Here is a 72,089-nt window from a genome sequence, read left to right as displayed (position 1 = left end):
AGATTTTAATAACTCTTATAACATACATTTCTCTTAATATTATTTTCTTTCACCATATAGAGTACTTTTCATGCATTTTAGAATTTTTCTACGTAACAAGCTGAAAATCTATGGAAATACATTTTCTACATTTTCAATCTGTAGAACACCACCTCTCCTCTTCTAAACCTCATCTTCTTTTCCTTACTGAAACTCAGGTGTCTGAGGCAACTGACAGTAGCCCCTTTTCTGTTCCCTCCTACTTTCTCTATCCTCATTTTCGATCCAAAGCTGGATGCTGCGTTTATGTGCGCAATGACTTAACCTGCTCTCGTGCCCACGCTCTTGAATCTTCCGAGTTTTCCACCATCTGGCTACGACTACAGAGTCATTCTCATACTAAATTTATCTGTGCTGTATACCTCTCTCCTAACTCCTCTGACTATAAGAAATTCTTTGACTACTTAACTTCCAAAGTGGAGCACATTCTGACCCTCTTCCCTTTTGCAGAGATCTCCATTCTTGGAGACTTCAATGTTCACCACCAGCTTTGGCTTTCCTCTCCCTTCACTGACCATCCTGGTGAACTAGCCTACAACTTTGCTATCCTCCATGACCTAGAGCAATTGGTGCAACACCCTACTCGTATTCCTGACCGTCTTGGAGATACGCCCAACATTCTTGACCTTTTCCTGACCTCTAATCCTTCTGCTTATGCTGTCACCCTTTCTTCTCCGTTGGGCTCCTCCGATCACAATCTCATATCTTTATCTTGTCCTATCACTCCAATCCCTCCTCAGGATCCCCCTAAGCGAAGGTGCCTCTGGCGTTTTGCCTCTGCTAGTTGGGGGGACCTGAGGCGGTATTTTGCTGATTTTCCTTGGAATGACTACTGCTTCCGTGTCAGAGACCCGTCTTTGTGTGCTGAGCGCATAACAGAGGTGATAGTGTCTGGCATGGAGGCGTACATTCCTCACTCTTTTTCTCGTCCTAAACCTTCTAAACCTTGGTTTAACACAGCTTGTTCTCGTGCTATACATGATAGAGAGGTGGCCCACAAAAGGTACTTAAGCCTTCCTTCACCAGAATCTCATGCACTTTATATTTCTGCCCGGAACCATGCCAAGTCTGTTCTCCAACTAGCCAAAAACTCCTTCATTAACAGAAAATGTCAAAACCTTTCAAGATCTAACTCCCCTCGTGATTTCTGGCATCTAGCCAAAAATATCTCCAATAACTTTGCTTCTTCTTCTTTCCCTCCTCTACTTCAACCAGATGGCACCACTGCTATCACATCTATTTCTAAAGCTGAACTCTTTGCTCAAACCTTTGCTAAAAACTCTACCTTGGACGATTCTGGGCTTGTTCCTCCCTCTCCTCCACCCTCTGACTACTTCATGCCTCGTATTAAAATTCTTCGTAATGATGTTTTCCATGCCCTCGCTGGCCTAAACCCTCAGAAGGCTTATGGACCTGATGGGGTCCCTCCTATTGTTCTCCGAAACTGTGCCTCCGTGCTTGCACCTTGCCTAGTCAAACTCTTTCAGCTCTGTCTGTCAACATCTACCTTTCCTTCTTGCTGGAAGTTTGCCTACATTCAACCTGTTCCTAAAAAGGGTGACCCCTCTAATCCCTCAAACTACCGTCCTATTGCTTTAATTTCCTGCTTATCTAAAGTTTTTGAATCTATCCTCAACAGGAAGATTCTTAAACATCTATCACTTCACAACCTTCTATCTGATCGCCAGTATGGGTTCCGTCAAGGCCGCTCTACTGGTGATCTTCTGGCTTTCCTTACTGAGTCTTGGTCATCCTCTTTTAGAGACTTTGGTGAAACTTTTGCTGTTGCCTTGGACATATCAAAAGCTTTTGATAGAGTCTGGCACAAAGCTTTGGTTTCCAAACTACCCTCCTACGGTTTCTATCCTTCTCTCTGTAACTTCATCTCAAGTTTCCTTTCTGACCGTTCTATTGCTGCTGTGGTAGACGGTCACTGTTCTTCTCCTAAATCTATTAACAGTGGTGTTCCTCAGGGTTCTGTCCTGTCACCCACTCTCTTCTTATTATTCATTAATGATCTTCTAAACCAAACTTCTTGTCCTATCCACTCCTATGCTGATGATACCACCCTGCACTTTTCCACGTCTTTTCATAGACGTCCAACCCTTCAGGAGGTAAACATATCACGCAGGGAAGCCACAGAACGCCTGACTTCTGATCTTTCTAAAATTTCTGATTGGGGCAGAGCAAACTTGGTATTGTTCAATGCCTCAAAAACTCAATTCCTCCATCTATCAACTCGACACAATCTTCCAGACAACTATCCCCTCTTCTTCAATGACACTCAACTATCCCCCTCTTCTACACTGAACATCCTCGGTCTGTCCTTTACTTATAATCTGAACTGGAAACTTCACATCTCATCTCTAGCTAAAACAGCTTCCATGAAGTTAGGTGTTCTGAGACGTCTCCGCCAGTTTTTCTCACCCCCCCAGCTGCTAACTCTGTACAAGGGCCTTATCCGTCCATGTATGGAGTATGCTTCACATGTCTGGGGGGGTTCCACTCATACTGCTGTTCTAGACAGGGTGGAATCAAAAGCTTTTCGTCTCATCAACTCCTCTCCTCTAACTGACTGTCTTCAGCCTCTCTCTCACCGCCGCAATGTTGCATCTCTAGCTGTCTTCTACCGCTATTTTCATGCTAACTGCTCTTCTGATCTTGCTAACTGCATGCCTCCCCTCCTTCCGCGGCCTCGCTGCACAAGACTTTCTTCTTTCTCTCACTCCTATTCTGTCCACCTCTCTAACGCAAGAGTTAACCAGTATTCTCAATCATTCATCCCTTTCTCTGGTAAACTCTGGAACTCCTTGCCTGCTTCTGTATTTCCACCTTCCTATGACTTGAATTCCTTCAAGAGGGAGGTTTCAAGACACTTATCCAACAATTTTTGACCACTGCTTTGACCCTTTTAGGGACTGGCATTTCAGTGGGCATTTTTTTTTATTAGATTTTTGTTGCCCTTGGCCAGTATCCTTCCTACATAAAAAAAAAATAAAAAAACTTAAAGGGTGTTTTCTCTGCTTTTTAGCATTTTGGTACGCAAGTAGCTTAAAAAACACTGAACAGAGATGTATTTTTGGTAATATATTCTTTTCCCATATAGGGTACTCTCGATGGCTTCTAGCGTTTTGGTCCCTAACACGTCCATAATTACTGAACAAAAACGTTTCTTAAAATGTCGTTCCTTTCACCATATAAGGTGCTTTACATGCATTTTAGCTTTTTGGTACCTAACAATGTTAATTAAACTGAAAATACACGTTTTTAGGTAGTGTTGTTCTGTTTCTCCATAAGTTTTAGCGTTTTGGTAATTGAGAAGTTCAAAAACATTCATAATACATGTTTCTCGTAATGTCTTTTTTGTCTCCCCATACAGGTTGCTTTGCATGTATTTTGGCGTTCATGTACGTCACAAGCTCAAAACACTGAAAATACTTGTTTATGGTAATGCTACTCTGTGTCTCCATAAAGGGTGTTTTGAGTGTGTTTTAGCATTTTGGTACGTATGTACTAGAATGTAGGAAAAAGAAGAGAAAAATAAAAAGAGGAAGAAAGGATGGGAGATGGTGATAGCGGATAGTAGGAGGTGGCGGATGGTGGATTGCGGATGTTGGAAAGTGGTGGATGATGGAAGGTGGCAGATGGTGCATGGCGGTTGATGAAAGGTGGCGGATGGCGGATGTTGGAGGTGGCAGGCGGTGGATGACACGAGCCGCCTGCCGCTTTAAAACATACGAAAACTGCCACCTCCCAATAACATCCATCATCCAGCACCTCAACATCACCCATCACCCACCTCACATCACTCATTCACTACCTCACACCACGCATCATCCGCCACCTCCCAGATGGATGGTGGGTGGTGGCGATGGTGGCTGTTGGATGGTGAGTGGTGGCGATGGTGGCTGTTGGATGGTGGGTGATGGCGATGGTGGCTGTTGGATGATTAAGTTACAGGACGTAGAAATTGTGTTACGTGAGACCAGGAGGCTTCATGACCTGTGAGTGAAGGAAATGAAAACTAGAGGAAGATAAAGAAAAGAAGAAAAAAAAAAGAAATAAAAGAAGAACAAGAACAAGAACAAAAACTAGAACAATAAAAACAAAAACAAGAAAAGACTGATTCTTTGCCACTATTGCCACAAAAAAACTTGTTAGTCGGCTTCCTTTGTGTACAGTGACGCATGATGACACAGACACAATCAACTACTGCAAAAACATGAATCGTACACTCAGCGTGTGTATAGAAAATGTAGTAGCTCCGGAAACTCGTGTGGCGGGCAAGGAACAGCAAGATGTGACTCTAAATCATTAGGAGGAAAAAGGTTTAAGTCTGACAATTACGAGATTGAAATGGAAAAGACAATTGCCTTAGAGGATGGCGGGACAATGGAAATAAGAGGAACAGGGAACTTTTCGGGGGGGAAACTAATGTAGAATTTTTTTGAGAATGTAAAGCCGTTTTGAAAGGAGGTGAGGAGAGAATAGCGGGATATTCGGAAATGGCTGTGGTAGGAATGGCGAAATACCACCAAAGAGAAGGTACGGGAGAGGCTCAGAGGCAGCAGCAGGTGATAAAAGCGGAGACTGAGGCGAGAGAGAGAGAGAGAGAGAGAGAGAGAGAGAGAGAGAGAGAGAGAGAGAGAGAGAGAGAGAGAGAGAGAGAGAGAGAGAGAGAGCGCAGTGTATTGAGTGGGTGTTTGAAAGAGTACATTCAGAAGGGCAGGACAAGTACCGAGGGGTTACTGAAATGCTTGATTATATAGTTTTTTTTTTTTTTTCTGTGCAGGAGTATCTGTCACCCTCTCGCTGTCGCTCTCTCTCCCACTCTCTCGCTCTTGTTCTGCCTCTGTCTGTGTGAGTAAAGGGACACACCATCGTTAGGCACCAGTGAGCGTGATGCTGTGTGGACATACGGCGGCTGTCTATCACCACCCGGGCGTTAATCAGCGGACAGGAGACCCAGAGGAGCCCGCCAAGGGCTCCTCTGGGTCTCCTCTGGGTCCTCTGGCCCTCCTCCGCCGTCTCAAGGGCCAGACAGTTGTGGTGCATGGAAGCCTAGACCTAGAGAATACAAAGAGAACAATAGTTTATGCATTGTCAGTAGATGAGTCACCTAATGCACTTATTTCCACTGTGTTTTTGAAAGGCTTTCTGAATCTGAAATTCTGTGATGATTCATGCAAAAGCTGACAATTGATAGATATTTTAGCATATCAGAGGACTCGAGACAAACACAGTAGGGATGATGATGATAATGTTCAGTGTTCATAAAGAAGAAGAAGAAGAAAACAACAACAACAACAGCAACAACAAAAGGATGAAAAGAACAAGAATAAGAAAAGATTTGGAACAAGAAGGAGAACAAGAACAGGAACAAGAACAAAAAACAGGACATGGATAACAAGAACAACAACAGAAAGATAATTATTACCTACATGCATCTTTCCTCTCTCTCACACACACACACACACACACACACACACACACACACACACACACACCTCTATTATACAAAACACTGAGCAAAACACACCCTCAGTAACATGCACGCCTCCTACACTATCTTTTTTTTTTTTTCATCTGCCGGCCCCCAGGTGTCATATTTCCTTTCCACCGCCGCTCACCCAAAGCTGGTACGTCGCGCAAGACTTACCGCGTGGGAAACTGTGGCGCTCTTGTTCCTGTAGATGACGACAAGATTCCCGGTGTCCAGACAAGGGTTAGGGAAGGAGAGAGAGAGAGAGAGAGAGAGAGAGAGAGAGAGAGAGAGAGAGAGAGAGAGAGAGAGAGAGAGAGTCGTATGTATGTATGAGAGAAGAACAGACGGCGACTACTAGTACCACTACTGCTACTACTACTATTTTTACACTACTTAGTACCAATGAATATATATATATATATATATATATATATATATATATATATATATATATATATATATATATATATATATATATATATATATATATATATATATATATATATAAATGAATGTGCAGTGTATTTTCCTTTTTTTTTTACTGTGGTTAGTAAATATTCATGAGTTTATTCAAGAATTACAGGAATGGACAAGAGTGTAAGGCTGAAAATCCTGAGCTATGTATTATGTATCACGGATTTAAGGATTTGAAATACGTTTTTTTTTTTTTTTTATTCTCATATCGTAAAAGAAAAAGAAATAAGAAAAATGAGAGTACAGAGGCTAGACACACTTTCTCTCTCTCTCTCTCTCTCTCTCTCTCTCTCTCTCTCTCTCTCTCTCTCTCTCTCTCTCTCTCTCTCTCTCTCTCTCCAAGGAAGGTTCATCTTTTATTTTTTTTTTCCATTTTTTCCCCCACGAAACTGCGAGGAAAGAGAAGCTGTCCTTTCTTTTTTTCGTTCCTTTTTTTAGTTTTCTCTCCCCGGGTTCTTTTATTTTTTCTATTCTCTTTTTCTGTGTGTATTTTGTGTTTTCTTGTTTGTCTTTCTTTCCTTCTTTTTTCGTTCTTTTCTTACGATGCCACTGCGGGTTGGGGTGAAAAGGTAAACTGTGACAGTGATTGTTTTTGTTGTCGCTGTTGTTGTTATTATTGGAAGTAGTGGTGGTGGTGGTGGTGGTGGTGGTGGTGGTGGTGGTGATGGTGGTGGTTGCGATATTTTTTTGAAGGTTTGTTCGTTACTGTTGCTGCTACTAGTAATGCTGCTGCTGGTACTACTACTACTACTACTATTACTACTACTACTACTATTACTACTACCACCACCAATACCTTCATAGATTTTGCATACGAATTAACTTAAAAATTAAAGTAAACAACAAAACGACTCTCTCTCTCTCTCTCTCTCTCTCTCTCTCTCTCTCTCTCTCTCTCTCTCTCTCTCTCTCTGCCTTTGTCCTTCCCCTCAAACACTTCCCAGAACAATTGCCTTCTCCCCCTTCCCTCCGTCTGCCCCTCCAGCAGATAACATGGAAGAAGAAAGAAGAAAAGAAGAACTTGCCTTGTATTGTACCCTGCTACTCTCCACGTCTTTAGGTTTACACTAAATGCTTCCTGACAACGAAAGTTTTATCGTTCTCTCTCTCTCTCTCTCTCTCTCTCTCTCTCTCTCTCTCTCTCTCTCTCTCTCTCTCTCTCTCTCTCTCTCTCTCAAGCGAACGATTCAGGTATGTGACAGAGAGAGAGAGAGAGAGAGAGAGAGAGAGAGAGAGAGAGAGAGAGAGAGAGAGAGAGAGAGAGAGAGAGAGAGAGAGAGAGAGAGAGAGAGAGAGAGAGAGAGAGAGAGAGAGAGAGAGAGGGGGGGAAACGTTAGCGGAAGTGCAGAACAGAGAGAATCGTATTTATGTATGTATGTATGTATGTATGTATGTTTCTGTATATGTTGATCTGTTTCTGTTATGAATTTGTAGATAGACACATAGACAGATAGACACATAGACAGATAGACAGATAGATAGATAGACGAATACAGTATTAAATTCAAGTTTAAAGCACGAATTAATCAATGGATGGAGATTTAATCCACACAGAGAGAGAGAGAGAGAGAGAGAGAGAGAGAGTGAGAGAGAGAGAGAGAGAGAGAGAGAGAGAGAGAGAGAGAGAGAGAGGGAGAGAGAGAGAAGCATCCCGCCACCATAACACAACACGCGGGCATCAAACCAAGGCATTAAGTCACCGCTAAACACGCGTACGTTGAAGCCCCGTGTGTTCCTGTGGGCTGGGGATCAGTGTATTGTTTGTGTGTATGACGGCTTTCCCTATTTGTGTGTGTGTGTGTGTGTGTGTGTGTGTGTGTGTGTGTGTGTGTGGTGTAGGTATGGCATTGTGTGTATGTGTGTGCGTGTGTGTGTGTGTAAGGGTATATTGTTGATTTCAGTTTCAAGTTAAATTTGACATAACTCTTGGTGCGTGATGTTGAAAATAAGAATCTTAGTTTTTGTAGAGATCTTAATTAAAAACACTTAATTAGTCCATATATTAATCTGTTTCATTTACATTCACGAAATTTCCTGGACTTGGTGACTAATCCATATGTTAATTTCTATTCCTTTATACATATGAAATTCACTGAACCTCGTGACATCTACTAACATATATTAATTTTTATCCAGTTTATATACCGGAAATTCACTGGGCTTCGTGATACCGGTGCTTGTGCGCGGAGGTGTGCCGTCATCTGGTACAAACACCCGGTTGGTCCTCGCGTCATTAATTTGGTGAGGGCAATAAACAATGGTTAACGGGCACACTCCATGACGGACGTGACAGCAACACTACACTGATCACTCACCAGCTGCTTGGATTCAAGATTTTTTTTTCGAAACACAAATCTAAATATGATAATTTCGTCGTAGGTAATTGTGAACGGTGTCGCTGTCCTGCCGCTACTTACTGTTTTGTTATGGATCTTTTCTTTCCATCAGTCACGATTCTAAATGTAAATAATCCCATAGTAAGATTTTATTGGAGGTAGAATCATTGAACTACAACCACCTGCTGCTCTGCTTTAGATCTCTTATCCCTCAAAGACAACTGCAAAATAAGTAAATAATGTTTTATGCTTCTTGCAACTTTCCTTATGTTCTTATATTCCTGTGTTCTTGTTATTATAGCAATCGGAGAAGCATTCAGTAAAGTAATGAGTTATTAGTGGTGCTACTCTGTCAGTGCTATTATTCAGTAGGTCGATAAGTTAGTAAAGTGAGTTAGGTTAGTTAGTAAATGTATTAACTGCAGAATCTGTTATATGAATAATGACATCACCCTTTCAGCTTCACAGTCCGGAAACGCCTACAGAACTCACACAAGCCGCGGAGTGTTGCTGCGGTAAACATACAAACTCTCCGACCACTTGAAGGTGTCCAAACTTCGTTTAACTTTATGTATGTAGCAGCGGCCCTTCCCTTCCTGTCCCCATTCCTGGTGTTACAGTATGTTGCTGTTGTAGACAGAGCATCCTTAGTCTCTCTCGGCATCCCTCGTTTTAAGAAGTAATATAATCTTGTGCTAGTGTGCTAAAGGATCTATTATGCCGGGAATAACAAGACGTGGGTAACATATCAGAGAGAAAAGGCATTTACCCCTGTGTCTCCCTATCTAGCCTTCCCTTGAAATACATAGACCTTTAAAAATCTACTAGAAAATGCACTAATGGACCAAAGAAGAATGGGACAGCAATGGCAACAGTTCCCTCTTCGCCAATTCCCGGTTTCCCATTAGATCGAAGCAGTAGATGGAGCTTTCTTAGTCTGCCTGTCATCCTTTAAAAAAAATAACATAAGACTGCCCTGGTGTGCTAAAGAATATATTGTCCCGAGAACAAGAAAACGTGGGTAGCATGTTTCTTTTCGCTAGAACTGAAACATTCACCTCCTGTGTCTTGCATTCTGGCCCTTCCTTGTGCGAAAAGACATAGGAATCTGTTAGAAAATGCACTAATGGAGCGGAGAAGAATTGGACAGCAGTGACAACAACTCCCCCTTCGCCAAAAACCCAGGAAACCTTTGCCTTCAACACCTCACGTGGCTCGGCGTTTTGTGCGAGGAGAGCCACACTTGCACTGCCAAACAGGACACATAGCCGTCACATATCGTTCCGGAATGACTGGAAGGGAAACACAGGGGAGGAGAGGAAGAGAGGAAGCTTCACCACGCGCGCCTCCGTTCTGCAGCCAAAGGGAAAAGGGGACGAGGAGGGAGAGTTAGTGTGCAGGAGGACGTGAGAAGATCAACGTACGGCAGGAGGAAGAGACCTGCAGCTAGAGGCAGTTGAGCTAAAATACTTGCGTCGTCTGGAGGCGAGGAATGAAGAAATGAATATGAATGTGTGAGAAAAGGCGTGGTGGAGCTTCAGACTTGCCGAGAGTGGCGAATCTAGAGAGAGAGAGAGAGAGAGAGAGAGAGAGAGAGAGAGAGAGAGAGAGAGAGAGAGAGAGAGAGAGAGAGAGAGAGAGAGAGAGAGAGAGAGTAAAAAGTGATCAAAGATGGAAGTTACAACAGGAAACTAATATCGCCTACCGTTTTTTTCTTTTTTTCTTTTGCGGTCAACATTTTCATTCACAAATCCACGTTTTCTTAACTCGTGTTCTTCTTTTCTTCTTTATTTTTCTTGACGCCGAAACTCGCCGCCGTAAATCTTTCCCTCAAACAGGACTGATTATTAAATACGAATAGTTGTGGCGGGTGTCTGTCTGTCTGTCTGTCTGTCTGTCTGTCCTTCGTCAGGATTTCTCTCACTGGAGATATGACCAGTTTTCAAGTGAAGTTTCCCTTGATTTTCTCCAGCATCAAGACAAACCGGGAAAGAAAATGGAGAGAAAAAAAAAAAATCAAGAGAAAACTGCACGGAAAGAAATTTAGCAATAGATGTAAAACGTAGAAGACGATCAAACAGACTGAAAAAAAAAAGTGAAAAAAAGGACAGAAAGAAAAAAAAACGGACGAAAAAGACCGCCTTGTGTGAACTGTATTACATCAACACACACAGCAGTGCACCTTGTTCTCTCTCTCTCTCTCTCTCTCTCTCTCTCTCTCTCTCTCTCTCTCTCTCTCTCTCCCTCCTCTTCCTGCTTAGCTGTACTGGAGGATGGCCAAACACGGCTGCCTGGCCCAAGGGTTCACATGTAAGGGATGAGAAGGAAGGCAGAGTGGGACACGGGATTCGCAACCTCACTTTCATTTCCCGCGCCGCAGTGAGGACAAAGGCAGCAGCGAGCACCTCTGAGTAATGAGTTCTTCAGTTTCCGATGCCGCCCAGAAGAGCATCAGGCATTGGTATCGCTTGTGGATGGGAGAGGTTAGTGGTGTTCTAAATATACCGTGCGTGTTATGAGAGTACATGATATCTGTTGCGTAATCTAAAACTAAAGAGTTCTTCAGTTTCCGATGCGGTCTAGAAGAACATCAGGCATTGGTGTCGCTCGTGGGGGAGAAGTTACGTTGTGTTCTAAATACACCGTGAGTGATATGGCAGTACATGCATCTGTTGCGTAATCTAAGAGTTGTGAGTTTTCCACTTTCCAATACGGCTCAGAACATCAGGAATCAATATCACTCGCGTTTGGGGGAAATTAAGAAGTTGCCCAGTGTACCAAATATACCGTGCGTCGCATAAGAGTACCTGACGTGTTTTCGCTTAATTTCTGTAACCCTCGACGATTTTACAAAGGATGGAAATAGTAAACTCAAGAAAAAAAAAATTAGCTTCTCCAATCGATCTTCGGTTCATGTTCTCAAGCGTTTTAGTGTCTGATCTCCAGTACTTTCAGCAGGGTTTAATGGAAGTTATTTGAGCTTTCAAGGATGTTCTTAGGATTCTGGTGATAAATGGACAAAGATGCAGTACTACCAAAGGGAAAAAAAATACCGTGAGGACTCGACTAATCATCTCTATGGCCTTTGAAGATAGTCTTGATTGGAGTCTAAAGCTTTTAAGAATACACGCCATTTGCTATTAGTGGTGTCTTTAAAACTGCACTCCAAACCAGACCCTTTTATTAGGCTTAAGGAGAAGTCATATCAGTCAGAACTCAGAGGGTTAAATCAGCCAAGTAACATGCAGTCTTCTACGGGCGTGGATGGCGGTGACTGCATCTAGCGTGGAATTTGGCTTATGTTACCCACCTTTTCATTACTCCACCAGATGACTCATTAAGACAGAAAACAAAACAAACCTGATGTATCCCATTGTTTCGTCAAGTGCGGGGAGAGGAACGGAGAGGGAGAGAGATAAAAACAAGATGCATTTACCTCTGTCTCTTTCTTTCATCTGCCTCGTTAAAATGACAAAGTAGAAGCTGTTAGTTAGTATTAAAAAAAAAAAAAAAAATCTCTAATTTGCAGACGTAAGCGCTCATTGAAATCCACGGCATTCCACAAGAACACAAAGACTTGAAGAGAGAGAGAGAGAGAGAGAGAGAGAGAGAGAGAGAGAGAGAGAGAGAGAGAGAGAGAGAGAGAGAGAGAGAGTGGAGAGAGAGTGGAGTGTTCCGAGACGCGCCAGTGAGACAGAGCCCATTAAGAGTGTCCGAGGCCACTCAGTGCAGACAATGGAGGCAAACGAAGTGAATCCGGCGCAGAATATTGGCATTTCATACGTTAAATTTTATTGTCTTGCAGATGGGGACTTGTGGGTGAGGAGAGGGAGACTGTGCTGTGGGTGGCGGTGGTGATGGTGGTGGTGATGGCGGTGGTGGTGGTGGTGGTGGCGGCGGTGGCGGACGGAGAGCAGCAATTAAAATGGTCTTTCTTATTTGCATGACTGTTCTTTGTTCCCTCTGGCGCGCAAAATACTTTTTTAAATTAAATTAAATTAAATTAATTTTTAAATTAAATTAAGAGAGAGAGAGAGAGAGAGAGAGAGAGAGAGAGAGAGAGAGAGAGAGAGAGAGAGAGAGAGAGAGAGAGAGAGAGAGATTGTATATATGCAAGTGAAGACTACAAAGCAACAATACCCAGAAGGGGGGATGGGGAAGGACAGTTTTGTGAAGCGTTGCATGTGTTTGACGAACGAATAGACAGACAGACAGAGAGCGACTGGAGGGCAGACAGGTGTATTTCTCTTTTCCCACAGGTTATGACGCGGAGTTCTTGTGACTGGAGGGTTCTGACACCTGAGGAAGGGGAAGTGCGTGACCTTAACTTGCAATAGATACTGTGTGATCTTGTATAGGTTTCTTTGATGTGATTTATATGTGTTCTCTTCGTCAGGTTTTTATATAAGCATTTCCTGTGAGAGTTCTCGTGACTGGTGCTTTTTGATGCTTAGGAAAGGGAGGCGTACTACTTAACTTGCAATTGGATGCTGTGTGATCCTGTCGTTGTCTTTTTGCTGTGAATTATTGTGTGTTTTCATAGTCAGGCCTTCACAGCAGCGTCTCCTGGAGTAGTTCTTGTGACTAAAGCGTTCTGTCACCTGGGGAAAGGAAGATGTTCTTAAGTTTTACCTGAATAATTGGATGCTGTGTGATCTTGTCTTCGGCTTTTTGCTGTGAATTATGGTTTGTTTTCTGCGTCAGGTCTTTATACTAGCGTGGCCCGTATTAGTTCTAGGGATTAAATCATTCTTCTATTTGAATTTGAAATAGGTGTGATCTTGTATTTATCTCCGGTTTGAGTTATGGTTGGTGTGTTTTCTTCGTTAGGCCTTCATATTAGCGTCGCAACTAACAGTGATGAACATGGCAAATTTATGAAAGGTGCTGTTTATTTTGTGTGCAGGTAACTTACGTGTGACTTTGATGACGTGAGAGTGTTGTTGAAGTTTTTATTAAAGTTGTGGGTAAAGTTTTAGGTGATGTTGTTGTTAGGGATGTAAAGTTAGTTGTATAAATTGTAAGTGAGGTGAAGTTACAAGGTTGTTAGTAAGGTGAAGTGAAGTTTTTAGTCAAGTTATCGTAGGGTAAAGCTTTTGTTTGTGAAATTGTTGTAGGTATAGTTGATGATAATGAAGTGAAGTAGTGAAGTGAAAAAAAAAAAAAAGTGAAATCCGTGAAGAGAAGAAAACTAACAAGCCATTTACGCAAAAGCAGCATCATTAAGTTAAGTGTGCGAGTGCGAGAGCTTGTAGTAAATAAAAGAAATAATGATGATAATAACGTTATTTATCCATCTTTCAAGGGAACGCCTCACTACATTTGACCTTCACCTGATACTGCAAGGTAAGGTGATTTTCCTTTGCGCTCACCTGGCGGAGTGTGCAGTTCGGACCGTCCCCTCTTCATCTATTGGCGTCTTTCTTAATGCATCAGTATATTAAATTCTCTTCACGTGACCGTTCTCTGTGTGTTTCGATGTGTTATGTTATTAAATTCTCTGTTATCTAATTCGCTTTCGTTATCAAGTTATCAGACTCTCTACATTCACTCCTTGTTCTTGTCTGCCACTCAATATATTGTGATCTGTTTTTCTCCATCTACCAATTTTCTCCGTCTCAAGAAAATCACATCAGATTTCCTTCAGCCGTGATTTTCCGCTGAATGTCTCAGGGCATCATGACATCAGATTCTCCCCCAGCAAGGAAAACTAATAGATGGCGAGGATTCTTCTGTATGGTATTCCGACATGTTCTATGAAAAACCTATTACTTCCTTCTCAGTCTCCCAGAGTATAATGCAACTAGATCATCTTCCTCTAATATTTTATTTTCAGAGAATGTCTTAAGTTATGAGTATTTCAGGAAATCTTGCTCATATCTTTTCCCTGAATGTCTCTAATATCATGTGCCCCAAAATGTCATGTGATCCGATCCTCTTAAGTTATTAGTCTTGGAATGAGATCCTTTTCATCTATATTTCTTAATCGTACCGAACACACCTTACTTTACGAACAGTCAAATTAATATGTGAATTAACCCTCGCTACCAGAACTTTGTAGAATACAATACAGAACAGAATTAGGAAAAAAAAAAAAAGATGATCATTACCTATTAGTCATGTAATGAGATCGTTCTCGTATATATTAAACACAACCAAGCTTTACTTTATGAATAATCGAATTAGTATGCAACGTATCCCTCAACAAATGGACTTCGTAGAATATAGCGCGGAAGACTCCAGAGACAGACTTCCTCATAAGCGTATCAATGCTTTCCGAAGAACCTGCATTTCAAACTATAACAAACCAGAGTTACCTTACATGCACTGACACGCAAGGACGAGGTGTAAACTGATAATAGAAAATGATGCCTTGAGAGAGAGAGAGAGAGAGAGAGAGAGAGAGAGAGAGAGAGAGAGAGAGAGAGAGAGAGAGAGAGAGAGAGACGATAAATATAAGCTTCCGTGTCTTTGTTGATCTCCTTGGCAAGTCAGTATTCGTGGAGAAGTTCCCAGCCTTCCTTCCGTCTTGGTCCGTTTTTTGTGGCCTCATGAGATACCTGGGGAATACGAGGGGACATGTCTACAGAGAGAGAGAGAGAGAGAGAGAGAGAGAGAGAGAGAGAGAGAGAGAGAGAGAGAGAGAGAGAGAGAGAGAGAGAGAGAGAGAGAGGAGAGAGGAACCTGTGTGTGTGTGTGTGTGTGTGTGTGTGTATGAATGCGTGTGTACCATTTTTCCCCTCCTTTTTCCGAGAGAGCGTAAAGAACCTTCTGAAACGCTCCCTATGGTGACGACTCCTCAAGCTTTCTCTGAGGCAGACAGGCAAGAAAAAAAAACAGGAAAGGAGAGGAGAGGAAGGAGAGAGAGCGAGGCGAAGTAGTACATGCCTTGTGAACTGTTGTGCTGAGAGAGAGGGGGACGAGAGAGGGAGAGGAGGGGAGTGAGGGAGTGAGGATGAGAATAATGGAGGCTACAAGGAGATTTGCCGTAATAACCTCGTGGTCGCACCCTGGACTGACGTGACCATTCTCTCGCCTCCTGGACTCCAGTTTTAGTTGACCTCTCTGCTCTTGTTACCGTATTCCAGCTCTGCCGCTATGATTCATTTGAAGCGTGCATGCGTGGATGGATAGGTGGATAGATAGATGGATGGATTGATGTTTGTTGGTCATAAAGACTACATGGTTTATTCATTCTCGTATATAGTGATGGTGAATTAAACGAAATACACAGATATTCAGACACACACGCGCCTCTGTGATGCACACATACATACACACACACACACACACGTTAAAAAAGGGCGCAGCAAGAAAATTAAAAACAGAAAATCAGGATGTACAGAAATACACTTGTCCTAATAAAACAATACATCAGTTCAATGTATTGCCAGAGAATGTGATCAAATGAAAGCAAAACAGGATACATGAATTTTAAAGATGAAGTAATATAGTTTGACTTTGAAGGAGGGGAATATAACAAGCTTCAGTCAATTCCGGAAAGATATGCATGCTTACACGTACACACACACACACACACACACACACACACACACACACACCAAGGCCTCCATCCTGCCACCCTTCCACCCATCCATCCTTCCACCCCTTTACCCTTCCACCTCTCCACCGTTCCACCCTCCCACCCTCTCAGCCTTCCACCTTTCCATCCCTCCACCCTCTGCTTCTCCTCATGACTTAAACATAAGCTGCCAGTGTGTCTGTCCCCCTCGCTGCTCACACTCACCAAGGCTGGCGGCACTGTCTTGTATACCCGCCCCCACCTCGCTGGAACTCGCCCCATCAGTAATTCTATCGGCAAGACATCACTATTGGAACCAAAACTATATGCGGTAATTAATTTCTCTTAGATTTCTCATCGGAACACAAGAAATTCCTGTCTGATTCCTATTCTTATAACGTCCAGAACTGTGTTTCGTAATTCTGCTGGCAACTCTATGTGGTCATTCATTTCCCTTTAATCTCTCATAGGAACGTAATGAATTTCCTCCTCTGATTCCTTCTTCTGATATTTATAATTGTTTCGTAATTCTGCTGGTATGACATCACCATTGGAACCAAAACTATTTGTAATAACTAATATCTCTTGGATCTCTCATAAGATTGTAAGGAATTTCTCTCTGATTCCTCTTTACATGATATTCAGAATTGTGTTTGTTGGTTTAAGTGTACGAGAGCTCCTGGTTTCTTTATTCATTCATTAATGTGTTTTGTTACGTGTTTCTCCGTTGTGGACAGCGCATTATAACTTTCATATTGTATCATGTGGCTCATCATCACTGTTGTGTACACGTGAATGCTTCTAACCATTTTTTTTTTTTTTCACTATTATGCATGTATTTTATCACGCTTTCTCTGCTCCGGGCATCTTGTATCATAATCTTCACATTATGTCGCGTGGATCATAAGCAGCGTTGAACCTACACTCGGGAAAGTAATTCTGTTTTTCTTTTTATTTTATTATTCATATATATTGTTGTTTTATTCAGTCTGGTACCATATCATACATAACCTTGCTTTTTTTATGTCCCGTGGGTCGTAAGCAGCGTCTGACCCACACGAGGGAAAGTACTTCTTGTCTTTTTCACCTATTCATGTACTACTGTATGTCTGGTTTTCCCTCCGTTGGTCATCTCACAGCATGTCATATCATCATAGCACTATTTCTCTGTCGGCTGCGTCATTAGAAGCGTTTGATAGACACTATGGAAGGTACTTATTGCCTTTTTCCACCTATTCATATATTTTCTTCATTCATGTAGTTTTCTCCCAGTTGGGCATCTCGTATCATGTCTTTCCGTATCATAACCTTATTTCCTCATGCCCCGTGTGTCGAAATTAGCGTTAGATCGGCAGTGGAGAAAGTACTTTGTCACTTTTAACTATTCATGTATTACATCAAATTTTCACTCCTTTTTGGGCATCTCGTATCATCTCATCTCGTCTCTTAACCTTATTCTTACAATGTTCCATGGATCATAAATAGCGATGGATTTGATTTGATTTGATGTATTTACGTAGCCCTTAGATAATTTACATTTATATAACAAAAAAAAACCTATAATAAGTACAAAGGCAAGGTCTGACACTATGAAAAGCACATCTTGTCTTTTCTTTTACCTATTAATGTATTTTCTCATGTTTTCTCTGCCTTGGGGATCTCGTATCTCATCTCATCTCATAACCTTGCAAGCAGCGCCTGACCCACACGAGGGGAAGTGGCGAATTGCTCCTGGCTTTTTGTTCCAAGTAAAGTGGATGTCGCTGGGGTGGCTACACATCCTTCCCTCTGCCCCGGGACATTACCTTGGTAATTGCCTCTTGTATGTAGAGGTATATTACATCCACTTTTTTCACCCTAATCCCGAAATTAAGGAAGTCTCGTGTCACTCGGCTTGTCAGAGAGAGAGAGAGAGAGAGAGAGAGAGAGAGAGAGAGAGAGAGAGAGAGAGAGAGAGAGAGACGCAGTAGCCTGTCTCATTTACCGTGTCCCGCTTCTCCATAAGTTACCGGATGTAAATTTATCAGCACACGATTTTATTTGTCTTGCTTCCTCTCGTCGTGAAACAAGGCGAGCCATTTGAAGCCATCGCATATAACCTTAATTTTTAGAAACACTGACTTTTTTTTCGTATAAACACGCAAATAAGTAAACCGACGAAGTACAAACAAAAAACACGCGGTTATGATATGCAAATCTGTACTGCGGCAGAACAAAACGCACTGTGATGGAGGCGTAGTCTAGTAATCGTGTCATGTTGCTGGGAATGGAAGTGCTTGCATAAAACGCTGCCAGTTTAATGCAGTGTTACAGGGAGTGGTAATGTTTAATAGCTTCCCCCCTCGCTGTGGTATGCGTGGTGTGCAGGCAGCGGTTTACCCTTTACACTGCCTCGCGCTTGTCGATGGCGGTGGGCGGGGTGTGGGCGGCAGTGTGTGTCGGTAACTTTTATATCACAACACCCCCTTGACCGAACACTGCGCTCCCTCGGCTGTAAATAAGTGCAATAATGATACTTTATTGCACCAGGCAGGTCGGTGTTAGTGGAGGTGCAGCCACGGAGACGTGGTGGTGGTGGTGGTGGTGGTGGTGGTGGTGGTGAAGGTATCTACTTTGTCTTATTCTTCAACACTTCTGCGCTGCACCTCCACTACATTCAAAAGGCTCTAGTTACACATGGTTTTAGGGCGTTTTCATGGTTCTACTGACAGATTAACAAGATTTCTACATTATTAACAGAAAAAAACACTCTTGAAAACCTGGCTAATTGTTTCTACATTATTAACAGAAAAAAAAAAAAAACACTCTTGAAAACCTGGCTAATTTTTCTACATTATTGGCAAAAAAAAAAAACATTCTTGAAAACCTGGCTAATTGTTTCTACATTATTAGCAGAAAAACACTTTTGAAAACCTGGTTAATCATCTCTGTGGCCTTTGAAAGTAATCGAGGTGTGAGAGCAAAGCGTTTCAGAATATGGACAGGGCCTTCAGTGGTGGCTTCTTCAGCGCCTCCTGCCCGCCTGCCAAGAGTTCGGAATCAGTACTAATGAAGGTGTTACTTCTCTAAGGACAGCGATTCTTCATGCATGAATAACGAGGGTCATCAGCCGCCCTGCAGGGAGTGACGCCTCCTCCCCCTCGTGAGCCTCCTTCAGGTAATACAGCGGACCTAAGTGCTGTGGGATATAATGGCTCACGTTTTCTTTTTCTTCCCCCTGCCAGGTGTAATGTATCGCTGCAGGAGCACTTCACTTCATTTCCCAGCCTGCACTTTAATAATAGCGCACTCCCGGCCTGCTGCAATCCCCTCCTCCACCTCCGGTCACCTGCTTTATGAGCGCACTTAGTTACAGGTCGCTATTCTGTCCATGAATGGAGAACTTTCAGTATAACTTCAATACTAAAAGCCTTGATAGCTTGCAGGTGTTCTAGTATCAACTCGTGTGCTCACCGATTAATGAGACGAACCATAATGGCACAATTTTGGCAAAATTAGTTTATATCCACAGACGAAGCTGTGTTTGTTCAATTATGTCAGTAGTGTAAGAAAGGCCATAATTATAGAGAGTATAAATAAAGGAATCAAATTTTACGGTTTATACACTTATTGATAATCGTTATATCCACCCATTTTGAGGTTATTCTTCAAATTAAACATGTCTTCTCGGACATAAAATACCCCTGAATGTGAGGGTGCTTTCAGATTTCGCATAGAGTGATATCAAAGAAAAAAGGAAAAGTTTTAATGACTATCTTGCATGTCTCTCAGCAAGCAGGGTAGAGAGAAGATGGGTGTTTTCTTCCCCTCCCACGTCCCTCCCTTCCTCCCACCAACCCCATCACCCACCCATCCCTGGTAATCCGATCCCCTGATAATTAATTAATAGTAATATTTAAGTAAACCGTTTACTGTTTTTCGCATTTTGCTAAGTATACAGTTTCCAACATCTCAAATTCACGTCTCGGACCACGTGCACAAAAACACAAACAAATTCACAAATAAATAAATAATTGAGAAATGAAAACTCAAATGAGCAAATTATTTTTCTTCACAGTAATCATGCTGGTCAGGGTATCCGTGGCCGAGGAACAGCACGCCGCGGAGGGGGCCTTGGAGGCGCTGGTGCTTCAGACACAGCGGGGCCAACTCCTCCTGCTGGAGCTGGAACACCAGCAGCTGTTGTCTGCGAAGAGCAAGGCGCACCGGCTGCTTCTGGAGGACCCGGAGCCCGACATAATCCTGCTGCAGCAGAAGGTGCAGCAGGTGGAAGCTGAGCTCGCCTTCCAGCAGCAGCAGACGGACATGGCCCGGACAAAGACTGCCTCCATCATACGCTCTCTGCGCGCCGACGAGCAGCAGGCGGCAGCTCTCTTGAAGCAGCAGGCCGCGGAAGCTGATGAGGCGAGCCGCCGCCTGTGTGAGGCGTTAACTGAGGGCCACGGGGACATGTCCCTTCTGTGCCGCGGGGCAAAGGTGGACATGTCACCAGAGCTGGCCAAGGTACTCAATTGGCTGGCTCGGCAACAGGGCAAGACGGAGTCCAACAGGAAGCCCTGGATACTCACCAAGCTGGCAATGGTATGGATAGGATGGCTAGTGGTAGTCAGGATGCTCTGGCGCCTAGGTGAACCTGAAGAAAAGACCCATAAGATGGACTGAGCGCCACTTATCAGACTTTTCAGGCTCTCCTTGGGACCACAGCACCCTAACCACCGCCACCTTCCACCACACGCCACTTCCACCTTTCAACACCCACCACCTTCTAGAATACACCATCCGCCACCTCCCAACATTCAACAGCCACCATCGCCACCTCCCAACATCCAACAGCCACCATCACCACCTCCCAACATACAACAGCCACCATCGCCACCTCCCAACATACAACAGCCACCGTCGCCACCTCCCAACATCCAACAGCCACCATCACCACCTCCCAACATCCAACAGCCACCATCGCCACCTCCCAACATACAACAGCCACCATCGCCACCTCCCAACATACAACAGCCACCATTGCCACCACCCAACATCCAACAGCCACCATCGCCACCACCCAACATCCAACAGCCACCATCGCCACCACCCAACATCCAACAGCCACCATCGCGACCTCCCAACATCCAACGGCCACCACCCACCATACAACAGCCACCATCGCCACCACCCACCATACAACAGCCACCATCGCCACCACCCACCATACAACAGCCACCATCGCCACCACCCAACATCCAACAGCCACCATCGCCACCTCCCACCATCCAACAGCCACCTCCCAACATCCAACAGCCACCATCGAAACCACCCAACATCCAACAGCCACCTCCCAACATCCAACAGCCACCATCGCCACCACCCAACATCCAACAGCCACCATCGCCACCACCCAACATCCAACAGCCACCATCGCCACCTCCCAACATCCAATAGCCACCATCGCCACCACCCAACATCCAACAGCCACCATCGCCACCTCCCACCATCCAAGAGCCACCTCCCAACATCCAACAGCCACCATCGCCACCACCCAACATCCAAAAGCCACCATCGCCACCTCCCAACATCCAACAGCCACCATCGCCACCTCCCAACATCCAACAGCCACCATCGCCACCTCCCAACATCCAACAGCCACCTCCCAACATCCAACAGCCACCATCGCCACCTCCCAACATCCAACAGCCACCATCGCCACCTCCCAACATCCAACAGCCACCATCGCCACCTCCCAACATCCAACAGCCACCATCGCCACCACCCAACATCCAAAAGCCACCATCGCCACATCGCAACATTCAACAGCCACCATCGCCACCTCCCAACATACAACAGCCACCATCGCCACCTCCCAACATCCAACAGCCACCATCGCCACCTCCCAACATCCAACAGCCACCATCGCCACCTCCCAACATCCAACAGCCACCATCGCCACCTCCCAACATCCAACAGCCACCATCGCCACCACCCAACATCCAGCAGCCACCATCGCCACCACCCAACATCCAACAGCCACATCCCAACATCCAACAGCCACCATCGCCACCACCCAGCATCCAACAGCCACCATCACCACCACCCAACATCCAACAGCCACCATTGCCACCTCCCAACATCACACAGCCACCATCGCCACCTCCCAACATCCAACAGCCACCATCGCTACCACCCAACATCCAACAGCCACCATCGCCACCTCCCAACATCCAACAGCCACCATCGCCACCTCCCAACATCCAACAGCCACCATCGCCACCACCCAACAACCAAGAGCCACCACCCAACATCCAACAGCCACCATCGCTACCTCCCAACATCCAACAGCCACCATCGCCACCACCCAACCTCCAACAGCCACCATCGCCACCTCCCACCATCCAACAGCCACCTCCCAACATCCAACAGCCACCATCGCCACCACCCACATCCAACAGCCACCATCGCCACCTCCCAACATCCAACAGCCACCATCGCCACCTCCCAACATCCAACAGCCACCATCGCCACCTCCCAACATCCAACAGCCACCATCGCCACCTCCCAACATCCAACAGCCACCATCGCCACATCGCAACATTCAACAGCCACCATCGCCACCTCCCAACATACAACAGCCACCATCGCCACCTCCCAACATCCAACAGCCACCATCGCCACCTCCCAACATCCAACAGCCACATCCCAACATCCAACAGCCACCATCGCCACCACCCAGCATCCAACAGCCACCATCGCCACCACCCAACATCCAACAGCCACCATCGCCACCTCCCAACATCACACAGCCACCATCGCCACCTCCCAACATCCAACAGCCACCATCGCTACCACCCAACATCCAACAGCCACCATCGCCACCTCCCAACATCCAACAGCCACCATCGCCACCTCCCAACATCCAACAGCCACCATCGCCACCACCCAACAACCGAGAGCCACCACCCAACATCCAACAGCCACCATCGCTACCTACCAACATCCAACAGCCACCATCGCCACCACCCAACATCCAACAGCCACCATCGCCACCTCCCACCATCCAAGAGCCACCTACCAACATCCAACAGCCACCATCGCCACCACCCAACATCCAACAGCCACCATCGCCACCTCCCAACATCCAACAGCCACCATCGCCACCTCCCAACATCCAACAGCCACCATCACCACCTCCCAACATCCAACAGCCACCTCCCAACATCCAACAGCCACCATCGCCACCACCCAACATCCAACAGCCACCATCGCCACCTCCCAACATCCAACAGCCACCATCGCCACCTCCCAACATCCAACAGCCACCATCGCCACCTCCCAACATCCAACAGCCACCTCCCAACATCCAACAGCCACCATCGCCACCTCTCAACATCCAACAGCCACCATCGCCACCTCCCAACATCCAACAGCCACCATCGCCACCTCCCAACATCCAACAGCCACCATCGCCACCACCCAACATCTAACAGCCACCATCGCCACATCGCAACATTCAACAGCCACCATCGCCACCTCCCAACATACAACAGCCACCATCGCCATCTCCCAACATCCAACAGCCACCATCGCCACCTCCCAACATCCAACAGCCACCATCGCCACCTCCCAACATCCAACAGCCACCATCGCCACCACCCAACATCCAACAGCCACCATCGCCACCACCCAACATCCAACAGCCACCATCGCCACCACCCAACATCCAACAGCCACCATCGCCACCACCCAACATACAACAGCCACCATCGCCACCACCCACCATACAACAGCCACCATCGCCACCATCCAACATCCAACAGCCACCTCCCAACATCCAACAGCCACCATCGCCACCTCCCAACATCCAACAGCCACCTCCCAACATCCAACAGCCACTATCGCCACCACCCAACATCCAACAGCCACCATCGCCACCTCCCAACATCCAACGGACACCACCCACCATACAACAGCCACCATCGCCACCACCCAACATCCAACAGCCACCATCGCCACCACCCAACATCCAACAGCCACCATCGCCACCACCCAACATCCAACAGCCACCATCGCCACCTCCCAACATCCAACAGCCACCATCGCCACCTCCCAACATCCAACAGCCACCGCCCAACATCCAACAGCCACCATCGCCACCTCCCAACATCCAACAGCCACCACCCAACATCCAACAGCCACCATCGCCACCTCCCAACATCCAACAGCCACCATCGCCACCTCCCAACATCCAACAGCCACCATCGCCACCTCCCAAAATCCAACAGCCGCCATCGCCACCTCCCAACATCCAACAGCCACCATCGCCACCTCCCAACATCCAACAGCCACCTCCCAACATCCAACAGCCACCATCGCCACCTCCCAACATCCAACAGCCACCATCGCCACCTTCCAACATCCAACAGCCACATCTCAACATCCAACAGCCACCATCGCCACCTCCCAACATCCAACAGCCACCATTGCCACCACCCAACATCCAACAGCCACCTCCCAACATCCAACAGCCACCATCACCACCTCCCAACATTCAACAGCCACATCCCAACATCCAACAGCCACCATCGCCACCTCCCAACATCCAACAGCCACCTCCCAACATCCAACAGCCCTCTCCCAACATCCAACAGCCACCATCGCCACCCCCCAACATCCAGCAGCCACCATCGCCACCTCCCAACATCCAACAGCCACCATCGCCACCTCCCAACATCCACCAGCCACCATCGCCACCTCCCAACATCCAACAGCCACCTCCCAACATCCAACAGCCACCATCGCCACCTCCTAACATCCAACAGCCACCATCGCCACCTCCCAACATCCAACAGCCACCATCGCCACCTCCCAACATCCAACAGCCACCTCCCAACATCCAACAGCCACCATCGCCACCTCCCAACATCCAACAGCCACCTCCCAACATCCAACAGCCACCATCGCCACCTCCCAACATCCAAAAGCCACCATCGCCACCTCCCAACATCCAACAGCCACCATCGCCACCTCCCAACATCCAACAGCCACCATCGCCACCTCTCAACATCCAACAGTCACCATCGCCACCTCCCAACATCCAACAGCCACCATCGCCACCTCCCAACATCCAACAGCCACCATCGCCACCTCCCAACATCCAACAGCCACCATCGCCACCTCCCAACATCCAACAGCCACCATCGCCACCTCCCAACATCCAACAGCCACCATCGCCACCATCCAACATCCAACAGCCACCATCGCCACATCGCAACATTCAACAGCCACCATCGCCACCTCCCAACATCCAACAGCCACCATCGCCACCTCCCAACATCCAACAGCCACCATCGCCACCTCCCAACATCCAACAGCCACCATCGCCACCTCCCAACATCCAACAGCCACCATTGCCACCTCCCAACATCCAACAGCCACCATCGCCACCTCCCAACATCCAACAGCCACCATCGCCACCATCCAACATCCAACAGCCACCATCGCCACATCGCAACATTCAACAGCCACCATCGCCACCTCCCAACATCCAACAGCCACCATCGCCACCTCCCAACATCCAACAGCCACCATCGCAACCACCCAACATCCAACAGCCACCATCGCCACCACCCAACATCCAACAGCCACCATCGCCACCATCCAACATCCAACAGCCACCATCGCCACCACCCAACATACAACAGCCACCATCGCCACCACCCAACATCCAACAGCCACCTCCCAACATCCAACAGCCACCATCGCCACCTTTCAACATCCAACAGCCACCTCCCAACATCCAACAGCCACCATCGCCACCACCCAACATCCAACAGCCACCATCGCCACCTCCCAACATCCAACGGCCACCACCCACCATACAACAGCCACCATCGCCACCACCCAACATCCAACAGCCACCATCGCCACCACCCAACATCCAACAGCCACCATCGCCACCACCCAACATCCAACAGCCACCATCGCCACCTCCCAACATCCAACAGCCACCATCGCCACCTCCCAACATCCAACAGCCACCGCCCAACATCCAACAGCCACCATCGCCACCTCCCAAATTCCAACAGCCACCACCCAACATCCAACAGCCACCATCGCCACCTCCCAACATCCAACAGCCACCATCGCCACCATCCAACATCCAACAGCCACCATCGCCACATCGGAATATTCAACAGCCACCATCGCCACCTCCCAACATCCAACAGCCACCATCGCCACCTCCCAACATCCAACAGCCACCATCGCCACCACCCAACATACAACAGCCACCATCGCCACCACCCACCATAAAACAGCCACCATCGCCACCACCCAACATCCAACACCCACCATCACCACCTCCCAACATCCAACAGCCACCATCGCCACCTCCCAACATCCAACAGCCACCTCCCAACATCCAACAGCCACCATCGCCACCACCCAACATCCAACAGCCACCACCGCCACCTCCCAACATCCAACGGCCACCACCCACCATACAACACCCACCATCGCCACCACCCAACATCCAACAGCCACCATCGCCACCACCCAACATCCAACAGCCACCATCGCCACCACTCAACATCCAACAGCCACCATCGCCACCTCCCAACATCCAACAGCCACCATCGCCACCACCCAACATCCAACAGCCACCTCCCAACATCCAACAGCCACCATCGCCACCTCCCAACATCCAACAGCCACCATCGCCACCTCCCTACATCCAACAGCCAACATCGCCACCTCCCAACATCCAACAGCCACCATCGCCACCTCCCAACATCCAACAGCCACCATCGCCACCTCCCAACATCCAACAGCCACCATTGCCACCACCCAACATCCAACAGCCAGCTCCCAACATCCAACAGCCACCATCGCCACCTCCCAACATCCAACAGCCACCATCGCCACCTCCCAACATCCAATAGCCACCATCGCCACCTCCCAACATCCAACAGCCACCTCCCAACATCCAACAGCCACCATCGCCACCACCCAACATCCAACAGCCACCATCGCTACCTCCCAACATCCAACAGCCACCATCGCCACCTCCCAACATCCAACAGCCACCATCGCCACCACCCAACATCCAACAGCCACCATCGCCACCTCCCAACATCCAACAGCCACCATCGCCACCACCCAACATCCAACAGCCACCATCGCTACCTCCCAACATCCAACAGCCACCATCGCCACCACCCAACATCCAACAGCCACCATCGCCACCTCCCAACATCCAACAGCCACCATCGCCACCTCCCAACATCCAACAGCAACCTCCCAACATCCAACAGCCACCATCACCACCTCCCAACATCCAACAGCCACATCCCAACATCCAACAGCCACCATCGCCACCTCCCAACATCCAACAGCCACCTCCCAACATCCAACAGCCCTCTCCCAACATCCAACAGCCACCATCGCCACCTCCCAACATCCAGCAGCCACCATCGCCACCTCCCAACATCCAACAGCCACCATCGCCACCTCCCAACATCCAACAGCCACCATCGCCACCTCCCAACATCCAACAGCCACCTCCCAACATCCAACAGCCACCATCGCCATCTCCTAACATCCAACAGCCACCATCGCCACCTCCCAACATCCAACAGCCACCTCCCAACATCCAACAGCCACCATCGCCACCTCCCAACATCCAACAGCCACCATCGCCACCTCCCAACATCCAACAGCCACCTCCCAACATCCAACAGCCACCATCACCACCTCCCAACATCCAACAGCCACCATCGCCACTTCCCAACATCCAACAGCCACCATCGCCACCTCCCAACATCCAACAGCCACTATCGCCACCTCCCAACATCCAACAGCCACCTCCCAACATCCAACAGCCACCATCGCCACCTCCCAACATCCAACAGCCACCATCGCCACCTCCCAACATCCAACAGCCACCATCGCCACCTCCCAACATCCAACAGCCACCATCGCCACCACCCAACATCCAACAGCCACCATCACCACCTCCCAACATCCAATAGCCACATCCCAACATCCAACAGCCACCATCGCCACCTCGCAACATTCAACAGCCACCTCCCAACATCCAACAGCCCTCTCCCAACATCCAACAGCCACCATCGCCACCTCCCAACATCCAGCAGCCACCATCGCCACCTCCCAACATCCAACAGCCACCATCGCCACCTCCCAACATCCAACAGCCACCATCGCCACCTCCCAACATCCAACAGCCACCTCCCAACATCCAACAGCCACCATCGCCACCTCCTAACATCCAACAGCCACCATCGCCACCTCCTAACATCCAACAGCCACCTCCCAACATCCAACAGCCACCATCGCCACCTCCCAACATCCAACAGCCACCATCGCCACCTCCCAACATCCAACAGCCACCTCCCAACATCCAACAGCCACCATCACCACCTCCCAACATCCAACAGCCACCATCGCCACTTCCCAACATCCAACAGCCACCATCGAAACCTCCCAACATCCAACAGCCACCATCGCCACCTCCCAACATCCAACAGCCACCTCCCAACATCCAACAGCCACCATCGCCACCTCCCAACATCCAACAGCCACCATCGCTACCTCCCAACATCCAACAGCCACCATCGCCACCTCCCAACATCCAACAGCCACCATCGCCACCTCCCAACATCCAACAGCCACCATCGCCACCTCCCAACATCCAACAGCCACCATCGCCACCTCCCAACATCCAACAGCCACCATCGCCACCTCCCAACATCCAACAGCCACCATCGCCACCTCCCAACATCCAACAGCCACCATCGCCACCATCCAACATCCAACAGCCACCATCGCCACATCGCAACATTCAACAGCCACCATCGCCACCTCCCAACATCCAACAGCCACCATCGCCACCTCCTAACATCCAACAGCCACCATCGCCACCTCCCAACATCCAACAGCCACCATCGCCACCTCCCAACATCCAACAGCCACCATCGCCACCTCCCAACATCCAACAGCCACCATCGCCACCTCCCAACATCCAACAGCCACCTCCCAACATCCAACAGCCACCATCGCCACCACCCAACATCCAACAGCCACCATCGCTACCTCCCAACATCCAACAGCCACCATCGCCACCTCCCAACATCCAACAGCCACCATCGCCACCACCCAACATCCAACAGCCACCATCGCCACCTCCCAACATCCAACAGCCACCATCGCCACCTCCCAACATCCAACAGCCACCTCCCAACATCCAACAGCCACCATCACCACCTCCCAACATCCAACAGCCACATCCCAACATCCAACAGCCACCATCGCCACCTCCCAACATCCAACAGCCACCTCCCAACATCCAACAGCCCTCTCCCAACATCCAACAGCCACCATCGCCACCTCCCAACATCCAGCAGCCACCATCGCCACCTCCCAACATCCAACAGCCACCATCGCCACCTCCCAACATCCAACAGCCACCATCGCCACCTCCCAACATCCAACAGCCACCTCCCAACATCCAACAGCCACCATCGCCACCTCCTAACATCCAACAGCCACCATCGCCACCTTCCAACATCCAACAGCCACCTCCCAACATCCAACAGCCACCATCGCCACCTCCCAACATCCAACAGCCACCATCGCCACCTCCCAACATCCAACAGCCACCTCCCAACATCCAACAGCCACCATCACCACCTCCCAACATCCAACAGCCACCATCGCCACTTCCCAACATCCAACAGCCACCATCGCCACCTCCCAACATCCAACAACCACCATCGCCACCTCCCAACATCCAACAGCCACCTCCCAACATCCAACAGCCACCATCGCCACCTCCCAACATCCAACAGCCACCATCGCCACCTCCCAACATCCAACAGCCACCATCGCCACCTCCCAACATCCAACAGCCACCATCGCCACCTCCCAACATCCAACAGCCACCATCGCCACCTCCCAACATCCAACAGCCACCATCGCCACCTCCCAACATCCAACAGCCACCATCGCCACCTCCCAACATCCAACAGCCACCATCGCCACCTCCCAACATCCAACAGCCACCATCGCCACCTCCCAACATCCAACAGCCACCATCGCCACCTCCCAACATCCAACAGCCACCATCGCCACATCGCAACATTCAACAGCCACCATCGCCACCTCCCAACATACAACAGCCACCATCGCTATCTCCCAACATCCAACAGCCACCATCGCCACCTCCCAACATCCAACAGCCACCATCGCCACCTCCCAACATCCAACAGCCACCATTGCCACCTCCCAACATCCAACAGCCACCATCGCCACCTCCCAACATCCAACAGCCACCATCGCCACCATCCAACATCCAACAGCCACCATCGCCACATCGCAACATTCAACAGCCACCATCGCCACCTCCCAACATCCAACAGCCACCATCGCCACCTCCCAACATCCAACAGCCACCATCGCCACCACCCAACATACAACAGCCACCATCGCCACCACCCACCATAAAACAGCCACCATCGCTACCACCCAACATCCAACAGCCACCATCACCACCTCCCAACATCCAACAGCCACCATCGCCACCTCCCAACATCCAACAGCCACCTCCCAACATCCAACAGCCACCATCGCCACCACCCAACATCCAACAGCCACCACCGCCACCTCCCAACATCCAACGGCCACCACCCACCATACAACACCCACCATCGCCACCACCCAACATCCAACAGCCACCATCGCCACCACCCAACATCCAACAGCCACCATCGCCACCACTCAACATCCAACAGCCACCATCGCCACCTCCCAACATCCAACAGCCACCATCGCCACCACCCAACATCCAACAGCCACCTCCCAACATCCAACAGCCACCATCGCCACCTCCCAACATCCAACAGCCACCATCGCCACCTCCCTACATCCAACAGCCAACATCGCCACCTCCCAACATCCAACAGCCACCATCGCCACCTCCCAACATCCAACAGCCACCATCGCCACCTCCCAACATCCAACAGCCACCATTGCCACCACCCAACATCCAACAGCCAGCTCCCAACATCCAACAGCCACCATCGCCACCTCCCAACATCCAACAGCCACCATCGCCACCTCCCAACATCCAACAGCCACCATCGCCACCTCCCAACATCCAACAGCCACCTCCCAACATCCAACAGCCACCATCGCCACCACCCAACATCCAACAGCCACCATCGCTACCTCCCAACATCCAACAGCCACCATCGCCACCTCCCAACATCCAACAGCCACCATCGCCACCACCCAACATCCAACAGCCACCATCGCCACCTCCCAACATCCAACAGCCACCATCGCCACCTCCCAACATCCAACAGCCATATCCCAACATCCAACAGCCACCATCGCCACCTCCCAACATCCAACAGCCACCATCGCCACCTCCCAACATCCAACAGCCACCATCGCCACCTCCCAACATCCAACAGCCACCATCGCCACCTCCCAACATCCAACAGCCACCTCCCAACATCCAACAGCCACCATCGCCACCACCCAACATCCAACAGCCACCATCGCCACCTCCCAACATCCAACAGCCACCATCGCCACCTCCCAACATCCAACTGCCACCATCGCCACCACCCAACATCCAACAGCCACCATCGCCACCACCCAACATCCAACAGCCACCATCGCCACCACCCAACATCCAACAGCCACCATCGCCACCTCCCAACATCCAACAGCCACCATCGCCACCACCCACCATCCATCTGGGAGGTGGCGGATGATGCGTGGTGTGAGGTAGTGAATGGGTGATGTGAGGTGGTGGATGGGTGATGTTGAGGTGCTGGATGATGGATGTTATTGGGAGGTGGCAGTTTTCGTACGATATGAAGTGGCAGGCGGCTCGTGTCATCCACCGCCTGCCACCTCCAACATCCGCCATCCGCCACCTTTCATCAACCGCCGTGCACCATCTGCCACCTTCCATCATCCGCCACTTTCCAACATCCGCAATCCACCATCCGCCACCTCCTACTATCCGCTATCACCATCTCCCATTTTTTCTTCCTCTTTTTATTTTTCTCTTCTTTTTCCTACATTCTAGTACATACGTACCAAAATGCTAAAACGCACTCAAAACACCCTTTATGGAGACACAGAGTAGCATTACCATAAACAAGTATTTTCAGTGTTTTGAGCTTGTGACGTACATGAACGCCAAAATAAATGCAAAGCAACCTGTATGGGGAGACAAAAAATACATTACGAGAAACATGTATTGTGAATGTTTTTGAACTTCTCAATTACCAAAACGCTAAAACTTATGGAGAAACAGAACAACACTACCTAAAAACGTGTATTTTCAGTTTAATTAACATTGTTAGGTACCAGAAAGCTAAAATGCATGTAAAGCACCTTATATGGTGAAAGGAACGACATTTTAAGAAACGTTTTTGTTCAGTAATTATGGACGTGTTAGGGACCAAAACGCTAGAAGCCATCGAGAGTACCCTATATGGGAAAAGAATATATTACCAAAAATAAGCTACTTGCGTACCAAAATGCTAAAAAGCAGAGAAAACACCCTTTATGTAGAAAATGTACAACTTTACCAAAAACGTGTATTTCCATAGATTTTCAGCTTGTTACGTAGAAAAATTCTAAAATGCATGAAAAGTACTCTATATGGTGAAAGAAAATAGTATTAAGAGAAATGTATGTTATAAGAGTTATTAAAATCTTAGGTATCAAAATGTTAAAAGGCATGAATAGCACTCTCTATGGCGAAACAAAGCATCATTACCAAAGACGTGTATTTTGAGCGTTTTTCCCAGTGTTAGGTACCAAACGCCAAAATGCATGCAAAGCCACCTTTAATGGGGACAGGAAAGGTCATTAACTGAATTGTGTCTTTTGGGAGTTTTCAGGGTGTTAGCCACGATAAATGTTAAAAAGCATAAAAATAACACTATATGGAAAAAGATAAATCATTAGCAAAAGCGTGTCTCTTGAGTGTTTTCAACTATTTACGTACCAAAGCGCTTAAACGCATACAAAACCTTTTATCCTTTTATAGAGAAACAGAAAATATATATGCATCTATCGAAAAAGGAAACGACCTTTCCAGAAACGTGTCTTTTGAGTGTTTATGAGCGTGCTAGGCAACAGAAGCCTACAAAACATGGAAGGCATCCTATATGTGAATAGAAATTATTATAAAAAAAAAAAAAACGTGACATTCCATTGTTTTTTACTTTATTACCAAAAATGTGGCATTTAAGTGTTTTGACTTAATTTCGTAGCAAAAAGCTAAGAGTCATGCAAAACACGATTTATAGCGAAACAGGATAACATTACCAAAAACAAGAATTTTGAGTGTTTTTAAACTTCTTACGTAAAAAAAAAAAATGCCAAATTCCATGAGAAGTACCCTATATGGGAAATGAAAACACACTGCGATGAACATTTATTATGAGTGTTTTTAACCTTGGGTCCCAAAACGGGATAACACATAAATAACTCTATATGGAAAAACGTTTACTTTGAGTGTATTTCACACCAAACCGATAAAATGCATGCAAAGCACCCTTCATGGCGAAAAGAAGAGAGATTTCAAGAAACGTGTCCTTTGAGTGTTCATGAATGTGCTATGAACCTAAACGCAAAAAAAAAAAAAAAGTATGGAAAACTCGTATAAGTAAGACAAAAAAATTACCAAAACATCTATTTTCACTCCTTACGTACTAAAACTTTAAGACTCATGCAAAACACTCTTTATGGAAAAGGGGAATAACTTTTCCTAAACAAGTATTTTAGTGTTTTTGAGCTTATTGCATAGAAAAACACCAAAATACATGCAAAACACCCTATACGGAGAAACGAAAAGACATTACCAAAAACGAGTGTTATGTATGTTTTTGAGCTTCTTTGGTAAAAAAAAAAAAAAAAAACGCTAAAAAGCATGAATAGCACTCTATATGGAGAAACAAATCAACAAATCAAACAAACTTTTTTGTCCTATCCACTCTTACACTGATGATACCACCCTGCACTTTTCCATGTCTTTTCACAGACGTCCAGCCCTTCAGGAAGTAAACAGTTCAAGCAGGGAAGCCATAGAATGCCTGAATTCTGATCTCTCTAAAATTTCTGATTGGGGGGAGAGCAAACTTGGTATTGTTCAATGCCTCAAAAACTCAATTCCTCCATCTATCAACTCGACACAACCTTCCAGACAACTATCCCCTCTTCAATGACACTCAACTGTCTCCCTCTTCTACAATGAACTTCCTGAGTCTGTCCTTTACTTATAATCTAAACTGGAATCTTCACATCTCATCTCTAGCTAAAACAGCTTCTATGAAGTTAGGTGTTCTGAGTCATCTCCACCAGTTTCTCTCGCCCTCCCAGCTGCTAACTCTATAAAGGGGCCTTATCCATCCATGTATGGAGTATGCTTCACATGTCTAGGAGGTTCCACTCATAACGCTCTTTTAGACAAGGTCGAGTCAAATGTTTTTTGTCTCATCAACTCCTCTCCTCTCACTGACTGTCTTAAGCCTTTTTCTCATCACCACAATGTTGCATCTCTTGCTATCTTATACCACTGTTTTCATGCTAACTGCTCTTCTGATCTTGCTAACTGCATGCCTCTCCTCCTCCCATGGTCTCACTGTACAAGACTTTCTTCTTTCTCTCATCCCTATTCTGCCACCTCTATAATATAAGAGTTAACCAGTATTCTGAATCATTCGTCCTTTTCTCTGATAAACTCTGGAACTCCCTGCCTGCTTCTGTATTTCCACCTTCCTATGACTTGAACTTCTTCAAGAGGGACATTTCAAGACACTTATCCTTCAATTTTTTACCATTCTATTTGACATTTTTATGGCTACTGACAACAAATGAGCCTCTCTTTTTTTTTTTTCTGTCCTTGGTCAGTGGCCCTCTTACATAAGAGATAAAAGAAAAAAAAATTATATATATATATATATATATATATATATATATATATATATATATATATATATATATATATATATATATATATATATATATATATATATATATATATATATATATATATATATATATATATATATATATATATATATATATATATATATATATATATATATATATATATATATATATATATATATATATATATATATATATATATATATATATATATAACTAGTGTAAAGAAATATTCTAAATGAAAATACATGAAATATAATCAAAATAAAAACAAAAAATATAAAATATATGTGAAAATACAAAAAAATACACAATAAAAAAAACTAAATTTAATAAGCAATAGAAATAAATATTAAATAAAATTAAATAAAATCCAAAAAATAATAATGGAACTAAAAGTAAAATAACATAACACAAAACACAAAAAACAAAAACAAAAAAATGAAGCATTTATAAAAATAAAAACATTCATAATAAATAAAGCATCAATAAATAAAACAATAATGAAACAAAAGAAATCACAAAAAAAAGATAATAATTACCATAAGCAAAACAAACAAACAAACTAATTAAAATAAAACTTCTGTCATGTTTTCATTTACCCTTCCAGATATAGAAAAATGGCATTCCCCCGGGGCAGGATGGAGGCAGCAGAGTGGCGGCGCCTGCTTCACCTCCTCAAGGACGCGCGGGTCAGGGTGACGAGGGAGTATGGAAGTTTTTTGATACCAGAGGAAACCATCACTGAGGAGGAGGAGTGGAGAGAGCTGGAGGACGTCACTATCAATTTGTGGGGGTGTAAGGTGTTCAGGTGAGTGTGTGTGTGTGTGTGTGTGTGTGTGTGTGTGTGTGTGTGTGTGTGTGTGTGCTGCCTCTAATTACCCTTGGTTTCTTCCATACAGGGAATCTGACGAGATATGTTTCTTGTCAGCCTCAATTTGTGACTTTTGAGTCTGATGAAGAAGATGAAGATGAGGAGGAGGAGGACTTAAAAAATTGTTAGTATCAGCAGTAATATTCAGAGTTGTGTGAGTGATATAATATTATAAGGCTAGTAATTGTTAGTAAGTAGTGATAACAAGTTTTTATTGTTACTACTACTACTACTGCTTCTACTACTACTACTACTACTACTACTACTACTAATAATAATAATAATAATAATAATAATAATAATAATAATAATAATAATAATGATAATAATAATAATAGTAATAATAATAATAACAATAATAATAATAATAATAATAATAATAATAATAATAAGACTCACAAGAGTTTTTCTTCCATCAATAGAGCCTTGACTTTTTTCCTTCATGACACAGTAACCTGCTCCACAGCCTGCTGCATCACCACCACAGCCACCTCCACCACAGCCTGCTACACCACCATCACAGCCACCACAACACAGTCACTCCACCACAGCCAAAAGTAGTGGAGACAAAGCGGCGCCCTTTGAAACACTTGAAACACTTGAAACACTTTATTATACTTTGCATGAGTTAAAACATAGATTAAATATATTTTTGAATAGCAAAGCAGCCCATATAAAGCCGAGGCTTTTTGGGCAGTATTACTTATAAGATAATTAAATTATCTTCTCAACCCCATTCCATATGTTGCCAGTAGCATAGGCAATATCTTTACATACACAAATATACATATTAACTTTGTCCATACATACATGTATACTAGCATGCATCCGCCCATACATACACACATTCACACAAAATCATAACACACATAGGCATATAAATGATATACGAGTATGTAATATACATACACAAATGCAAACACGCATATATACACAATATTTTATTACAATGTACGTGACACCAGTGACATAACTATTTATTTTATTTTATTTTGTTTTATGTTGCCTGATTGATTGAATGTTTGATTGTCAATTTAATAAGTGGAAATTATATGTTTCTTAATTTTTTTTTTAAATGAAAGTATTGTGGGTAATAATCTAATGTGTTCTGGAATCGAATTCCATGTTTTTGGGCCAGTATAAGATAATGAATGTTGAAATATCGTTAGGTGGTGAAGTGGTATGGAGAGGTTGTCTCGAGCACGTGTAGGATAGTTATGTTGATGTCTTATAGCTGTATTGTTTGTGTCTTTAATTTGTTTGTACATCTGAATTCCAATTTGCACTTTATTAATATCAAATAACTTCAATATATTTGTCTCTTTGAAAAGAAGTTGTGTATGAGCAAAATAGTCACTGAATGTTATGATTCTAATTATTTTTTTTGCAATCTGAAGAGTGGTATCAGGTGTGTTAGATAGGTGTTGCACCAGATAGGTATGCAGTACTGTAAGTGTGGTAAAACATGTGCATTGTATAAAATTATAAGTACATATTGTGGAACTAAATCTTTAATCTGGTACAGGAGGGAAACAATCCTGGATAATTTCAGCATGAGATTTGATATGTGTGGTTTGAAAGTCATATTTTCATCATAGGTTATTCCTAGTAAGTTATGGTGATTAGTTCTATTAATAATCTTATCATGATAAAACAGAGGTGGCAGTATATTTATGGGCTTATTGGTAAATAGCATGTAATATGTTTTGCTGGGATTTACAGTTAGTCTATTACTTGTACACCATTTGTGGAAGGTTTTTGCACAACAAAGAGAATGGCTGGGTGCAGACTCTGCCGGCAAGGAAGCAACATGGGAAACACTTCAGGGAGAAAGACCAGCGGGACCGACAGTGGACAGCTGGATGACTCGGCGGGCAGCCGGGAGAGGATGGCCAAGCAAGGCCAGACCCATTGCTGGCCAGGAGAATGGACTCAGCCGAGGAGATGCACATGTGTGTCCCATGGGAAAGAGCTGCCGTGTCACTGCAGTAGTGACGCTGAAGAGGACATCAAGGAGAACGAGTCATGCGAGGCGAGCCACACAACCTTCAGAAACGTGTCATTCTGTCTGCAGATGATGCCTCAATATTAAGAGAATGACAAGCCACACTGACTGTGGAATTCCTCACACTGACTTGAACAAGACCTCACAGTGGAGCAAGGCACAGGAAAGGAAGATCATTGCATTACCTACTGCAGAGAGAGAGAGAGAGAGAGAGAGAGCAGCTGGTACTATACAAATGTTATTGGTGTCAGTATCGACTCTTGTTTATGCCCAAGATAGTATGAGTCTCTTCAGACAAACATACAACAAGTTTCTTCAGTAACAATTTCCTGGAATCCACTCCCGGCAGTCTGCGCCACCAGCACACCCCGTGTCTCTCAGCCAAGTCTCCACCCAGCACCCTAAACCATCTGCCCAAACAGGTGAGATGTCGGGGAGGCAGAGAGAGGCGGTGCACATTACACATTACATCTTAAGTAAGTATTAACCCTAAGGAAGTATCCTGTTGATGATACAGAAATGTTGTTAATGTGCCACTAGTACTGCAGTGAACGTGCTGCCTGTCCTGCACACCACCACACCAGCACATGCCACACCTTCTCCGAGTGCCACCATCCGGTGCTGCGCAGCAGAACAGGTGTGGAGGCGTCAGCCGAGTGTATGACTGACGCGTCGTGCCAGAGGAAATGCAAGCTGACCATCATGGTTGGCTTCAACTGTAGAGAACTAAATTGAGATGAATGGACAAGTGAAGGAAGTGACGAATCATGGGGGAGTGAAATGCTGAAGTTAGCCATGGAAAACACTTTAACACAATGGATTGCAATTGACACGAGATTTAGAAGTGATGGTGTACCACTGAGACTGGACTCGGTTTTCATGAAAGACCCAGAAATTATAGAAAGTGTCACCTGAGACTCCCCTTTAAGCAAGAGTGATCACGTGTTAATTGAACTCCAAATAACAGAGACTTTAAAGTGTCTGAGAGAAGAGTGTCACAAGATTGAAAGGTTGAACTATAGGAGGGCAGACCATAAAGCCATGAAATGATTTTTACACAGGCAGATTGGAGCGCCTTTAACATGACCAATACCATCGTTCCAAAAGTGAACAAGAGAGAGATTAGGAAAAGTGACTGGTTTGACAAGAGTTGTACGGAGGCAAAAAGTAAGAGTGACCAGGTGTTGAATAAATGGAGAAGGAAAAAGAAGGCCAGAACTGTAGAAAAACTATGCGGAGGCCAGAAATGACATTGGTCTATGCAGAGAGATAAAAAGAAACTATGAGAAGGATACAGTGGAGAGGTGTAAGGACTAGCCAAATTCATATACAGTAAATTAAAAAAACAAAGAAGGGATAAGCAAGCTGGAAGTGAATGAACTACAATACACAAAGGCAGCAGAAATGGCAGAAGTTATGAAATGAATGACTGTTTTCAGAAAGCTTTCACCAGGGAAGATGACTTCAACAATCAGGAGGAAATAACCATGAAGGGTAACACCTTGCATGAGATCCAGATATCTATTGAAGAAGTGTAGAAATTACTGAGTGGGTTAGATGCAAGAAAGGCACATGGACCGGATGGAGTGTCAAACTGGGTGTTGAAAGAGTGCAGCAGTGAGCCAAGTGCTAAAATGCTAAAATACACAGTATCACCAATTGTTTGCTGAGAGTAGGTAGAGTCTCTGAAGACTGGAAGAGCCCAAATATTATTGCAATATACAAAGAAGGCAAGGGAGAGGATCTGATGAATTACAGACCTGTATCATTGACAAGTGTGGTGGCCAAGATCTGTGAAAGGGCAGTTAGAGACAAATGGATGGAATACCTGGAGACCAAAGACATAATAAGTGACAGTTTGGCTTTCAAAAAGGACACTCCTGTACTGCTAACTTGGTGTGCTTCTATTCAAGAGTTACCGATATAATACAAGAAAGAGACAGATGGGCGGACTGCATTTATTTAGACCCGGAGAAGGCCTTCGACAAAGTTCCACGCAAGAGACTAGTGTGGAAACTTAGAGAAGAAGGTGGTGTGGGAAGAAAATTACTGGCATGGATGGAAGACTTCCTAAAGGACAAAGATGAGGACAGTTATAAGAGACAAAACATCTACATTCAAAAGTGTTTACAGTGGAGTTCCTCAGGGATCAGTTCTACCTCCTATTATGTTTGCTATATACATAAATGATATGGTTAAGGAGACAGGAAGTGATGCAAGTCTGTTTGTTGATGATGCAAGATCATGAAGGAAGTAAAGAATAAAGAGGACTGTGACCTGCTCCAAAAGGACTTCAATAGGATATATGAATGGAGTAAAAAATGGAACATTGCATTTGATGCAAGAAAATGTAGTGTATTGGAGTTAGGGGAAAGCAAAAACAGACCTGTTGGAACCTATAAGCTGAAAGAAGCAAAAATCCAGAAAAGGGACACTGAGAAAGATCTTGGGATATATATATATATATATATATATATATATATATATATATATATATATATATATATATATATATATATATATATATATATATATATATATATATATATATATATATATACATGTGTGTGTGTGTGTGTGTGTGTGTGTGTGTGTGTGTGTGTGTGTGTGTATATATATATATATATATATATATATATATATATATATATATATATATATATATATATATATATATATTTGTACACACACACAGACACACTGTCATGGCGGACAGAAAAGTCAACGCATATAGGTGTTCCTAAAAATCCAGCCATCTACGTCGCTGAGAGCTGCCCTAGTGGAAATACAGATGTGAGACTTCACACTGGTTTTACTCGTTGCTGTCCTGTCTCCAAAAGTGTTTTGTAGAAAGCGGTTAAATTGCTATAGTGAACGATGAAGAAGGGGCTACTTCGGTCCCCACTGTGTTGTTTACACCAACGGGGACCGTCCCGAAGGCAAGACAGAGAGACTTACCGGGATTTGGGGAAGAGGACCGAAGGGTCGGAGAAGCAATGATGAGAAGAATTATCACTGGAAACCGAAATGAAGGATAGATTTGACAAGATGGAGAAGATGTTTGAAACTGATCACCGAAAAGGGGGTGTGGAAAAGTGCATACGACGACCTACATAAAAAACTAACGTTATTTGAAAAGAAATCAATGGAATATGAAGGCAAAGTGGAAGAGTTAAGCGTAAAACAGGGAAATTGGAGGAAAGAACAAGAGGAAGAAAAGATCGATTTTAGGAAAATTGTGCAGGAATAGACCAAGGCAAACGACACAAAGCTAACAGAAAAAGTTGTTCAATTTATAAAACAGAAAGAAAACTTGGTGAGAGACACTGTGGATCAGAAAAAAAAAAATGTGGTATTCTGCCTGAAGGAAGAGTGTACACCTCAATGGACTGAAAGAGAAAAGAAGGAAAAGATGTGTGGAAAAATTAGTGGGGACATTACCAGAAGAAAAAGAGCTAACTGGAGAGATGATGACGGGATGACGGCCCGTTGGTGGTGGGGGTAGCGCTCTTCCTGCCTTCAAATACCAGCGGGTTCATAGGCTTTGATAATGGGGTACACGGTGCGGATGCGGTACCAGTCCCCCCGGGTCCGAGGGGCGGGCATAGAGCCTCTGTGTCCGTCCCTCGGATCAAGGGCGTCCTAGCAGAGCTCGCAGTCTGCGAATTGGTGTTTCGTGCTGCGGCGGGTCTAGTAAAGCAGATAGCCAACCGCCTGGCTGAGGGTGGCGTCCTCAGAACCGGTGTAGCAGGAAAAATTTCCCCCCTGACTGTAGTTCCCCCTGGGAACAGTAGCCTAGGTTAAATTTCCCCCCCCCCCCCGGGAAAATTGGTCTGGGCTGTTTTTCCCTGGGGGGGAATGACAGACATAGGATATATTTCCTCCCTCTTGGCCATTTCACCCCCCCCCCACACAAAAAATCATAACACCGTTTTCAAGTCACCAAGGGCAAGTAGTGTAAAGTATTGTAATGCTTATGACGTATGTAAATGTGACAGGAAAATATAGGTCATATGGCACTATGGACAAGGGAAGGGGGAGACAAGAATAAAGGTAGGGAAGGAGACGTTTTGTACGTCAGAGAGTCATTAAGTCCACCGTACACAAAACAGCGTAATGTAACGAATACAGTGGTTATTGAAGAGTAAAAGGGAGCTCATGATGTTTTTTTTTTAAGATTTATCATTGTAATGCTGAAGTCCCTGTCTCGTGATGATCGAATCACTGTATTGTTAGGCTTCAGTGATTTGCCAGTTTGCCTCATTATGTTAGGCCGCTTTCACACCAAGGTGGCATGTCGCACATGGCATGCCACGCGGAAACGAACATCTGGAAATATATGATACCTTTCACACAGAAGTGGCGTGGCACGTCGCATGTGCCACGTGTGACTTGCATGCCACTCGGGGATCGGACTATTAATGGAACGTTCACATCCAAAGTTATTATTAACCAAGATAATATAAATTTAAAAAAAAACAAAAGCTACTGAAAATGAAAATTTTTGGATGTATGGCATATATACTCGTAGAATAGTTTTGAAGTGTCTAGATAGATTTTCGCCTACGTGCGACATGCCACCTTGGTGTGAAAGCGGCTTTAGAGTTTATGCTAGTAGGATAATGTAGCTGCTGATACCCTTACTACTGCTCGGAGTAATCTCCCTATTATATCGCCTAGCTGTTGTTGTTGTTGTTTTTTTTTCGTAATGCTGAAGTCCCTGTCTCGTTATGATCGAATCACTATATTGTAAGGCTTAAGTGATTTGCCAGTTTGCTTCGTTATTATGGAGTTAATTTTCTGTAATGCGGTGCGTTAACTAGTTACGGCCATAGTTGTAAACGTTCACTTCATGCTTCCTGGATCCTCCCTTATTATTGAAGATCTGGTGGTTGTGTATGTGTATGGGGGCAGGGGGAATATTGGCCAGGAGGGGAGAATACTATCCTGGGTCAAATTTTCCCCTGGGGGAGATTTATCCTGGGCCAGATTTCCCCCTGAGGGAATCTCAGACGGGGGGAAATACAGACTGGTACACCGGAATCCTGTCGGGGGCGACTTCGGCAGGTAGGTTTCGCATCACCTGTGCCGTTGAAGACGGTAGGTGTGAGTAGTGCTGGCTTTAGCCCGCTACCCTGTCGTCCCCTCCAAAGGGGTTGTCCTGGCCGCCTGCTATCAGCTGCTTGGTCACCAAGCGCGGGTAAACGGCGGTCGGACAAAGCATGACTCGATCAAGCGAAGAAATTAAAAGATTGATTAGATATGTTGAGGGTGGACAGTCCTATGAAAATAAGGTTTAGGTCACAAGTGGCAGCTGAAGAAACACCGAGTAAATCCCGGAAACTGGCCAAGTTGGAAGAATACAAACAAGTGTGGATGAAAAAAAAAAAAATAGAACCAGAGAAGAGAGATATACTAGAAATTAACTAAGAAAGGAGCAAATGAAAAAAAAAAAAACGAAAACTATCAGAGGTGGAGAAAAAAGAAAAAAAAGTTCTTTTGGAGGGTGATGGACGTGAGGTTGAGAAAGTGGTACAGAAGGGAAGTAAATGCGGAAGGGGAAGACTAAAAGTAGCATACACGAACATAAATGGACTAATGGCAGCAGTGTTGGAACTAGAAGATTATTTAAAAGAGGAGAAACCGGACATCATGGGAACTGTTGAAACTAAATTGGCAAGTGTAGGGGATATATTAAATATTGGTGAAGGAAAATTCATCCTGTGGATGAGGAATAGAAAGAATAAACGGGGAGGTGCGATGCTTCTAGTTAGGAAGGATTTATTAGTGGAATCTGTCACATATGGGCTGGAGGAGGCAGAAGTATTGAGAATAAGCTTAAGACAGAATATGGGAAGATACCGTAACGTTGTGGTGATTTAGGTTCCCCCCTATTCCAACTCTTGGAGAGAGGATGAATATAAGAAAATACCTGAGGACACAAGGACATGTTTGGCGGAGCTGCTCGAGGAAAATGACGATATACTCCTGATGGGGAACTTCAGCTGTAAAGAGGTATATTGGGAGAACTGGACTACAGAAGGCAGTGAGTCATCATGGGAAAACAAGCTATTAGACCTGGCTGTTGAAAATTTCCTGACACAATGGGTAACAGATGACAAGATTTAGGAGAAATGAAGCACCTTCAAGGCTCAATCTAATTTTCACCAAGGAACAAGAAATAGTAGAAGACCTTAAATGCATAAACCCAATAGGAAAAAGTGATCATGTGCTGATTCAGTTCACAGTTATGGATAATAACCTCAGTATAAGGAAAGAGGACCACAGAAGAGAATGGTTAAACTACAACAAGACTAACTTTGGACAACTTAGGAAGTATTTCAGTGAAGTGAATTGGAACATAGTTATTCAAAAGGAGGACATAGAGGAAAAGTGGACAGCTTTCCTGGACATTTATGATAAGGGAGTAGAGAAATGGGTATCCAAAAGATCAACAGAGAACCTTTTCAAAAAGGATTGGTACAACAGGAGATGTGCAACAGCTAGATTGGAGAGAGAAAAAGCATGGAACAAGTGGAAGAAAAACAAGAGACTGGACCTGTGGAACAATTATATAAGGAAGAGGAACGAATATGTCAAAACTCATAGATTAGCAGAAAATTTTTGAAAAGAATGTTGTGGAGAAACATAAAGACCAACCAAAATTATTTTATAAATTCATCAATGGAAAATTAAAGAGATAAGGTGAAATAAGCACAGTAAAAACTGGAGAAGAGACAGTGGATGACCCAGAAAAAGTAGCTGAAGTGTTTAACAGATACTTCCACTCTGTGTTTAGTATGGAAAATTATTTCAGAGGTGAGAGGACAGCGTTAGGAAAAGGGACCGACCTAAAGGAGATTAAAACATCAGTAGAAAAAGTAAAGAATATGTTGGAAGACCTGGATGTAAGGAAAGCAATGGGTCCTGATGGTGTCTCAAGTTGGATTTTAAAAGAGTGTAGCTCACAGTCAGTCTCAGCACTGCACAATATAATTAGCACGACCCTGGTAAAAGGTAGAGCACCAATAGATTGGAAACGGGTGGATATTACCCCAATCCACAAGACTGGAAGTAAAGAAAATCCATTAAATTACAGACATGTATCGCTCACAGGTGTGGTGGTGAAGATTTGTCAAAAGATTATCAAGAACAGATGGGTGAAATACCTAGAAGACAACAAGGTGATAACAGAGAAACAGTTTGGCTTCAAAAAAGGAAGATCTTGTGTTACGAATTTGATAAGTTTCTACTCAAGAGTAATAGATATAGTGCAAGAGAGAGATGGATGGACCAACTGCATATACTTAGATCTGAGAAAAGCATTTGATAAAGTTCCGCACAGAAGACTAATATGGAAATTGGAAAAAATTGGAGGACCCAGTCGATCACTGTTAAAGTGGATGACTGACTTTTTGACAAACAGAGAAATGAGGACAGAAATTAAAGGCACCAAGTCGAATTGGAGAACAGTAATAAGTGGAGTCACTCAAGGTTCAGTACTGGCACCTATTATGTTCACAGTTTATGTAAATGATATGACAGAAGGTGAAGAAAGTTACATGAACCTTTTTGCTGATGATGCTACGATTATAAGGAAAGTAACAAATGAAGAGGACTGCAATGCTAGGACGAAAAATAAGGATACTGTAGGTCCATTAAAGGCAGCAGATGGGGAGCTGGTTAGTTCTGGGGAGGAGATTAGTAAACTTCTGAATGATTATTTTTTAACTATTTTCACCCAGGAAAACATGCAGGATATGCCAGATAGTGAACAGGTGTTTAGAGCAGATGAGTATGAGAAGCTGACAGATATTTCCATAACTAGGGAGATAGTGGAGCAGGAGATAGATAGGCTAAAAAAGTTCAAGTTCTATCACTTCATAGGTCCTCCCTCCCTTCATTGTTCTGCTCTGGTCCTCCCACTACCTGCAGAGCACAGCACAGAGAACAAAGCTACAGAACTAAAATGGTCTGTTTTTTGCACGCCTGTACCAGGAACTCTTTTGTCACTCTTACTATCATCTCTTTTTCTCTCTCCCTCTCCCCTTGATACATGACAAACATCTCAACAGAAGTCAGAGACCCACCTGAGGAAGAGGCAGTTGAAGGATTCCAGAGGCCATTGTTTGAAAACCCCAGACAACACCAGGAAGCCCCAGGGATAGAAACCATCATAGAGAAAAACAGAAACAAACAACAAATACCAGCTGTTGAATTGACACAGAAAGGTCTGAGAAAGAAAATTAGTCTATACAGCAACTTTAAGGCCCCAGGCATAGACAAGATCCCAAACTTTTGGCTAAAAAAGATCACATCACTGCACCATCACTATGCACTGGCTTTTTACCAGATCACAAAAAGGAGAAGAGGACTCCCCACAATGGCTAACCACTGGAAGTACCAACCTGCTCCCAAAGACCGGCCAGACTCAATTGCCAAACAAATACAGACCCGTCTGCTGCCCATCAACAACATACAAGTGGCTGACAGGGGTCATAGCAGATGCAACATATGAACATCTAGACAGTGGGAACTACCTGGAAAAGAATGGAAGATCTGTATAAGGAATAAATCAAGCACTAAAGACCAATTATTAATCAACAAAACAATCTTACAGGACTGCAAGAAGAGAAGGAGAAACCTAGGCATGGCATGGATCAACTGCAAAAAAAGGCATTTGACAGTGTGCTCCACTCATGGATAATGCGGTGCCTGGACCTCCGCAAGGTCCAAAAGACCAGGTGGAAAAATACCATCACCCTGAGCCACACAGGGGGACAAACAGTAATCCCACTTGTGAAAATACAGACAGGAATATTCCAGGGAGACAGCCTCCCACCACTCTTGTTCTGCATCACTGTAGAACCACTTAGTAAAATATTGAAGAAATATGACATTGGCTATAATTTAAACAAAAGCAGAGGCCAAAAAAACAGCTAGGCTCATCTTCAGGTCATCTTCATGGATGACCTGAAGATCTATGCAGAATCAGACCAAAAACTCAGTGAACTCGTCAGAGCAGTACATCAGTTCTCCAGGGACATAGTATGGAGTTTGATCTGGATAAATGCTCCAAATGCACCATCAGGGCTGGCAAGAAGGTAGCAGCAGAAAACATGTACATTGGTGAACAGGACTGCACTGAACACCTTGCTGTAAACTCCACATACAAATATTTGGGAATAGAAAACAATGCCACTCTAGAACACAAAAAGTGAGAGAGAGGATCAACAAAGAATACCTTAACCACCTGAAAAAGATCTGCAGGTCAGAACTAACACCAAAAAACAAGATCACTGCCATAAACCAGCTGGCAATACCAGTGGTGACTTGTGGGGCTGGAATAGTGGACTGGCCACAAGGAGAGCCAGACAAGTTAGATATCAAGACCAGGAAGATGCTCACCCTACACAAAGTCACTTAAAGGTACCAGTGCATGGACAGGATGTACCTACCCTGGAGAGAAGGAGGACTGGGCCTGATGGAGATCAACCAGGCATATAGGGCATTCATTTTAAGTATGGGGCAGTACCTGGGGAGCTCTGAGGAGGACACCATGAAAAAGGCAGCACACCACCACAGTGAGGACCTGTCCCAACACACATCCATTACAAAACTGGTAGAAAACTTTGGAGGAGACCTCTTGGCAAAAAAGGAGGTGATCAAATAACACCAGCAACCAAATTAGCAAGGAGAACTCAAGAGAAAATAGCAAAAGAGAACAGAATCTCAGATCTGAGAGACAAAAGCAACACCGAAGAGCCAGGAAATTCCAGGAAGAGCTGGAAGAAGATTAGATAAATAAAGAAGGGTCACTATAGTGGCTCAAGAATGGGGAGCTGGGTTTTGATGGAGAGAATTATAGTAAGGATACAAGATTAAGGCCTTCCACCCAATGGCTTCAGAAAAATGGCAGGGATCTCACAGAATGACAGATGCAGATTCTGCCATGCAGCAGTCAAAGAAGTGACCCATCTGGTCTCAGGCTGCCAGACTCTCTTGGCAGACAGTCATTACACGATCCGCCACAACAAAGTCTGCAGATACCTGAACTGGAAAATGTGCAGAGAACTAGACATAGAGGCAAAGAAAAACATCTGGGAACATGAACCAGCACCAGTTGTCTCAAACAACAGAGTCACCATCTTCTACAACAAGGACATTCCAGCAGGGAGACACACACACAAGGTGGGGCAACAAAACCTGATATTGTTATCTGGAACAAAGAAGAGAAAACAGCCAAAATGATAGATGTTGCAGTCCCCAGTGACTGTGGCCTCAGTAGAGCTGAAAGGAAAAAAATTACAAAATATCAAGACCTAAGAAATGACCCATGAACAACGTGGTCACTGACGGACGTCGGTATAACACCAGTGGTGGTAGTGGCGACAGGGCTGATGAAGAAGAACCCGGAGAGCTGCCCTGAGGCAATCCCTGGTCCCCCAAGTGCAGAGTGAATAATTTCAGAGCTTTGAAATATTAGACAAGTGTTTGGACAGGGATGACAGGTGGAAACAGACAGGTGTGTTTTGTACAGGGACTGCCACGTGTAGGCCTGATGGCTTCCTGCACCAACCCTTGTGTTCTTGTATATTACTACTACTACTACTACTGCTACTGCTACTGCTACTGCTACTACTACTACTACTTCTAGATCAGTACATGAACAGGCATGTTTTGTACAGGGACTGCCATGTGTAGGCCTGCTGGTCAGCCCTCAACATTACACAGGCTAGTAAGTGCAGCATCTCTTCCAGTTCATCCTTTCTTTCCTGTGAATAATGCAGAGATTTCACACATTGCTTTAAGTGCTGACAATTGTTGACTGTTGCTGTGAAAGGGTTGACAGGTTAATGATCCTGGGAGGCAAAGAAAACTGGTGGTCTTTGGTCAATGGCCTTAGTGTTGTGATGGTCTGCTGCCTTCATCACTTTTCACCACAACAGGCAGAGGGAGTGAGAGTGCAGGGGAGAGGGAGAGGGAGAGAGGAAGGTGTGAGAGGTAAGACAAATGTGGAGAGAGAGTATACTTAATATTGCATCTCTTGCTATGCAAAGCTGGATAAGAGTGTTGAAGCCTCCCTCCTGAAAGAGTTCAAGTCAAAGGCAGGGGAAAACACAGCAACAAGCAGGGGAGTTCAAGAGTGTGCCAGTGAAGGGGATGAAAGACTGAGAATATTGGTTAACTCTTGCATTGGAGAGGGGGACAGAATAGTGGTGGAAGATTGAGAATACTGGTTAACTTTTGCATTAGGGAGGTGGACAGAATAGTAGTGAAAGATAGAGAATTGCATTGGGGAAGTGGACAGAATAGTGGTGAAAGACTGATAATACTGGTTAACTCTCACATTAGGGAGGTGGACAGAATAGTAGTGAAAGATTGAGAATACTGGTTAACTCTTGCATTAGGGAGGTGGACAGAATAGTGGTGAATGATTGAGAATACTGGTTAACTCTTGTAATAGGGATGGACAGAATAGTGGTAAAAGATTGAGAATACTGGTTAATTCTTGCATTAGGGAGGTGGACAGAATAGTGGTGGGAGTGAAAAAGTCTTACCAAATTGTACTGACAACCTCTGAGCAAAGAGGAGCAGCAAGGAGTATCTAAAGTTTAATGAAAGCCTCACAAAGTGTTGGCTGGATCTGCCCCCAAGCTTGATAAAGTTAGTTTTAACAGAGACGGGAATTGGAATTGGTTCCCAGACAGAGTGGTGGGTGACTGGAATAGACTCAGTAGTCAGGCTGTCACTCCCTTTGAAATGCCAAAATTTTACTTTTTCCACCAGTAGAACTAATACGTAGATGGTGAATAGGCTTAAAATACAAATAAAACACAAGAAAATATAAGCAAAAATAAAACTAAGTATAATACTAAATATGTTATGATAATGATGAAAATAACAAATGAATTTCTTTGTTATTTGTTATTACTTGAATGAAATCAATTTGATATGTTAGGTTGAGTATTTTCTGCTCCTTTCAAAATTGAGGTTTTACTATTTGACAACTTTCCCTTAAATAGCCACTATGAGACACCTCTTATTCTGAAGCCACGTCTGAACATTATATTGGGGTGATGGGGTGAGGCGAGACAGGGTAGGATGCTGGGGTGAGGTAGTATGGGGTTAATTCTTATAAACTCTTTCTTTCATATAAATGCTTATGAAAATTTTAGATTTTTTTCTTATCCTATCATATCCTTTCTTCCTCCTTCTTTCTACATTTCCTTTGTCTTCCCTCTTTTATTGTTCCTTCCTCCTTCTTTCTATAGTAACTGCAGAAAAAAAAGCAGACACAAGTGGCACAGAGCAAATAGGTATGAAAGGGCTAGATTAGGAGACTACTTGTATTCAGTATTTTGTATTTTGTATTGTAGCAGGTGTCTAAGGGGCTGATGTTTGATGGACGAGGAAGCTAATGAATTTGGTTGGCGCCACACTGGAATGATGATCATCACTGAGCATCACCCTATGCCAGTCCTCTGCAATGCAAAATACATAATTAGTCTGCAGTCCAGTGGTTGTGTTAGATGACAAAATCCAACCAAGCCCGGAGCATCCTGCAGGTCAGGAGGGGTGCTCTAGTGGCGGAGTGTTGTGGGAGGTGGAAGCTCCAGCAGGTGCTTCTGCCAGCACTCCTGAATAGTGTGAATACCAACACAAAAGACTGAGAATACTGGTTAATACTTGCATTAGGGAGGTGGACAGAATAATGGTGAAAGATTGAGAATACTGGTTAACTCTTGCATTAGGGAGTGGACAGAATAGTGGTGAAAGATTGAAAATACTGGTTAATTCTTGCATTAGGGAGGTGGACAGAATAATGGTGAAAGATTGAGAATACTGGTTAACTCTTGCATTAGGGAGTGGACAGAATAGTGGTGAAAGATTGAAAATACTGGTTAATTTCTTGCATTAGGGAGGTGGACAGAATAGTGGTGAAAGATTGAGAATACTGATTAACTCTTGCATTACGGAGATGAACAGAATAGTGGTGAAAGATTGAGAATACTGGTTAACTCTTGCATTAGGGAGTGGACAGAATAGTGGTGAAAGATTGAAAATACTGGTTAATTCTTGCATTAGTGAGTGGACAGAATAGTGGTGAAAGATTGAAAATACTGATTAATTCTTGCATTAGGGAGGTGGACAGAATAGTGGTGAAAGATTGAGAATACTGGTTAACTCGCATTAGGGAGTGGACAGAATAGTGGTGAAAGATTGAGAATACTGGTGAAGTTTTGCATTAGGGAGGTGGACAGAATAGTGGTGAAAAAGAGGATGATGGACTTAATTCTTTCTTTTTTTTATAAATGTTTATGATAATTTTAAACATTTCTCCTCGTTTATTCCTTCCCTTCTTCCTACACTACTTTATTCTTCCTTCTCCCTTCCTTTATACATTTCCTTCGTCTTCTCTCCTTTATTGTTCGTTTCTCCTTTCTACAGTTCCTTCTGCTTCTTCCCTTTTCTTTTTTCTTCCTCCTTTCATTTATTCATTATTTTTTCGCGTCTTCATTAAAGGGTTAAATGGCTTTCAATAGCTTATTGTTTGAATGAGGAGGTGTTGTTATTCTCGAACTCCAAACCAGCCAACGTCAGTATTTATAAAATGAGGAATCGTGTTTTCTAGTAAAATATTCTGCACCTGAAGAGATTTATTATTATTATTATTTATTATTTTTTTACGCATACGATATTAATTCACAAGCGTTTTCAGTCGGTATGTAATAAGATTGCCAGAGGCCACCCCATGAAATTATTTTTGGAACCATTACTACACTTCTAATATTTCTTTAAATTATACTTAATTCTTAATACCTAAATATAAGACGTTAATTGTATGGCTTAAAATATATATTAGTCTTTCCGTTCAGTGAAGGATTGAGTGTGTATTTTCAACGGTGGAGGGATGGCCCAGATGAGATGAATGACAGAATCAGCAGGGAGGCGGTGGAGAAATGTCTGGAAAGACAGAAGAAATGGGAAGGCAGCAGAACCAGACGAGGTACCTTACGAGATATACAAGAATGGAGTGGAAGATGTGATTGATAGTTGAAACAGGCACAAGTATACAAGTGTTTAGGAATGTGGGTGAGTCCGAACGGGTGTGAAAAGGCAAAGAATGGAAAGAGGAGGTCGACTGGTAAGCGCAGGAAGGATGAGCGAGTAAGTGTAACATGGTGAGGGAAGTGTGGAAGAGTGTGGCTGTGCCGAGTATAATGTATGGTATGAGTGTGATTGCTTGGAACAAAAGTGAAATTGATAAGTTAGAAGTGGGGCAGAATAGAGTAGCAAGGATGGCACTGAGTGCACCGAGGTACTGTAGACAGAAGTGAAATGTGTGGGACTGAATTAATGGAAGAACAAGATGGAAGGAAAGAGCTCCGTGGAATGGTACAAGGAGAAAGAGGCCCCGATGTATGAAAGGTGGTATGAGGGAAGCCTGGATGGTGATCTCTTCCCAGCGAGGCCACAGTGTATGGATGTGAATGCAAGGAATTACAGATGGTCTGAGTCCCGCAGCAAAGTGTGCCAGATGTGTGACACGGGAGAGGATGGGACGGTGTTTGTGGTGCTGGATGATGCAAGTGATTCTGACTGAGTTAGGGCGTAATATGAATGAAAGAGTGGAGAAGACAGAAAGGGAGTGAATGGTGGTGCTGCTGAGACTGTCTGGAGAAACCAATGAAAGGATGATTGAGGCTGTGGAGGAGTTTCTAGAGAGAATGTGGCGTGTCAGATGCAGGGACAATTAATTTCTGTTTGTTTTTTATGTTTTTTTTTTTCTACGAGTTGCCGATCCAAAGGCATGGCTGAGGAGCATGGAGCTATAATATACATCAATGCCCGGGAGTGATCCCGAGCCCGGTCCTGTAGTGACATTATCAAGATCAAGATCACTGGCGCCAAAAGTCCCTGTTTATGGTCACTGGTGGAGGGATCAGAGGCGGCGTCCGCGTGGTGCTGTGGTCAGTGGTCACGGCCCGCCGAGTGTGCGGCAGATTGCGCCTATGTTTGAGCTGGCCTGGGTCACCTGTGGCCACCTGGTCACCTGTCTACTCTGTGTCTGGTGGAGGGAACAGAGGCGGCGTCCCCGTGGTGCTGTGGTCAGTGGTCAGGGCCCGCCGAGTTTGCGGCAGATTGCGCCTGTGTTTGAGCTGGCCTGGGTCACCTGTAGCCACCTGGCGGAGTGGCGGTGCCTCCCTGGCCTCACCTGAGGGCGTGCAGGTAATGGTGGGCGGGGAACAAGTCAATGTCAGGAGCGAGTGACTGAGGTGGTGGTCACCGTCATTCTTGTTGTGGATTGTTTGTTTGTTTGTTGATTTCTTTTATCCCCAAGGCATGGTGGTGCCGTCTGGCTGTCTGCTGGTGCTGCCTGCCTGGTGAAGTGTTCCCTGGGGAATACACTGCTGCGCTAGGTTGTTAGGTTGCGTGGCACTAGTGTCGACGTGCGGTCCCCGGCTAGGCTAGGCCGCCTCCGTCAGGTCGAGAGAGAGTAGTAGTATCCTCGTCTGATCTGGTAACACTGCACAGAAAATACACAACTGGGAACTCTGACCTACCGGATTCGGCCTAGCCAGCCGGGGACCCCACGTCCACACTAGTGCCAGCTCTTTGGTGTTAGTTGTCAAGGTAGGTTTGGTTATTTTGTTAGGTTTGGTTAGGGTTAGTTAGGTTAGTAAGTTAGGCTTGCCTATGTTATGGTAAGTCAGGTTAAGTTTAGGTTAGGTTAGGTTCTTTTTTTGACAAAATTTCGCTGTCAATTGTGGCAGAAATGCATGACAACAGTTTTTTTCTTTTTTTGTTTTATTTTTGTTATTTTATTTGTTTGTCATTCTTTTATTTGTTTGTTTTCCAGCAGGACAGCAGTGGTGAGAGAGCAAGACCCAACCAGCAAATTCCCCATCCATTCTGCCCCAGAGACCCTCAGGTCAGTGGCCAGCAAGTCCTCCCGCCCATTCTGCTCCAGAGCCCCTCAGGTCAGTGACTGGCTGCTCAGAGAGCTGCACCACTACTGTCAACACTTGCTTCTTTGTCACAAGTTACCACCAACAAAAACTGATTGGCTTACTCTTTGCAAAGAGGCATTTTTTTTTTTTTTTACTTTATTTATATATTTATTTATTTTTATTTTATTTATTCTCTCTCTCTCTCTCTCTCTCTCTCTCTCTCTCTCTCCACAAAAGTTCTTTGAAGGGAAATGTTTGTAAAGCTTTGCGTGTTGTGCTGGATTCTTGGTGAGGCAGTGACAGGAGTGGTGCAGTGCCTGGTGACAAAAATAATGAGTTAAGTAAGAAGTACTAGCACAGGGCACAGGTGACAGAGTGGGCATTGTTAGCCGACACCTGAGACCAGGCCAGACCACGACCTGGTCTGGTCTGCGGACACCAGTTTGTTGCATTTTTCACCCCTGCATGTCTTTAGCAGCACACCACTAGCTGACCACCTGGCCACTGTGGTGGTTTAGCAGCACACCACTAACTGACAGCCTGGCCACTGTGGTGGTTTAGCAGCACACCACTAACTGACAGTCTGGCCACTGTGGTGGTTTAGCAGCACACCACTAACTGACAGCCTGGCCACTGTGGTGGTTTAGCAGCACACCACTAGCTGACAGCCTGGCCACTGTGGTGGTTTTGCACCACACCACTAGCTGACAGCCTGGCTACTGTGGTGGTTTAGCAGCACACCACTAACTGACAGCCTGGCCACTGTGGTGGTTTAGCAGCACACCACTAGCTGACAGCCTGGCCACTGTGGTGGTTTAGCAGCACACCACTAACTGACAGCCTGGCCACTGTGGTGGTTTAGCAGCACACCACTAGCTGACAGCCTGGCCACTGTGGTGGTTTAGCAGCACACCACTAGCTGACAGCCTGGCCACTGTGGTGGTTTAGCAGCACACCACTAGCTGACACCCTGGCCACTGTGGTGGTTTATCAGCACAGTAACACCCTGACCACAGGCCACTGCCTCCCTTTTTTGTGTTTGTGGTGCTGGATGATGCAAGTGATTCTGACTGAGTTAGGGCATAATATGAATGAAAGAGTGGAGAAGACAGAAAGGGAATGAATGGTGGTGCTGCTGGAACTGTTTGGAGAAACCAATGAAAGGATGATTGAGGCTGTGGAGGAGTTTCTAGAGAGAATGTGGCGTGTCAGATGCAGGGACAATTAATTTCTGCTTGTTTTTTTTTTTTTTTTTTTTTTTTTTCTCTACGAGTTGCCGATCCAAAGGCATGGCTGAGGAGCATGGAGCTATAATATACATCAATGCCCGGGAGTGATCCTGAGCCACCTGTAGCGACATTATCAAGATCAAGATCACTGGCGCCAAAAGTCCCTGTTTATCGTCACTGGTGGAGGGAACAGAGGCGGCGTCCGCGTGGTGCTGTGGTCAGTGGTCAGGGCACGCCGAGTGTGCAGCAGATTGCGCCTGTGTTTGAGCTGGCCTGGGTCATCTGTGGCCACCTGGTCACCTGTCTACTCTGTGTCTGGTGGAGGGAACAGAGGCGGCGTCCGCGTGGTGCTGTGGTCAGTGGTCAGGGCCCACCGAGTGGGCAGCAGATTGCGCCTGTGTTTGAGCTGGCCTGGGTCACCTGTGGCCACCTGGCGGGCTTCACCCCCAACTCGGACCATCACCAACTCGGCCCTGGTCTATGCTAACTCAGACCACGATAACCAACTCGGACCACTACATGCCAACTCGGACCACCAACTTGGACCATGTTTAAAAGTTAAATGATAATTCAGCAGCTTAAAATTGACTTTTATTTCACGATAAAATACAATTAAAATTATGCTCTAAAAACATGCAAAAGTCAGTAAAATACAATTAAAATTATGCTCAAAAAACATGCATGTCAGTTTAAAAATAAAACTCAAGTATTTCATGAAAAATCAAGTCATTACATATTCACAGCAATATGATGAGAGGCAGCATGCAAAAGTCAGTAAAATACAATTAAAATTGTAGTCTAAAAACATGCAAAAGTCAATTTAAAAAAATAAAACTAGAGTATTTCATGAAAAATCAAGTCATTACATATTCACAGCAATATGATGAGAGGCAACTTTCTGTAAGCTTTTTGCTGTTTTAGTGCCCAGAGAAAATTCCTCCCAAAGCATGACTAGTCGTCCATTTTGTTTTGTATATTTATTTTTTTGGTGACGCAACACCTTTCCATCATTTATAAACTTTACATGAGGCATTACAAGTCTAGCCTCTGTGTGTAGCAGGGTTATTAAAGTATAGAAGTTCAGTTGGCCTTTATGTGCTTTAATATTAAGTCTGTAATGCCATCCTTCAACGTCATTGTTAGTTCTTACACTTCGATCAAATACACACCAAACTTTGGGAGGCCACATTTCTGATGTAATCCATGTACTGTTTATGTACTCTAAAAGATCTAAGAGTGGTTGTGACCCAGCTGCTTTCCTATAGAATCTTATAAAAAGTCCTTCTATGTGATCATCAGGTACATACAGCAGAGAAAGCAGTTGTCTTACAAATTTGTAGGTTTTGCTATCATGTGTGTAAGCAGACTGGAGGCCAAGAACTTGCGCCTTCCTCCAAACTGCTTGTCCCCAGTGAAATGCACAACCACCCATAACTACATGTGGGAAAACTTCTGGAATAGCACGCCAAATACTTTGTTCAAAATCAAGGATAACTTCTTTTACTTTTAATTGTCCATCTAAAATTTCTTTGAGTTTACTAAAAATTATCCTATAATCTTTACATCTCTTACCCGACATTAACACAAACAACAGAGGCGTTTGTTTTACGTTACCATCGCACTTCATAAATGCGTGAATACTAAAAAGCTGGGTAAAAGGTCACCTCACTACTTTAAAAGTTCCATCAACATACCAGTTTCTTGCTTTAGCAAGTAACTGAAGCTGTTCTTGTGTTGCAAATAATAGGTGGCGTCTGTCCACTATACTTATATCTGATTTAAGAACGTTAGGTGGAATGTGCTCCTCACTAATACAAAAAGTTAGGTCACTGGACTAAGCAGGTCTGTTAGCTCGCCGCTTCCTCTTTGCTTGGTGAGCTAGATTCACCGGTGCAGGTAGCGAAGCAGTAGGCTTTGTTGGATCAACGTGTTCAAGAAGCACTTCCTCCACGATTTCTAAAGCTGGGCGAAATACATCATCCATTGCTTTGTCTTTAATTAACTTTGACACCATGCTTGTAGTCAAAGGGCATGCTTCCGGTGGGTGTGAATGTTCATTGGCTCCTCTGATAAACACTCCGTTCACTTCCTTTACTATCATGTTACAGGTAACCTTTTTATCACGCACTGCACAGCGACAATGAACACCAACATTTGTTTTTCTTTTAAATGTGTATGAAAATCCTAGACTGTCCACAAGTTTCTGCTTGCCCCTTTGTGAAGATGCACATATTTTTTCATACGTTATAATAGGTGGATGAGCCTCAGAGCAGTCCAAAGTGTCATTGTCCAAGGTGTCTTTCGTCTAGATAAGTTTCAGAATTTATATCATCCACTAACGCCTGGGTCGGAGTAGGTAGATGATCCTCAGGGCAGTCATGTACAGCGATGTCTTGTACAGAAGAGCAAGTTGTGCAGCTCCAATTCACGTCAAGACCCTCCCTTACAGCTCTTCTATAGTCCTCCCTTGAAATCCCAGTCTTACAGGTTCTGTGTTGCCACGATTTACATCCATCACACAACAATGCCTCCTGTAAAAAATCATATTCCGAGGTTCATGTCGATATTTTAGTGTACACTAGATATAATCAGTATTACAGAAAACTGTTCAACATATAGTTACAATAAATTCAATTAACAATTAAATCCTGTAGTCTCACCTGTCGAGGACGCACCACGTCTTTGCACACCAAACACTTGTCCATGATCGGACTGCCTTCTGCCGTGTACAAGTGATATCTGGCCTGGACATCGTGTGAGTGAACCAAGAATCACAAATGTGTGAAGCACTCTTCTCTGTACGATAGTTTATGATGGTTTGAATCTAACAAGTGTGTGAAGCACTCTTCTCTGTTCGAGTTCAAGTTGGTTAGGCCGTGATCCCTTTAGGCCGAGAGTCATTTAGGCCGTGATCCCTTTAGGTCGAGAGTCATTTAGGCCGTGATCCTTAAACTCAGTGTTGCAAACCCTGCGCTGCCATTCTTGACAATGGTCTTACTGCAAAGCATGGTCACACTGCAAAGCATGCTGGTTGAATCGTACACGTCGAGAGCAAACAACACGAGGAAATTTGGTAGGCATCCTGAGCGATGAGGTGTGAGGGAATAACGAATATGCAGAATTTGACTTCAACACATCAACTAAGTAAGTAAGACAGTGTTTTGAGACTTTCGAAATTATATGTTTTGAATTTAGTAATATTTTGAATTAAGTAATTGAGACAGTGTTTCGTAATTGTAATTGCACTTGTACGGACACGGCAAGGTTTGCTGTGCGACACAGGTGTGAGAGGTGGCAGAACAGGAAATGTGATAATGGTGTATCTTGAGCTGATTAATGGCAGCTGTGAAACCAGGTATTTTCAATGGCTGGGTTTCGTGCACTTCCTGCAGTACCTCTAAAAACGATTAATATGTGTGTAAGTACGCTACAGAACATAGTTTCCACTGCATATAGGTCTCTTCCACTGTATATAGGTCTCTTCCATTTATTATCTTTATTTTATGGAGGTATCGATCTCTCGATACATTATCAAGAGTATCAACAAGACTCATTAGCATGCAATCACGTCACACTTCTTGCCTCCACAGTAGTCCTCCAGCATCGACTGCACTATAAAAACTATAAAAAGGATCTCATTATTACGGCCTAAACGACCCACGGCCTACAGAGTCGCGGCCTAAACGACTCGGCGTAAAGGGATCACGGCCTAAACGACTCTCGGCCTAGAGTGCTCACGGCCGAAATGACCTGCTCCCCTCTGTGCGATAGTTTATGATGGTTTGAATCTAACAAATGTAGTGATAATACACGTTCATACGTGAAGCCACGTGCAGCCTGGAGATTTTTTTTCCCACGCTCAAATGAAGCGGTTACTGATTCGTGATTAAAGAGATAATTAGCTCGTGTATTGCTTACATGTAGTTTACAGTGGAATTTTTTTACCTAATTTGGTTGGGGACATTCTTGGCTTCATTATGGGGTAGAGCTCTTAAGTGTAGTTAAATATCAAATCGTCAATAATTACGGCTGTGCCAGTATTATGACAATTTGTTTTTTCATCCTGAGTCGTATGGTAATGAGGCAAATGTAGGGTAATTTCAGTAAGTGTGTAGGGCGGAGACGTCTGTAGAGGTTGGCAACACTGCCCACAGTTTATGATGGTCCGAGTCGGCAAACATGGTGGTCCGACTTGGTATTTCAGAAAATGAGAATGGTCCGAGTTGGTCCACAAGATGGTCCGAGTTGCCTTTTCATAATGGGCCGAGATGGAAAAGGGCTGAGTTGGCCCTACCCCCTGGCGGACTGGCGGCACCTCCCTGGCCTCACCTCAGGGCGTGCAGGTAATGGTGGGCGGGGAACAAGTCAATGTCGGGAGGCGAGTGACTGAGGTGGTGGTCACCGTCACTCTTGTGGTTTGTTTGTTTGTTTGTTGATTTCTTTTATTCCCAAGGCGTGGCGGCCACCTGCCAGGTGAAGTGTTGCCTGGGGAATAATAGGCAGACATCTTGTGCACTGCTGCGCTGGGTTAGGTTAGGCTGTGTGGCACTACAGTTGATGTGAGGTCCCCGGCTGGCTAGGCCGCGTCTGGCAGGTCTAGAGAGAGAGAGAGAGTAGATTCCTTGCCTGACCTGTTAACAGTGCAAGGAAAATACACAACTGGCAATACAGACCTTCCGGACAAGGCCTAGCCAGCCTGGAATCCCATGTCCACACTAGTGCTGGTTGTTTGGTGTTAGTTGTGTTAAGGTAGGTTTGGTTATTTTGTTAGGTTTGGTTAGGGTTAGTTAGGTTAGTAAGTTAGGCTTGCTTATATTATGTTAAGACAGGTTAAGTTTAGGTTAGGTTTTTTTTGACAAAATTTTGCTGTCACAATCGTGGCAGCAATGCAGGACATCAGTTAATGTTTTTTGCCTTTTTGTTTTATTTTTGTTATTTGTTTGTTTATCATTGTTTTATTTATTTGTTTGTTTTCCAGCAGGACATCAGTGGTGAGAGACAAAAAGACCCGACCAGCAAGCCCTCCCATCCATTCTGCCCCAGAGTCCATCAGGTTATTGGCCGGCATGTCCTCCTGTCCATTCTACCCCAGAGCCCCTCAGGTATGTGGCCGGCAAGTCCTCCCGTCCATTCTGCCCCAGAGCCCCTCAGGTCAGTGGCCGGCAACGAAAACTGATTGGCTTGCTCTTTGCATGGCTGTGGTGGCCCGATCAGAGTCATTTGTTGTGGTCCTAGGCAAACTCGGCCCATCGGCATCTCGGCCCATCGGCAACTCGGCCCTTCGGCAACTCGGCCCGTTAGAATACCAATTCGGCCCATAAGATACCATCTCGGCCCATGTTGAAATTGCTATCATCACTTTTTTCCATGATAAGAGCGTGGCAGAAACTGAATGAGCAAAATACAACGTAAAATACAACAAAAAGATGGTATAAAAGCAGTCAAATAAAAATAAAAAAAAACTAATATGAATAGTTAAAAAGTAAAACTAAGCAAAAAGAAAAGAAAGTTCTAAAATACATGCAATCAAAAGTAAAAAATTATGGATTAACTGCAATATGATGTGAGACAGCCCTTTGTAAGTTCTTGGCAGAATGCTGGCCATTACTGAATTCTTCCCAGAGGTTCACAAGATGTCCATGTTGTTTCCGATACTTCTGTTTCTGGTACCTCAAAACTTTTCCATCCAACAAAAGCCTTACTTGAATGGAGACCAGCTTGGCTTCATCATGTAGAAGTTTTACTAACAGGTAAAAGTTTAGTTGGCCTTTCCTTTTGTGTGGTGGCCCTACTCTGTGGAGGCTGTGTGTTAGGCTGAGACTGAGGCAGGAAGCCCCTCTCTGCCTGTGTGGTGATGGCCTCCTCTGTTATAGGTGCCAGGTGTATCTTGTCTGTGGAGTCTGTGTTAGGCTGAGGCTGAGGCAGGTAGCCCCTCACTCCCTGTGTAGTGACAGCCTCCTCTGTTACAGGTGCCAGATTGGCATCCAGTGGCGGGACTCCCTCTGTGCATCCTCGGTGCAGCCCCAGTGTTCCTGCAGAACTGACCACTACCAAGAACAGTGTTGCAATGGAGGATGTGATGCCAGGCAGCAGCAGTAGCAGCAGTATGAACAGATGGGAGCAGTTGCTCTTCTAGACAGGGTGGAATCAAAAGCTTTTCGTCTCATCAACTCCTCTCCTCTCAGTGACTTTCTTCAGCCTCTCTCTCACTGCCGCAGTGTTGCATATCTAGCTGTCTTCTACCGCTATTTTCATGCTAACTGCTCTTCTGATCTTGCTAACTGCATGCCTCCTCTCCTCCTGCTAACTCTGTACAGGGGCCTTTTCCGTCCATGTATGGAGTATGCTTCACATGTCTGGGGGGGTTCCACTCATACTGCTCTTCTAGACAGGGTGGAATCAAAAGCTTTTCGTCTAATCAACTCCTCTCCTCTAACTGACGGTCTTCAGCCTCTCTCTCACCGCCACAATGTTGCATATCTAGCTGTCTTCTACTGCTATTTTCATGTTAACTGCTCTTCTGATCTTGCTAACTGCATGCCTCCCCTCCTCCCGCGGCCTTGCTGCACAAGACTTTCTTCTTTCTCTCACCCCTATTCTGTCCACCTCTCTAACACAAGAGTTAACCAGTATTCTCAATCATTCATCCCTTTCTCTGGTAAACTCTGGAACTCCCTGCCTGCTTCTGTATTTCCACCTTCCTATGACTTGAATTCCTTCAAGAGGGAGGTTTCAAGACACTTATTCATCAATTTTTGACCACTGCTTTGACCCTTTTATGGGACTGGCATTTCAGTGGGCATATTTTTTATTGGATTTTTGTTGCCCTTGGCCAGTGTCCTTCCTACATAAAAAAATAAAAATAAAAAACCACAAGTGTGACCACTGCAGGAAGACATTTGCCCAGAAGAGTCATCTTGCCTCACACATCCTCACCCACACTGGGGAGAGAATCTTCCAGTCCCTGGAGTGTGGGAAAAGATTTACCAGGAAGGGTTCCCTTGACAGACACATTCTCACCCACACTGGGGAGAGAAAGTTCCAGTGCCTGGAGTGTGGGAAAAGATTTACCATGAAGGATTCCCTTGACAGACACATTCTCACCCACACTGGGGAGAGAAAGTTCCAGTGCCTGGAGTGTGGGAAAAGATTTACCAGGAAGGGTTCCCTTGACAGACACATTCTCACCCACACTGGGGAGAGAAAGTTCCAGTGCCTGGAGTGTGGGAAAAGATTTACTCGGAAAGGTCATCTTGACACACACATCCTCACCCACACTGGGGAGAGAAAGTTCCAGTGCCTGGAGTGTGGGAAAAGATTTATCCATAAAGGTGATCTTAACAAACACACCCTCACCCACACTGGGGAGAGAAAGTTCCAGTGCCTGGAGTGTGGGAAAAGATTTATCCATAAAGGTGATCTTAACAAACACATCCTCACCCACACTGGGGAGAGAAAGTTCCAGTGCCTGGAGTGTGGGAAAAGATTTACTCTGAAAGGTCATCTTGACACACACATCCTCACCCACACTGGGGAGAAAAAGTTCCAGTGCCTGGAGTGTGGGAAAAGATTTACTCTGAAAGGTCATCTTGACACACACATCCTCACCCACACTGGGGAGAAAAAGTTCCAGTGCCTGGAGTGTGGGAAAAGATTTACCAGGAAGGGTTCCCTTGACAGACACATCCTCACCCACACTGGAGAGAGAAAGTTCCAGTGCCTGGAGTGTGGGAAAAGATTTACCAGGAAGGGTTCCCTTGACAGACACATCCTCACCCACACTGGGAAGAGAAAGTTCCAGTGCCTGAAGTGTGGGAAAAGACTTACCCATAAAGGCAGTCTTGACAGACACACCCTCACCCACACTGGGAGATAGTAAAGTGGCCGTCTTCTACAACAAGGACATTCCAGCAGGGAGACACACACACAAGGTGGGGGAACAAAACCTGATATTGTTATCTGGAACAAAGAAGAGAAAACAGCCAAAATGATAGATGTTGCAGTCCCCAGTGACTAAGGCCTCAGTAGAGCTGAAAGGAAAAAAATTACAAAATATCAAGACCTAAGAAATGACCCACGAACAACGTGGTCACTGACGGACGTCGGTATAACACCAGTGGTGGTGGCGGCGACAGGGCTGATGAAGAAAAACCCGGAGAGCTGCCCTGAGGCAATCCCTGGTCCCCCAAGTGCCCACGAGGTACAAACAGCTGCGGTCAAGGGAACAGTTGCTGTCCTGAAGAGAGCCCTCAGATACACTGCTAACACTGCTTAGGGTGTAACTTTAGACCCCAGGCTTGGGGCCCATTGCACTCACCAAACAATGAAACAAGAAAATGCAGAAAACAGGGAGAGAAAGTTCCCAGGCCTGCAGTGTGGGAAAAGATTTGCCCTGGCAATACCAGTGGTGACTTGTGGGTGTCGTGTGGTGACTGGCCACATTACTGCCACAAACCAGCTGGCAATACCAGTGGTGACTTGTGGGTGTGGTGTGGTGACTGGCCACAACATTACTGCCACAAACCAGCTGGCAATACCAGTGGTGACTTGTGGGTGTGGTGTGGTGACTGGCCACAAAATTACTGCCACAAACCAGCTGGCAATACCAGTGGTGACTTGTGGGTGTGGTGTGGTGACTGGCCACAACATTACTGCCACAAACCAGCTGGCAATACCAGTGGTGACTTGTGGGTCTGGTGTGGTGACTGGCCAAAAGGTTTATCCTGCAATGTAATGTTGACAAACATCCTCACCCACACTGTGGTAAGGAAGTACAGGTGTGGTGTTTGTGGCAGTGTTTGTGTAGCAAGAGTGGTGTTGCCAGACACATCCAAACACACCTGTGGGGGATGAGGTGTTGTGGTTGTGGTGGTGGTGTGTGAGGGACTTGGAGTGACTAGTGTTTGTGTTTTGTTACTTTGTACTCAAGTGTTGGAATAAACTTTTGTTGCTAGAATGCTGAGTTAGGTTGTTAACAGTACTTAGTGTGTGTGTGTGTGTGTGTGTGTGTGTGTGTGTACAAAATGGCCAGTATTAATCCTCACATGACAAACACAGCAGTGGATGACTGGAATAGACTCAGTGGTCAGGTTGTTAGTGCAGAGTGAGTCATTATAGAGCTTTGAATTGTTAGACAAGTGTTTGGACAGGGCTGACAGGTGGAAACAGACAGGTGTGTTTTGTACAGGGACTGCCACGTGTAGGCCTGATGGCTTCCTCCTCCAACCCTTGTGTTCTTGTGTACTACTACTACTACTACCATCACTACTACTACTACTATTAATAATAATAAAACACTTCATTTCTTCACTCTTTTAATATATTACAACATCCATTTTCTTCAAATATAAACTGGAAAATTGTTATTAAAATTATCGAAAAGTAAACCCATCACTCTTCTTCTTCATCAACAATTTGGCTTAGAAGAAGAATAGCAACAATAACACCACCAGTAACTTACAACTCCACTATAACTCGCTGTTATATATAAAATGCATCCAATTATGAAAATATACGCTGTACAAGATACAGTGTGTGTGTGTGTGTGTGTAGGACAGAGAGAAAGAGAGAGAATAAAAAAGATAACAAATGCATGGAGAGAGAGAGAGAATCCAAATAAAACCATTTCAAACCATACATACACACATACAACAACAACAATAACCACCAAAAAGATAATAATAAAAATTGCTACATATCATTATTATTATTATTATTATTATTATTATTATTATTATTATTATTATTATTATTATTGTTGTTGTTTTGTTGTTCTCTCCTTGGCGAGTACCTTCTGACAAACCCGCAGGTGGGAACACGGGAAGGAAGCAAGAAAATGAACAAAATAGAGGAAGGACTTAAAAAAAAAATACAAAGAAAATGGGGAAGATATAGAAAAATAAAGGAAAAATTAATAAATCTACAAGAAATGAAGGAATAATGATGGAGGAACTGATATATAATGGATAAACAGGAAGAACAAGGAAATGCAAAAGAATAAAAATTAATAATGACCTAAATGTGAATATAAATAAAATAGATAAACAAGAACAAGGAAATGCAGAATAAAATAATAATAATAATAAAAATAATAATAATAATCCAAATGTGTATAAATGAAGAACAAAAGAAATAAAACAATGAGGAATGAGAGAAAACATGTAAACAACAAATAATAATGATGAAATGTTGATAATTGAAGGAAATAACAAGGAATGGAGAAGAAAAAAAACAATGAAGTGAAAAAAGTAAATAAGGAGGAATGAAAACGAATAAATAGATAAAAAATAAATAAATGAAAGAGGAAGGAAATAAATAGATAAATGAAAATAAGTAAAAAAAAAATACATGAATGAAAATAAAAGGTAATAAAGAACACAAAAATAAAGGAAGAAAAGAATAAATAAGTAAAAAATTCATAGACAGATAGACACATACACAAAAGATAAAACAATATATTGCACATACATTTTGGCAGAGAGAGAGAGAGAGAGAGAGAGAGAGAGAGAGAGAGAGAGAGACTCTTTAAAATAATAATAAAGAAAGAATTGGAAAAGATGTGTGTGTGTGTTTACCTAGTTGTGTTTTACAGGAAAAGAGCTGTGCTCGTGCTGTCCTGTCACCATATCTATAAGCATCCAGTGTGTGTGTGTGTGTGTGTGTGTGTGTGTCACCATACCTATAAGCATCCAGCTTAACTTTAAATCCATGAATATTAGTTGCTTGTACCAGTGTTTCATCTAAGTTGTTCCATATTTCTGTGCTTGTGTTTGGGAAACCATATTTCTTGACATCTCTTCTACTTGGTGTTTTCCTCAATTTCACTCCATGTGCTCTTGTATGTGTTGAGTCCCACACAAATAAGTCTTCTTTGTCAACTTGATCCCTACCCTTTAAAGCTCTGTATATAGCAATCAGCTCCCCTCTTTCTCTTCTCTCTGGTAATGATGCAAGCTTCAGTCTCCTTAATCTTTCTTCATAGGTTTAATCTCTCAAGCTTGGCACCAGTTTGGCTGCAGCTCTTTGGATCCTTTCTAGTGTGTGTGTGTGTGTGTGTGTGCGCAAAGAATGTTTATATTTGGTTAGTCAGTCTCTCTCTCTCTCTCTCTCTCTCACACACACACACAGTCAGTAAAAAATCTATAAAAATAATGAGCTAAGTTACTTAAGTACAATAAAACCAATAATAATAATAATAATAATAATAATAATAATGACACTATTTTCATAATGAGATGAATGATTTACTGGAATGTTCTTGTTTGTGTTTGTTTGTTTGTTTGTCTGTTGCTCAAGTGTGTGTGTGTGTGTGTGTGTGTGTGTGTGTTGCACACACACACACACACTAATACTCTCAACCAGTCAAAAACCTCAAAAAAACTACCATAAACCTTTCCTCCAGGAGGGCCAATCACGGCCCTCCTGGTCGTGGGGGGGAGGAGGGTTAGCCACCAGCCAGGGGGACATTTGGCTCAGGGACGGGGCTGCCCTGGTGGTGATGGTGATGGTAGTAGTAGTGTGGGCTGCTTCCTGTTGGGGAAACGGAGAGGGGGTGAGTGGTGGTGGTGTGTTGGTGGTGGTGGTGGTGGTGGTGGTGGTGGTGGTAGTAGTAGCAGGAGGAAGTTATGTCAAGCAGTAGTAGTAGTAGTACTAGTATAATAATAGTAGTAGTAGTAGCAGCAGCAGTAGTAATAGCAGTAGCAGCAGTAGTAGTAGTAGGATGAGGAGGAGGTTCTGTCAAGCAGTAGTAGTAGTAGTAGTAGTAGTAGTAGTAGTAGTAGTAGTAGTAGTAGTAGTAGTAGTAGTAGTAGTAGTAGTATGAAATTATGAATGTAGAAGTAAATAAAAGAAATAAAAATTTGACAATAATAATAATAATAATAATAATAATAATAATAATAATAATAATGATAGTCATAATAATAAGATGAAGAAGAAAAGAAGGAAGAAAAAGATGAAAAGAAGGAAGGAAGGAAGAAAAAGATGAAAAGAAACAAAACAAAAAGTTTAAAACAATAAAAATGAGAGAGAGAGAGAGAGAGAGAGAGAGAGAGAGAGAGAGAGAGAGAGAGAGAGAGAGAGAGAGAGAGAGAGAGAGAGAGACCCTAACTTAACAACAACAATGCCGCCACCACCACCACCACCAACAACAATAATAACAACAACAACAACAACAACAACACCACCACCACCAACAACAACAACAACAACATACCCACTGGACACCTTAATCTTGGTGACCTTGCTTTCCAGGTCAGGGGTCAGCGGTGCCTTCTTCACCTCCTCCTCTGCCTTGGTTGTAGGGAGGGGTCAGGTCAGGTCAAGTTAGGTTCACAGACATTTTAAAAGGTTCTAGCAGAGAGAGAGAGAGAGAGAGAGAGAGAGAGAGAGAGAGAGAGAGAGAGGAGGTGAGGAGGGGGGGCTGGGAGATATCATGAGTGCTTTCAAATAATTTCTTTTTAAATCTCCACATTCATTCATGTCTCACACACACACACACACACACACACACACACACTGGTGGTGATTTTAAATTGTGAGACATTGACAACTAGTGGAAGTGACAGCTCATGGAGTAACACACTGTTAACTGGGCGGTGGAGAACTTGATGACTCAGTGGGTTGATTGTGATGCCAGATTTAGTGGAGGAGATAAACCACCAACACTTCATTTAGTGTTTGCCAAGGACATGGAAATTATTCAAACTATACACTGTGATAGCCCTCCACGTAAAAGTGATCAGGTGTTCATGCAATTTCATTTGAATAATGGACATGTAATCATTGATCAAAATTATAAGGTGAAAAGATTTAAATATACTAAAGCCCACCTGGAAAGATTAAGAAAGCACTCTGCTGCCGCGGACCAGAAAGACTCCCAAGACGCGGGAGGCGTTCGGGAAGAGCTGCACGAGTTGACGAGGACGCGCGGCTGCGGTGCGGAGAAATCTGTGCCCGGAGGAGGAGCAGGATGTAGAAAGGGTAAACAATGGTTCAATACAAAATGCAAAGAGGCTACAAATTGTGAGTGAAATGCTTGCAACAGACGGAGGAGGAGGAAGACTGAGAGCAGACGGGAGGAATGCACCGACGCCAGAGACAAGTACGTCGAGACGACGAGAACGGAGAGAACAAACTACGAAAGAGATGCAACAGATAAGCGTACAAATAAAGCCAAACTGTTCTTTAGACATATTACTAGAAGATGAAGAAGAAGGAGGGTGTATCCAGACTGAAAGTTGAAGGAAGAGTCTGGGAGGACGCACAGGACGTGGCGGAGGCGGGGAACAGTAGTTTCAGATCGGTATTTACTGTGGAAGGGCTTTGATGCTGGAAGGGATGAGTTGGTGAGGAATATACTAAGTACAGTCCCAGTCAGTTATGAGGAAATACTTAAGATGAAGGAACAACTTGATGTAAATAAAGCAACTGGTCCAGATGGAGTGTCAAACTGGATATTGAAGGAATGCACAGAACAACTGGCTGATAAAATTCACAGTCTGGTGGTGACATCACTACCACAGGGAAGAGTGCCAAAAGACTGCAACACACCAAATATTACACCAATATTCAAAGGAGGAAACAAGGAAAACCCACTACATTACACACCAGTGTCCTTGACAGAGACACGAATCAGACACACATACACAATTACTTCTCTCTCTCTCTCTCTCTCTCTCTCTCTCTCTCTCTCTCTCTCTCTCTCTCTCTCTCACACACACACACACACACACACCCACAAACACACACACCTTCATTTTTCACTCTCTCTTTCCTTCCTTCTTCACTACTTCCCCCTTCCTGTCCCTCCCTCTCTAACCCCTCTCACACACACACCCACACCCCTCCCCTCTCTCCCCCTCACCCCTTCACCCCCACACACCTCAGCAGCTGATGGTCTTAAAGATATTGAAGCCGCTGTGAGCCGTGGACACCAGCAGGCCGGGGATCTGAGGGTGCCAGTGTAACTCCTTCACCTCCTGCTGGCCGCGATGCACAAACAGCAGATGCTCTGGCACATCATGGGGGGAGGGGGAGGAAGCTGTTAGGTAAGATTAGGTTAGGTTAAGTTTGGGTTAGGTTAGGTTAGATTAAGTTTGGATTAGGTTAGGTTAGGTTAAGTTTGGGTTAGGTTAAGTTAGATTAAGTTTGGGTTAGGAATAAAAGAGTGGAGAAGACAGGAAAGGAGTGGATGGTGTTGTTGCTGGGACTGTGTAGAGAGGCGAATGAAAGGATGATTGAGATGGTGAAAGAGTTTCTGGAGAGAATGTTCTTCCCAGAACCCTTTGATTGCCTCCCTGATTCCCTCCTTCTTTATTACAACTACACCATCCACTTTTAGACTCTCCACACAAACGCTGCCTGACATATTCTCACCTCTCATGAACTTGTACCATTCACGGCCACCTTCCATACCTTTCTCCCTTAAAAATTGAATCACACTCCTTTCACTCTTCACTTTAGCATTCATTATCAATCGTCTTGTCAACCGCTGTTGACACATACGCTGCCCATGCATTCTGATACTCATTTTCTGCTTCATCGCTTTCATGCCTCTTTTTCCTCAGCTATCTACACTGTCTACTCATTCTCATTCGCTCCTTCCTAGCCGCTCTGACTTTTGGCGCCAATGGATCTGATCTTGATCCTGATGGTACAGGTAGCATAGGATCACTCCTGAGCCAGGCCTTTGGATCGGCAACTCTTGTAGAAGGGGAAAAAAAGAGAAACGAACAGCATCCTCATACACCTGGCACGCCACATTCTCTCCAGAAACTCTTTCACCGCCTCAATCATCCTTTCATTCGCCTCTCCACACAGTCCCAGCAACAACACCATCCATTCCTTTCCTGTCTTCTCCACTCTTTCATTCCTATCATGCCCTAACTCAGTCAGTATCACTTGCATCATCTCATTCCTGTCTCTGGCATACTTCACACACTCCAGCACCACATGTTCCACCGTCTCATCCTCTCCCATGTCACACATCTGGCACACTTTGCTGCCAGACTCAGACCACCTGTAACTCCTTGCATTTACATCCATACACTGCGCCCTCGCTCGGAAGAGAAGATTACCGCCCAGGCTTCCATCATACCACCTTTTATACCTAGGGGCCTCGTGGTTACTCGATCTTGATTTTGATATTACAGTCTTGATCTTAATGATGTTACAGGTGGCCCGGGATTATTCCTGAGCTAGGCCTCTGGAGCGGCATCTGCTATAGGAAGAAAAAACACACAAAACAAGCAGAAAACGAACAGTATCCTCTACACTAATTGTCCCTACATCTGGCACGTCACATTCTCTCCAGATACTCTTTCACAGCCTCAATCATCCTTTCATTGGTCTCTCCACACAGTCCCAGCAACACCACCATCCATTCCTTTCCTGTCTTCTCCACTCTTTCATTGCTATTATGCCCTAACTCAGAATCACTTGCATCATCTCTCTCCTGTACTAGTAGTCCTATAAGAATCAATATCATGATCAATTATAATCACAAAGATCAAGATCCATTGGCGCCAAAAGTCGTTTGTGTATTCCGTGTCTGGTGGAGGGAACAGAGGCGGCGTCCCCGTGGTGCTGTGGTCAGTGGTCAGGTCACGGCGAGTGTGCGGCAGATTGCGCCTGTGTTTGAGCTGGCCTGTGTCACCTGTGGCCACCTGGTCACCTGTCTACTCTGTGTCTGGTGGAGGGAACAGAGGCGGCGTCCCCGTGGTGCTGTGGTCAGTGGTCAGGTCACGGCGAGTGTGCGGCAGATTGCGCCTGTGTTTGAGCTGGTCTGGGTCACCTGTGGCCACCTGGCGGACTGGCGGCGCCTCCCTGGCCTCACCTGAGGGCGTGCAGGTAATGGTGGGCGGGGAACAAGTCAATGTCGGGAGGCGAGTGACTGAGGTGGTGGTCACCGTCACTCTTGTTGTGGTTTGTTTGTTTGTTTGTTGATTTCTTTTATTCCCAAGGCGTGGCGGCGCCGCCTGGCTGTCTGCTGGTGCTGCCTGCCTGGTGAAGTGTTGCCTGGGGAATAATAGGCAGACATCTTGTGCACTGCTGCGCTGGGTTAGGTTAGGCTGTGTGGCACTACAGTCGATGTGGGGTCCCCGGCTGGCTGGGCCGCGTCCGGCAGGTCTACAGAGAGAGAGAGAGAGAGAGAGAGACTATGTACATTTAGCTATGTAACAGTGATCACATGTCTTGTCAGAAGAGGAGAGAGAGAGAGAGAGAGAGAGAGAGACTATGTACATTTAGCTATGTAACAGTGATCACATGTCTTGTCAGAAGAGGAGAGAGAGTAGTATCCTCGCCTGAGGCAGGAAGCCCCTCGCTGTCTGTGTGGTGACGGCCTCCTCTGTTACAGGTGCCAGGTGTATCTTGTCTGTGGAGGCTGTGTGTTAGGCTGAGGCTGAGGCAGGAAGCCCCTCGCTGTCTGTGTGGGACGGCCTCCTCTGTTACAGGTGCCAGATTGGCATCCAGTTATGGGACTCCCTCCGTGCATCCTCTGTGCAGCCCCAGTGTTCATGCAGAACTGACCACTACCAGGAGCAGTGTTGCAGTGGAGGATGTGATGCCAGGCAGCAGCAGCAGCATAAACAGCTGGGAACAGCAGGCAACCCTAGGAGTGAGGACCTACACTTGTGACCACTGCGGCAAAGTGTGCTCCACCAAGGCTGCCATTGCCAGACATGTCCAGTCCCATGCCGGCAAGACAAGGCTGAGAGGCAGGAGTGGCCCCACTGAACACACTGCTGCCCACACTGGTGGCAGGAACCACAAATGTGATCACTGTGGGAAGACATTTGCCCGGAAGAGTCATCTTGCATCACACATCCTCACCCACACTGGGGAGAGAAAGTTCCAGTGCCTGGAGTGTGGCAAAAGATTTACCTTGAAGAGTTCTCTTAACAGACACATCCTCACCCACACTGGGGAGAGAAAGTTCCAGTGCCTGGAGTGTGGGAAAACATTTATCCAGAAGAGTGATCTTGACAGACACATCCCCATCCACACTGGGGAGAGAAAGTTCCAGTGCCTGGAGTGTGGGAAAAGATTTATCCAGAAGAGTGATCTTGACAGACACATCCTCACCCACACTGGGGAGAGAAAGTTCCAGTGCCTTACCCACACTGGGGAGAGAAAGTTCCAGTGCCTGGAGTGTGGGAAAAGATTTACCTATAAAAGTCATCTTAAC

General features: G+C 45.0%; 2 protein-coding genes and 1 long non-coding RNA gene across 19 annotated transcripts; all 3 read left to right on the top strand.

Moving 5' to 3' along the window:
- Window positions 1–19,918: 19,918 nt before the first annotated feature.
- LOC135096257 (uncharacterized) lies at window positions 19,919–28,760 on the top strand. The gene is made up of 5 exons (XM_063997624.1): window positions 19,919–20,437; window positions 20,626–20,928; window positions 24,319–24,518; window positions 24,856–24,914; window positions 28,651–28,760. The coding sequence occupies exons 1-5, from the start codon at window positions 19,919–19,921 to the stop codon at window positions 28,758–28,760; spliced, it is 1,191 nt and encodes a 396-aa protein (XP_063853694.1).
- Window positions 28,761–35,452: 6,692 nt separating this feature from the next.
- On the top strand, window positions 35,453–40,162 carry LOC135096170 (uncharacterized). 2 transcript variants are annotated; one of them, XR_010264611.1, is made up of 3 exons: window positions 35,453–35,648; window positions 35,740–35,835; window positions 36,178–40,162. It is a non-coding gene; the product is annotated as an uncharacterized LOC135096170 (long non-coding RNA). The 2 variants fall into 2 exon arrangements; XR_010264610.1 differs by having other exon boundaries at window positions 36,163–40,162.
- Window positions 40,163–51,472: 11,310 nt separating this feature from the next.
- On the top strand, window positions 51,473–63,854 carry LOC135096168 (gastrula zinc finger protein XlCGF57.1-like). Of its 16 annotated transcripts, none has more exons than XM_063997496.1 (4): window positions 51,473–51,727; window positions 53,582–53,702; window positions 59,883–60,003; window positions 60,871–63,854. In XM_063997496.1, exon 4 carries the CDS (start codon window positions 61,680–61,682, stop codon window positions 62,775–62,777), a length of 1,098 nt encoding a protein of 365 aa, XP_063853566.1. In that variant the 5' UTR covers window positions 51,473–51,727; window positions 53,582–53,702; window positions 59,883–60,003; window positions 60,871–61,679; the 3' UTR covers window positions 62,778–63,854. The 16 variants fall into 16 exon arrangements, with proteins under 16 accessions (XP_063853566.1, XP_063853579.1, XP_063853580.1 ...); XM_063997509.1 differs by having other exon boundaries at window positions 51,496–51,727; window positions 53,582–53,653; window positions 59,880–60,003; window positions 60,871–62,123; XM_063997510.1 differs by having other exon boundaries at window positions 51,499–51,727; window positions 53,582–53,653; window positions 60,871–62,123.
- Window positions 63,855–72,089: the final 8,235 nt, after the last annotated feature.

This window comes from Scylla paramamosain, unplaced genomic scaffold (genome assembly GCF_035594125.1).
Source record: "Scylla paramamosain isolate STU-SP2022 unplaced genomic scaffold, ASM3559412v1 Contig3, whole genome shotgun sequence".
Taxonomy (NCBI): Eukaryota; Metazoa; Arthropoda; class Malacostraca; order Decapoda; family Portunidae; genus Scylla; species Scylla paramamosain.
This window is presented reverse-complemented; position numbering and strand designations above follow the sequence as displayed.

What these genes read in the sequence shown, in the direction of transcription:
- LOC135096168 (XM_063997496.1), top strand. Translation starts at nt 61,680, where the DNA reads ATGGGACTGGCATTTCAGTGGGCATATTTTTTATTGGATTTTTGTTGC.
- LOC135096257 (XM_063997624.1), top strand. Translation starts at nt 19,919, where the DNA reads ATGCTGGTCAGGGTATCCGTGGCCGAGGAACAGCACGCCGCGGAGGGG. An exon ending in CCACCACCCAACATCCAACA is followed by an intron (nt 20,929 to 24,318) that starts GCCACCATCGCC and finishes AACATCCAACAG; the next exon opens with CCACCATTGCCACCACCCAA. An exon ending in TCGCCACCCCCCAACATCCA is followed by an intron (nt 24,519 to 24,855) that starts GCAGCCACCATC and finishes AACATCCAACAG; the next exon opens with CCACCATCGCCACCTCCCAA.